Source organism: Microtus oregoni, unplaced genomic scaffold (genome assembly GCF_018167655.1).
Source record: "Microtus oregoni isolate MIOR12 unplaced genomic scaffold, Mior012 000008F_ref0000371, whole genome shotgun sequence".
Taxonomy (NCBI): domain Eukaryota; kingdom Metazoa; phylum Chordata; class Mammalia; order Rodentia; family Cricetidae; genus Microtus; species Microtus oregoni.
The window spans coordinates 17,690,524-17,762,612 of NW_024543067.1; the positions used below are offsets into that span (position 1 = coordinate 17,690,524).

The 72,089-nt window shown below is 43.5% G+C and overlaps 1 pseudogene; it reads left to right on the forward strand.

Annotated features, from left to right (window-relative positions):
- The first annotated feature begins 30,922 nt into the window (after window positions 1–30,922).
- On the forward strand, window positions 30,923–31,022 carry LOC121452062 (annotated as a pseudogene).
- The last annotated feature ends 41,067 nt before the right edge of the window (window positions 31,023–72,089 follow it).

Here is a 72,089-nt window from a genome sequence, read left to right on the forward strand (position 1 = left end):
GCACACACACACACACACACACAGACACACCACATACAGGCACATACAGGCTCTCTCTCCCTCTCTCTCTCTACATTATACTGTAAGCTGTTAAATGGGGGAAAGAACCCCATTCTTCCTATTGCTTCTTGTGTGATTTTCTTATCATTGGGTGCTGATTGTCTTCCTGGCTCAGTCTGGAGGCAGCTTCATCATGAGTATTTCCCCAACATTTTGCCTGAAAGGCACCCTTCGTTGACAGCCATTTCCTTCCTATGAAAACTGCAGGATGCAATCTGAAAGTGTTTGGAAACCTTGTCCAGGAAACTTAGGTAAGATAGAGTACACTGCACAAATGATTTTCTTAGTCTCTCTTACAACATCTTAATGTTCCCACACCTACGCCTGTATTTCCCAAGTGTCATCAAAATTCAATCATGTTTTACTTGATTTTTCCTTCTGCAAATCTGAATGATTGTTTATCAAGGCGGCAAGCACACAAATGGCAAAAAGAGAGGAGAAATCTCGTGCGATCTGTTACATGGGAGACCGTGATTTAAATTGGATTAGTGAGATAAAAGGTCCATCTTCTCAGCGTAAATTGCAGACTACCTTTAGAAATTACACTTGAAATAGTTACGTGGAAAGAGAGAGGTCCCACAGTACCTGGGATCAGCTTGGTGATGAAGGGCACAGGTGCATTTGCATAAGGACAAAGGAGAGGTGTCAGGCAAGGAAATAAAGATTGGGACAAATCACAATTCACTTCCTTAACTCCATTTGGGTAAAATTCAGATTAAAATGGACCCCTGAATTCTAAGGAGACATAATGTTGAAAAATATCAGATCAAAATCAAGGGTGGGGGCAGACCAGGGGGAGATGGAGAGAGATGGAGAGAAGACCCCCTCTCATCTCTGCATATGCCATGGGACTGTATAATTCCAGTGTGCTAAAGTATAGAGATATAGCCAAGCCATGGAGGCTGTTGCCTTGTTGTGTCTTGGTGACATCAAGGGTTCCAGAAACCTCTAGGGAAGTTGGGGATAGCAAATGCTATGGAATACGTGGGCTCACTTTATATTTATCGTTCAGTAGTGTGGCTATGTCTGGTAATGAAGCATTGCGTTTGACAATTGCAGGTACTTGGAAGGGCAGCCCGGAAGGGCTTTAGGTCAGCATTGAGGGGGCTCTCCTTGTCCTTGGCCATCAGGCTGTTCTGTGAGCACTTGATGTGGGTGTCTAGGCTGAACCTCTTCTAGCTTCCCTCTGGCAGGCGCAGATAGGACAGTGTACCCAAAGGAGAGAGAGAGAGAGACAGAGGAAGAAAATATCACCAGTCTAGGGACAGGTCCTGGAACCACAAAAGTTAGTGTCTGCGGCTGGCTGGATTTTATAAAATAAAGACAAGTGAACTAGAGGTCTGCGCTTCGAGTTGAGGTGAGGCTGTGTTTTCAGTTGTCTTAATGAATCCATCCGTGGACAAAGAGAGGAGTGCAGTGGGTTAGACAGAGATGCCATGATTGTAGACTCTTAGGCAGGGTCAACTTGCGACCCATTGATCAGAGTCTCCTTAGGCCTGGAACGGAAGCAGAAATGAATTTGACATGTGGGGAGAGCAAGCGGAGGTGAGGAGAGGGAGGGGACCAAAGGGAAAATATTGGTGAGCTTTCCAACAGTGTGATTCATAACCCATGCCTGAACCCAGACCCCGGGAGACAGAATTCATGTGTAACCTCCCTGACAGACACTGTGCCAGGGCCAGCAGTTCTCTTCTTTAGTAAAATGCTCCTGAATAATTTTTGTAGCATAGAAAAGGGCTTCTACTCCAGAAAAAGGTTGCTAATGTAGTTCTGACCAATTTATCCCAAGTAAAGCCAAATAAAGGAAGAGAGCGGGGAGAAATCCCAGCAGGATCCCAGGCTCTTTGTTCCTTCTCACGGCTTCTCTCTCTGATTTAGATAGTGAGAGGCATGTATTAGTACTAAAGAGATCTATAAAAGGGCTGATTGCGTATTTTATTAAATTGGAAGTGAAGCTGATAATAAAACTTAATATTAGAAGGGAGAGGGATAATTGGAGCAAAATTAAAGTAACTATTATTAAAAACTTAAATTTAGTCTTCCCGGCCCTCCATCAGCTGTTCCCTCACCAAGCTCCGGTCTTTAGTGTCTTCCTTCCCTTGATAAGCTTAGCTCTGTCTCAGACATCTTCCTTCCTCGCCGTGCCTTTTCTTTCTGCATGCTTTTTCCTTGGCCTGACTTCTCATTTTTCTCTTTTTCTACCCTCTTTATCATCATCATCAGGAATGTGCAGAATCTGTCTTTCTTTCTTTCTTTCTTTCTTTCTTTCTTCATGCCTGCAGGATAGAAGAGGGCGCCAGATCTCATTACAGATGGTTAGAAGCCATCATGTGGTTGCTGGGAATTGGACTCAGGACTTTTAGAATATCAGGCAGTGATCTTAACCACTGAGCCATCACTTCTTTGGGAACAAACTGGAATCTTCATGCCACCTCTTATACTCTTCCATGTTCATATCACCCGGACCAATTTCCATCAGTTTGGCCTGAGCCACCTTCATAATACTGATAGATCTCTCATCGTAACTAAGGTTTCTATCCTCAAACTGTTCCAGAAGGGAACTGCCCTTTGGGGTGCTTCACTTTGGAAGCACTGAAGTGCTGAAGGCAAGGGTCACTGTGAGAGGTGGGGGGTCTCTTTGGCAAGCTGATAGAGCCTAGAGTATTCTTCATGAAATGCCTCACTCAAGGCTGCTTCTACTCCGCTCTCCTCAGAGGCACGGGCTGTGTTTGCAATAGCTTGGGCAGTCTGCTCTTTTGTAATCACAGCGTGTTCAGAGGACAGAGGACAAGCATCGAACGCTGTGAGAGGAGGCTGCTGGAGTCTCTTGAGATGTGGAGAAATCCTGTGGCGAGGAGTTTGGGGAGGACTCCATTTGTGGGATCTTACAGGACTGCTCTTCTTCCCATCCCTCCACCTCTCACTCAAACCTCCAGTTACCTTCCTGAATGTGCTGCCTGGGTTCCACGGACAGGGCTTCCACGTCTCCGGCCCTTTGATCAGATTCGTTAGGAGCTGCCTCTGCATCGAAGTGGCGTAGCTTGTCATTGACATACATCAAGCAATACGCACTGACATTTCTCAGAATGCTTTCTTTTTGTTCTTTTTTTAAATTGATTTTTATTGAGATCTACATTTTTCTCTGCTCCCCTCCCTGCCTTTCCCCTCCCCTTCAACCCTCTCCCAAGGTCCCCATGCTCCCAATTTACTCAGGAGATCTTGTGTTTTTCTACTTCCCATGTAGATTAGATCTATGTAAGTCTCTCTTAGGATCCCCATTATTGTCTAGGTTCTCTGGGATTGTGGTTTTTAGGCTGGTTTTCTTTGCTTTATGTTTAAAAACCACTTAGGAGTGAGTATATGTGATAATTGTCTTTCTGGGTCTGGGTTACCTCTCTCAAAATGATGTTTTCTAGCTCCATTCATTTGCCTGCAAAATTCAAGATGTTGTTATTTTTTTTCTTATGTGGGCCTTCTTGAGTAAGCCTCTCAGGGGTTCAAGGGAGCTCTGCAATGAATATTGTTCATCCCTGCTTGAATTATAAAACAGCTGACAAATAGACAGATTAAGACCAGACTGTGAACTTAATTCTGACAAGCCTAACATTAAAAATCTTATGCAATATAGAGGAAGGATACGCCTAGTCCCAGGGAAGGCATGAGCGTGTCAGGGATTGGCCCTTGAGAGAAGTTCAATAAGGGCCCATGGTAGTCATGGTCACTCTCAAGGAAGGGAAACCACTTAAGATCAACTTTCTTATTTAAAACTCATCAATAAAGCAGTTAGACCTGGGTGAGAAGATGGCCAGAGTTCACTCCCAGAGTACACACCCCATGGAAGGAAACCCAGCAGCAAGAATAACAACTGTTTCTGCAATAACGACCTTGGTTAACAACACAGAATCAGGGGCTTCTTCTGTCATGTTTTTATGTCCTTGATTCAGTTATAGCTCAGCCCGGGGAGAAGAGCATCACTGCTACCAAGGGATAGGGGACTTGCGTAGTGATGGGAAACAGCAGGGTGTAAAATCTCAGGAGATGCTGAGGCTTGGAGGAGAATCCCTAACTGCTCACCCACAAGTACCAGGGGAGCGCGTGGTCAGTCTGAGAAGCTTGGACATCTTGTGCCAAAGTAGGGTCACAAGAGCTGTGCACAGAAGACCCTGAGAAGTTCTTGTCTCTGGTGGGTGCCACCTCTGCAGTTCTGTCACGCAGTGTCAAGTGGGGGACCTGGTTTCCCTGTGTAAGAGTCCTAGCTCTTGTAGACCAGGCTGGCCTCGAACTCACAGAGATCCGCCTCTGCCTCTGCCTCCCAAGTGCTGGAATTAAAGGCGTGTGCCACCACCGCCTGGTCTCTCTGTTGTTTTAAACTCTTGTGTTCTCCCATGTTTCCAAGAAGAAACCTTTGGTTTCTATCTGTCAGCTTCTCAACCAAAAGGAAGAGTGGTCCAGTATTGAGGGAGGAAAATTTAAAACAAACAAACAAAAATAAAAATAAACTACAAAAGAGATAAGGTAAGATCCAAGCTTTTCTGGAGTGGTGGAGAACAGGGTGCCATTCTGGAGTTGGGGAGCACAGGGTGCCACTCTGGAGTCGGGGTGTATAGGGTGCTGCTCTAAACCTTTTAGCCAATACTCCCACCGTCACTGGCATTAGTAATCAAATCACCAAAACAACCCGAGGGAGCAGAGAAGGCCAAGGCAATTACTGGGATTCATTCTGTTTCCTTCCTGACCTGTTACTCCTATGTCCTCCTGGCTCCTGACGTCTGACTTGCAGAGTGCACCTTCCTTTTGTACTCGGTGTTAATGCTAAGGGTCTGGCTTGGACCTCTAATGGTTGGTTCAGCAACTGGCACAGCCCCGCCCTTCGATTGCTTTTGATTTGTCTCAGATAGGTCCCCCTAACCTCATTTCACTCCTCATTGATTTCCCTCAGCAATGAAGATGAATTGAGACTGCCGGCGCACAGTTCTTACAAACTGGGTGTGTTAGAGGGAGTGGAGTCCCTGCCTGTGGCCTCTGACAAGGCCCAGCTCCTTCACTCGGACTCCAGAAAAAGTGTGTTGGGTACGAGCTTGAGGCGAGAATAGTAACAAGATGGATGTAATTTAAACCTGTTTCCTGTCTCTCCTTCCAGAGCCTGGTGAAGCACCTTGGGAAGATATTGCCTCCTCTTGGCTCTCTCTTGCTGACTCTGGAGAGGCCCCTGGAGAGATGCTGAGAAGGAACATCCCAGGATTGATTTCCTAGGCTTCTAGTGAAGCTGGCCAACCAGATGCAGAGAAGTAAAGCACTCCGCTAACACATCACAGTCAGGAAGTGGCGAGTCCACTTCCTGTGACATTATCCACAGGACCCGGCATTTGCAATGAATGCTGTCTCCATCGAGAGCGGCTCAAGTCCAGAGAACTATTTTTCTGGCCCCTGGAACAGTAGGTGTCTGCAGAGATGGGCACGGAGCTCCTGTCCCCATGGAACAGACAGCGGTGCGGCAGTCTGCTTCGAACACGAGAAAGGCATTAAAGGTCCCCGCGAAAGGATTCTTCTGGCCTGGAGTGTCCAGAGAGAGGTCCAAGGCCCACGTCTCCAACTGTTTCAACCCTCAAGGCCGGGGAAAGAGTTCAGAGAAGCCTCGCGCAGCAAATATTTGTGGACCATCTGCGTTAAGGTCTTCCCACTAAAACGGCAGAGCTTCTTGAAAGGCCACCCTATAATTTTTAATTTCGTAATAATTTGGAGGGTGGTTCATTAGCTTCCCGCTTGGCTGGAAGAGTCATACACAAATCTCTAAAGTTAGAGTTACCAAAGCTGTGGGTGGGCACAATAAGTAAACGACAATGCGGCCTTTCTGTGCGCCAGACTTCCCAAGGAGAGAAAGGTGTGTGTCCCGGCAATCCCCTGCCTCCCATTAAGCTCCCACTTGATGACTGCAGGTGTGTGAACGCCTTTTCTGCGAGAGACCCACGTGCCTCTGCACAGGAGCTCCGGGCTTGGGAGCGCATTTATCAAATGCATGCCAACTCCAGCAAACTCCCTGAGAAAATTGTCGAGCACCTGCGTACTAATGTTTTTTACTGTGGAAATTATTTCATTGCACGGTGAAAAACCTCCAGCCGTACCGCAGAAACATGCTCCATGACTCCAAGTACAGAAGCCGACTGTGAACTTCGCTGCTGACATTTTATTTCTTATAATTAAACTTTTACTTTTATTTCACCTATTTTATCCCATAAACAGGGAAAGCCAATAAAACATACGGTGGGAACTGCAGGATACGGTGGTTTATTCCACATTCTGGCATTATCAGCCATTCCCAGCAAAACTATAGGCCTTAAGGTTGTGTTGAAAATACATCAAAAATCAGCTATTTATTAAGGAATATCGAGGAGCTGTTTTATTTGGAGGTTTCCTTTTCCATTTCTTGCTCCTGCAAAAAGCAACTGCTCGCATTTGCCTACATTTTCTTTGCTCTTTGGAAGTTCTGCTCTGAAGATCATGAACCTGAACCAAAGAAACGACTCCTTCCTGCTGGTGTGAGATAATTCAGTCGCCATGATGTCTTAATCTGGAGCCTCCCTTAATTGACTTCTAGCTGTGCTGAACCAGAGCTGCTCAGGACTGTGATGAGGATTGCAATTTACAAGGTGCCAGAGTCGGTTCTCATCTTCAGCTTAGTCCTGAGCTACAGTCCAGGGAGGAAGAAAGTGGCAGGAGGTGTCCCACCTCAAGCAAGACTTTCTTACCAGCCCAGAATGATCATCTTCTAAAAACTAGGGGTGGAAGGCAAAAATGTTAGGCTGCCAATATCTGGTCGATCTAATCTTAATAAAGTTTTCTGACAAGGTTTATCTCATCCTGAGGAACTGAAGAGGGCCTAGTGCTTTGAAGACTCTTGCTAGAAACTCTTGTTCTCTAGAGGATCCCATAGAGAGTAAGGATCATTACATTTTCCTTCTCCATGATGCCTACAGGATATATTTAGTAATTGAGATACTTCTAGTTCTAAGAAGAAACCAGTGAAAGGAATAGATTTCTTTTATGGCTGGTTATGGTAATTTACCATTCATTTCTGTCTACATTCCCTAATTTCCTTTCCTCTGTCTTGGGAGTTCAACTCTGATGACTTCTGTTTACATACTTAGATACAGATGCTCATTTATCTCTGTGTGATAAGATCTGACAGAACCCTCCAGCAAGTCAATATAGCTGGGGACATAAACACATCCTTGCCAATCAATGTTGGTACAGTTGGAAATATTCATGTGAAGAAGAGTTTGGGGGCACCAAGGGTAGTCTGGTAGAGTAGGTCACCTCTCCCATCGCTTTACACACAAGTCCTCTTACTGTGCCTCAATTCTCTTCAGTTTTAGACCTCTGCTGGTATCGCTCCTATTTCTGAAATTCTCTCCCATGTATTGTCATCTAAATACCTTTCACTTACCTTCAAAAAAAAAAAAAAAACCCCATGTTTTTTCAGAATCTTTTCCCAAAGCCCCTAAGTTGTAAAATAATAAAGATGTGTTACATTTGTTTATGCTGTGGGATATTTGTTTAAGGATGCAAAGATGTGCTGCACTCTTTTATGCTGCATTTTTTAACTCTGTGAAGCTGTGTTACTTGTCTGCCTAAAAGACCTGTTTGGTCTAATTGAAAAGCTGAAAGACCAATAGCTAGAGGGAGAAAGAAAGAGGCGGGGCTGCCAGGCAGAGAGAAAAAATAGAAGGGGAAAAAGAATAAGGAGTAAGTAAAGGAGACATAAAGGAGGACCCCAGGGGCAGTCACCCAGCCACACAGTCAGCTACAGAGTAAGACGTAAAGAGATGTGTATAGAATAAAGATAAATGTTCAGAAGTGAAAGGTAGACAAGATAAGAAATAAGACAACCTAAGGCCAGGCATTCATAAGAAAGAATAAGTCTCTCTGTGTTAATTGGGAACTGGGTGGTGAGTTCTTAAAGAGCAAAACAAAACAAAACAAACAAATAAAATAAACTCCACCCTGAGTCTGATTTATTTCTTCAGCTCCATGCTGGATTTGTTCCACAGCATTGTGCCTTTTGCTCTTTTCCTCTTGGTACTATTATGTATAAAGGGCTTTGAGGAAGAGAGCTGTGTTCGTACGCTTCTCGGTATGTGTGTGTTGGTATGTATGCACGAATTCTCAGGGCTGGCAAACGTGTGAACAAGACGTTCCTTTTGTTATGTGAGGCCTGTGTTGCCAAGGTGATATATAAATCATAAGCATAAGTTAAAACACTCAGCCACAAAAATCCATAGAGAAAATGAATATGTACTTTTAAAGAATGTAAAAAGTAAACTACTGAGGTGTGTTACATTGTAACGAATGTCGTGGTATCCACGCTCTCATTTAGTTCATTCTTTATTGGGAGAGGAACTAAGCAAAACAAATATAAAACAGGCCCTGTATGTTTCGCAGACTTGCTGATTGAAGTCCAGGCCTTAGGAGAACTATGAGGCCAGGTGTGATATTATCTGGCTGGCTTGGGAGTCTTGTGCAGTATCTAACTTGGTAGGAGTTCTGAGCTCAGCCTAGCTGATGGACTATGACTGAAATCTTTCTGAGATTTAGTGTCCTCGTGTGCTCTGAACATCTGGGGTTATTGCCCAATTCTGGGGAAGAGGAGGGCAGATGTGAGTGGAAATACAGCTGCCCTCACTTCAGCTTTGGGGGGAGCTGGACGGGTGCACTAAACAGGGCCTACCTTTGGTGCACCCTTTGCTTCAGCCTCTTGAAATTCTTTGTATTTTTGAGGAAAGGGTCTTACATAGCCGATTGGCTTGTCCCTCTTAAATTCTGAAGTCAGTTTTACAGACTCATTGGAAGCATAAAACAGTGATTTCAAGGAAGTCCAGTATTCTAAACCTGTTGTTCACAGGGAAGCAAAGTAGCCTCTTCGAATGAGCGTTGTACTTGAATTATTTTGCCTTTCCATAGAAAGTAGCTCCGTCCCTTCCCACACCTGCTTCTTGTAAAGCTTATCAGTTTTCAATTCTATCACCCACTTTCTCTTGTTTATTTAAAATCTCCACGTGGGTATCATTGTTGAACCTTAATTGCTATTTTATCCCCATCCCTTCTTCTCTACAGCCAGCAGTCAGCAGCTGTGCTTAACATCAAAACAAATTCCTTCCTGATTCTACCAAAGTCTAAATCACAGGTTTTTTTTTTTTTAAGATGTTACAATACAGTTTTAAATTATGGTGGCTTTTTAAAGAAGATGACAAAGTCATTGGGATAGCTTGAATTTTGCCCCTAGCATATAACCGAGATTTTAGTACCTTCTCGGTCATATGTTGACTTTGTTTTGCTCTGATGAAAATGACCTGTGCCAGAAAGCTATAGTGGATTGAAACATTCTGCCGCAGCAATCCCTATGGATTAGAACACACGAAGCACAGCCATGGGAAATAGAAGGCTTCTTTTAGGCCATTGAGCCAACAAATGAGGTCATTTGGTGCTGAGAGAGGCTCGTCTGCAAAGGGGCTAGGTCACCAGGACTGTTCGGTGAGTTGGCTGACACATCCCTTGGTTGACGATGGGTACTGCAGTTCATCTTCCTGTCAACCCTCTTTCGCTTTCCTGTCCTTCTGAATAAGTCTCGCTAACAAACTTATAAAGCAGTAAAATGGCTGGCTGGATCTATATACGTTTAAAAGCAAGCCAGTCTTCCATAGAGATTGTTTCCTTACAGACTTTCTGGAGACGGAAAGGCAGAGCATGAACCGTGCTGGTAGAGATTTCTAAAGGACAATTTGGAAATATTTACTCGGTATTTATCTTAATGCTCAGAGATGGGAAATTGAATGAAAAGAAAAATGGGGAAACAAAACAAATTGGAGTCGTGCCCGGTGTGTTTACCTTAGGAAAGCTCCCAACACTCATTTTAATCAATTGAGAAGCAATGGTTCATCAGATCATAGCATTTTAGAGCTGAGAGGAGCCTCAGAGGCCATTCCATCCGAAGCGCTCATTTTCTGGATGAGGAGATGGGATCCAGGGAGGGGAACAGGTCTCCTAGTGCTCTGTGCCCAATTAGTAGCTGGGCAGAGAACACAGGTCTCTAAATTCCCAGCTGAAAGACTCTTCGTTTTTATATCTATTTAAAGACTTTTAATTTTTTCCAAATTCAAAAGTCTGGTAAAAGCAAAGCATGAAGTATAGGTAGGACACATTTTTCTGTTCAATGAAAGCTTTCAAGTGTGTTTCAGAGTACTGTCCATACTCGGTATTAAGCTGATGGTAAACCCTCCATAAATATTTTTCAACTAATATACCTGCTCAGCAAAAGCTTATTTATTTGGAATGCTTTGGAATCAAATTCAAAATCCAAAATAACACCAGACCAGCACTTTCTACCACTGAGTTACACCCCAGCACAAAGCTAACTTAGTTTAAAGAAGGAAGACCCCACGCAAATAAGTCTAGCATCACCCACGCGAAGAAAAAGTTCTCACGTTTACTATAAAAGAAAATCTCAAAGGAATTTAAATCCCAGAGGCCATTTTAGATGACCCTAAATGGGCTAAAACTATAACGCTGAGTGCCTGTAGGTTTAATTTGTTGATCCCACTGGGCCATGTTTTGAGTGAAAACTGTCATTGCATATATTATTGTTGAAAGAAAATGTGAACTGAAGTTGTTTAGGGAACCAGGCATTCACCAGGTAACTGAGCAAATGAAAGGAAAATGGTTCCATTGATAAAGTCATTACTACGCTAAGCAAGGCCTTGGTGATGTCCGTGTTTCAGTGGCTCTTCTGGCCGGGCAGATGTCATTGGTTTTTATAACAATATAAAATGATCAATGACTACATTGAGCCAGGATGTAGAATCTCGTAATTGTCACTTCTGACAATAAAAGGCCTAGAAATCTTTTGTTTCCCCAGGTAGACATCAGTGAAGGTTTTCTGTGTGGCTCACCTCCTATCCCATGACAATTTCTTGAGCAAGTCCTCTGTTTGTGCTTCTATAAGTGACAGAATTCAAATAGGATTATCAGGTAAGGACAAGGACAGTTTCCAGAACATGTCCAAAATCCAGGTTCATTAACAGTTATTCAGTTTCGTTGTGTTAGCTTGTCATTGCTTCCTATAGCCATACAGCCAATCAGCTAGTGATGGTGACTTCCTCACCCACCTTCATCTTTCCCCTCTTTATTTTTTATGAGCAGGAGAACAAGACCCATCTCCAGAAAACAGAGGCTTAGAAGGGCTGACTTGGAAACAGTACATTTCTAGACTGGCTGGAAGACAAGCTTCAATACTTCCCTTTGCTTATTTTTCCACCGACTCTGGGGGAGCTGGGGGCATGCCACCATAGTGCTTTAGTGGTTAGATAATAATTATGGGCTGTAGTCTGAGGCACTTTCCCCCTCCTCCTCATTTCCCTCTTTCCTTTTGAGACAGCATCTCATGTAGTCCAGGCTGTGTTTGAACACGTGATATAGCTAAGAATGAACTTGTCTGCCTCTTCCTTCCTTCCTTCCTTCCTTCCTTCCTTCCTTCCTTCTTCCCTCCCTCCCTCCCCCTCCCTTTCTCCTTCCTTCCCTCCCTCCCTCCCTCCCTCCCTTTCTCTCTCTCTCTCTCTCTCTCTCTCTCTCTCTCTCTCTCTCTCTTTTCTGGTGGAAGGAAAGACATTGAGACCTCTTAGTGAGCCTAGACTACTACATGGCCAGAATTTAGCCCCAATATCTTATTTTTTCTTACTCTATCTTCACAGCAACTTTTTGAATATGTAAACCATTGTCCACTCCAATTTGCAGACTGAGGATGCTGAGACTCAGAGGTGGCACCAGAATCCAGCAGCGCTGTGACTTGCAGCCATATTGTAGACTGCAGGACTGGATTCTAGCTTGCTAATTCATCACCCTGCTAGGCTCTATTTGAAAAGAAAACAACAACAACAACTCCAGAGTTTATTTCCGTTTTTGAAGGGCGTGCCTCCAGCTATTCAGTGATCAGAATGTGGCATTTGACTATGAATTTGGTTGACTTGTGAACCTTATGTGTTGATGTGAGAACTCCAATATCTCCCAATGTGGCTTTATTTGTGAAGGGGATTTATGGGATCATTTGTATGAGTCTTATCTAAGGAGACTGGCATATTCATAAGAAGAAGACCTTTGGGTCAGGAAGGTGACAATGAGAGAAGCAACAGATGAAGAAGGTGTCAACTGTGAGTCAAAGGGAACCAAGAAAGAGTCCTGGGATGGATTCTTCCCACCACCCTCAGAGGTAGTCTAGTACTGCAGACATGCTGAGTTTATTTAGAATGACATGCAATCGGTCTCTGATTTTCAGCCCGCGGGATCTGTTACACCATGACATGACAATCTTAGGGAACTACACATAAGTTTTCTAAACTTTCACTGACTGTGACTTGCTTCTGGGTGGGTGGCTACAACTCTGACTCCCCTCCTGGATGGTCCAGGCTGGCTATCACACACATGTGATCAGGGTAGCAGCATCCATCTATCCTCCTGGTTGTAGCACTGAGGGGACTTCTGCAGCCACAGCCCAACCAATGGATGGGAGGAGAGGAGGTGGTCTGTGTGCTGTTCTCAATAGTCCCTCTCAGAGGTTGTTCCAAGATTCCCTCTTTTCTTTCCTACCCCAAGTGGCTTCTAACACTCCCTGCAGTGACACTAATCGATGGGGGATGACGGGCGCAGCTGATGATTTCTTAATAGCTTAAAAGCCCACATGATGGGCCGAGGAGAAGGAAGTCAACCCGGGCCAACCTGCTCCAGAGGGAACAAAAGGAAAGCTTTCATTCCTCGCTGGGGAGAGTCCCTGATGCTGCCAGGTGGGATGTGGTCATCAGCTTCAGGGGAGGTGACCTGGTTTTATGCAGCTTGCCACCACGGCTAAGCACTGCCTGAAACACAATGCGACTATTAGTTGGAAATAATAAAATGCCCAATAAATCCAAAATTATGAGGGCTCAGCCACGAAGCTTCCAGACGCTCATGTTTACAGCACACCTGGCAAGCATTTTAACAAGCAAATGTTACCCCCCACACACCCCTGCCAAACAGCGCAACAGCCCTGGTCTGGCACAGCTGTCCTCTGAGTGATAAGCTAGAACCTCCAGCACTTCCAGGCTCCTTGGAACCCTTAGTTGTCACAAGAAAGCTTGTGAAAAGACAGGGATTTGTGTATGAGTGTGTTTAGGATGGTGGATGTCAAAGCACCTATTTCTCCAAAGAGAGCAAAGCCGAAGGCACGTCACTATTTCCTCCATTACTTCTGACATTAGAGAGACAGTGTGTGATGGTGATCGCAGTGAGAAAAATTCTGTCTTCTCTTTTTTTCTCCTGGGGGGCTGAGGACAAGAATGTGTGAACTTCTAACTCTAAAGAACTTCTCTTGTTGTTTGAGGTACTAAATGAATGATGGCCCTGGGCAGACAGCACTGCATCCTGTCTATAGTTTCTGCCGTACACGCTTCCTGTTCTTGGGCACGTTTTCCCTTCCTGATTTCTGACAGTCCTGAGTTCAAAGGAAGCCTGGTCCTGCTGACATCTTGATTTTGGTCTTTGTTCTCTACATTGACATGCTAATAGGTTTCTTATTTTTAAAGCACTGATTAGTGGTGCTGTGTTGTGGACATCTTGAAGGACCACACACGCGCACTCTCTCACCTTTCAGGAACTGGGATTTGCCTTTGGCTGGCTACAACTTTGACTCTGCTCCTGGCTTGGTGGTGGGGCAGGGGGCAGGGTGGAGGCTGGGCCAGTTCCACCTTCTGTCCTCATTTTCCAGCCTGCTTCCAATTTCCTCAGAATGTTTGCTGTTACTGTCACTGAGTCAGGGAGCATTCTCTGCATCCCCAACCTCTTTCTTCTTCTTCTCCAGAACACTGGTGTTTCCTTGTTAGTCTTCACTTCTTTTCTTTGTTGATTTCACACACGTGTGTTCTGTATTTCGGTCATTCTCATCCCCAGTTACCCTCTCTAGCCCCTTTATACTCCGGAACCCTTATCCCCCTTGAGTTCCCATCCTACTTGCTGTCAGGTCATTTTCTTTGTTTTTGTACCCATTGGATTGGCTCGCATGAGCGTGGGTAGGGGCTTATTTTCTGGAAATGGGGACAGCTCAACAGTGGGTCCATGACTGAAGAGAATGACTCCTTCCCAAAGCAGCCAAGAGTTCTTGAGAGTGGGGTCTCATGGACGTCTCTTCTGTTCATGACAGAACTTTAATGGGGTCATCCTGTGCAGGTCCTGTGTACCAGGAAGATCTCTGGTAATGGTAAAATATTTTTCATGAACTCTCTTTTAATTTGGTCCTGGAAAACAGCTTGAAGTGTGTAGTCAGAGATTTCTCATCTTAGGAACCACATCTAAATTACCACACTGAGGCTTATATTAATTATAGATGCTCAGCCAATTGCTTAGGCTTGTTGCTAACTAACTCTTACACTTAAATCAACCCATATTTCTTTAACCCTCTGCCACATAACTCATATCTTGTTACTTCATTTTCTACAGGTCCCTTGAGGGCTAGCTGGCACCTCCTGACTCCACCTTCTCCTTCTCAGCCTCCTCAGTTTGATTGTCTCACCTAACTTTATCCTTCCTTGCTATAGGCCAATCAGCTTCTTTATTAACCAATGAGAGAGACACAAATTCACAGTGTATAGGATTATTCCACTGCAGAGATGGAGACATGGTCCAACCCTCTGGGGAATAAAGGAAGCAAGATGTAGTCACAGGAAGGGAGGTGATTGGGGTGTATTGCAACTAAAGGCTCTGGGATTCAATGGAGGACCCTTAAGAGTTTCCCCCTCAAAGAGGCAAGGGACCAGATTTTAACCCCGCATTAAACTGCACTAAAGGGGAACAGTCTTGGTCAAGAGGGTGAGGCAGCCACCTTGGCTGATGGGGGCCCATTCTTGGGAGAGATGCTCCCGTGGGAGCCGTTTGCTACTGACACACCTTATCCCAGAAAAGATGTTCTTGGTTTTTCGTCTGTGGGTCTCATGTGGAAGCTCTTTGCCACCAATACACCTTGCCCTGGGGAGATGAGTTTTTGGTATCATGAAGACGAATCTAGGCGGGAACCACAGTGTTGACTACACTCACTCAGCTTCCATCAACTGGGCGCGTGTTAGAGTTCAGATAGTTACTGTTCTGTGTAGTCAACACTGTGGTCTGTGACCTCAGTGGTGTGGAGAGGAGGCAGGCAGATTATACAAGTTTGATAGCTAGTTAGTCTGGTCAAACAGTGAGCTTCAGGTTTAGGGAGAGACCCTGTGTCAAGAGAAGGGGCATGGGGAGTAAGGAAGGAGAGCACCCACCTTCTTCCTATGGCCTCTGTTTGCTTATGTACATTTATGTACATACCACATACTTGATCATGTGATATACACATATGCACACACAAAGAAGAAAACAAAGAAATTTGAAGTTAAATACAAATACAGAAAAGTATTTCTATACATATTTCCACATAAATATGAATTTATTTAAAATATATTATATATTGTATTTGTTAAATTCATACAAAATGTTTATAATAACAAAGTGAATCTCATCGAACTGACAGTATCTTAAATTAAACTTTATCATGTGAGTTTTAGTGAAGAAGTCAGAAAGGGGTTCCTAGACAAGACCTTTTAAATACTGGAAGAGTAGAATTACAATCTCACTCTTTGAAATAAGAAAGAGTAGATTTTCATCTGCCTGAGATAATTTGCTAGAACCTACCTGGAGGCAGAGAAGAGCAGAGCAAATGCTTCTTCCAGACATTTCTTCTCTGTAATTACGTTTTCGGAGGGTGAGAATAAAGACTCCCGCTGCTCCGCATATTATTATACATTTTGAAGAGGATTCAAAGTTTAATATTTGTCATTCAGCCACTTTTCTAATTTTATGTCTAATTAGCCAAGAAATTGAACTTTCAAAAACATTCTCGAGCTTCTAAATTCCCATATGTATTTCCGTTCAACAAACATTTATTACCTCGGTCTAGACGTGACAGTCAGAAGGAGGAAGCCATGGGGGAGGGGGGAATCTAATGACGAGGAGGTGTGTTCCCAGCACGCAGGGTGAACTGAGCGCTTAAGGGAAACCCAGATGTAGGCTCTTAGGAGTCTCTGCGACAGAGATCAGAAAACGTTTCCCAGGGAGTTGCTGGAATTGGGCAGAGACCAATGCCTTCTCCTCTTAGATAGAAAAAGGGCAGGTACTATTCTGGGGGGCACCGACGCGTAAGCTCGCCTCTCTTGAGGGCCTAGGTCCCCATACCCCACACCGTGGAGCGAGTTGCTCCAGAATGTTGGCGAGACCCGCAGTGGATTTGGTGGCTGTAAGCAGGGAATTTTGCTGGACGAAAGCACACTAGTTTGGGTTCATTGTTGTTACTGAAGATGCGCGAGCCTATTTTAGAATTATTATAAGAGGATTGTGCCCTTGCCATTGCTCTGCTTCCAAAGCGCGTGAAATTAAGAGGCTGCACCTGGGTAGGTGGAAATGGCTTCCTTCCAGGGCCATGCTGGCAAGCTGCTTTGGCCTCTGACAAGGAGGGGGTGTCCCTTTGTCTCGGCTTTCTGATTGTCTCCCCGCTTTTAATTAGCAGTTTTTGTTATTGTACTTGTGGTAAGAGGCTTTAGGAGCAAAGGCCATGGCTTTCATGATAAATGCCTCTTCAAACATTCCCAACCTGAAAATAAAATAACGTAAAACCTAGCAAATGAACGTGGCAGCGCGCTGCAAATGTCAGTGTGGCCATTGGCTGCCCTTAAACTCAAATGTAAACAACGCTGGAGGAGGACCCTGACCTGGATCGGGTGTTTCCACAGGTAATTAGTTCTCCTGCAGTAGCTCTGAGGAAAACCGGGTCAGCGCCCCTCACCCAGGAAGCAGGGCAGTTTTCACTGCTGCCAACAGTGAGGTGGGAGCCCTGGGGACAGTCTGCCACTCTGCCCACTTCTGGTGGAGGGCAGGTTTTTGGTAAGTGCCATTATACCGGCACTGGAGGAACAAGTATGGGAATTACTAAAACAGAGAGGCTGCAGGAGGGTGTGGAGATGGGACCCTGCGTCAGCTGAAATGCTAGAAATCAGAAAGCAGATTTCCCCAGGGTTGGGAATAGCAACGCTTAAAAACTTAGTTTAGAAACAGTCTGTGGGATCATGTAATCATATATTTTTTAAGTTGAATGCCGTAGGAATTAGACAAACTGAAGGTTTCTTATTTTGATTTTCATTGTACAGGTTCTTCAGCCATGACATCTGATAGAAGAACATTCTCCTGGTTCCTAAACAACAGGCAAGGATAAATCTCTCTCTCTCTCTCTCTCTCTCTCTCTCTCTCTCTCTCTCCTAATTAAATTCCCTTCTTGGAATTTTCCATGGAGATCCCTGTCACTGGAGCACTGGAGGCCTGGAAAACACAAGTTAAATTGTGTGTAAAAAGCCCAGACCTGTAACGAAATGAGAGCCTGGTCCCCAGAACTGTTTTTCAGAATTGTGTGCAAACTCAGGCCGGTCCCTGTGGAGGGTCAGGGCATTTCAGAGCTTATTTTGAGAGGCTTGGGTCATGAGGATACTCGCAGACTGTCAAGATATTCCTCCCCGCTTCTCACTCAAAGAGTATAAGAGTAGTTAACAAGGGGAAAAAATCATTTAAAAATCAGATAAATACTGAAGACTTGAGCGTGAACAACTTGTTATTGTAGTAGTCACTATCCTTGGGCAGGCGGGCTAGGGCTGCTCCATAATGCACCAAGCAAAGAGAAATTAATGATTTCAGTTTAATTCTCCGCTGTATCGAAGCTGTATCGAAGTGAAATCTGGAGAAAATAAAAACCCATCAACATCCATTATGCTAATGGTCTGAGTCTCAAAAGCAAATCTGCTCTTTAGCTGGAAAGCTACAGTAACCCAATATGTGTCCGAAGCTCATGTGAACATCAGGGCTGAGCAAGATGGGTGTCGCCAACAGCAGGCTCTTGTGTGGGACAGTACACTAAAATGCCCCTCCCCTCTTTAACAACGCAAATACACGTAAACAGCAACAGTCAAATCTTTGTGTTTTCATCCTTTCTTAAACGGAGGGCGCTAGTACACCAGCCCCCAGACGGGTAGGGCAGAGGAGACCATGGCTCTTACCTGTGTGTTGCTTTTCCCTCTTCTAATCTCGTGGGACTTGACTCATCATTTTTTTTTTCAGGTCATTACATCCCTTCTGGATTAATTTCACTCATATCCCACTGGCTGGGCTGCCAGACTCATTTCTTTATTCCGGCACTTTGCTTAAGGATGGCGGTTGCTGTGTCCTCTGTCATATGCCCCTTGATCTGTCTTGGATCTATCTTTTTTTAAATTATTTATTTTTGACTCTATTTTTTTCTTTGTTCACCCCAGTGGCAGAAAGGGAGGATGACTTATTTCTATGAAGCTGTGAGCCGGTCAGTGGCATCACTATAAGCAAAGGGAAGAGTCCCACGCCTCTGTAGGTCCTAAAGCCAAGTCCTATAAATGAGGAGTCTGTGTTCCCATGTGCCTCCATCCTCACCCCAGAACTGTCTTCCCTATGCACAGATGACACTGCGGCACGTCTAGATCCCATGTTTTCTGGACTCTGATGCCGTCAGGGCAAGCCCCAACCCTTTGGACTAGCTTCTGCTCTATGCTGTCTGGGATTGCTTTATTTCATCCCTTTTGGACTCGCTCCCTTTTTGCCTAGTTGGCAGAATATCTACAGTCCTTAAGAAGAGGTGTAAACAGAGACTGTGCTTTCGTTTTCTGGCTGTTCAGACCTGAATAAACACATAGAAACTTTCTTAATTACAACACTGTTTGGCCAATAGCTCAGGTGTATTCCTAGCTAGCTCTTACATCTTAAATTAACCCATTTCTATTAATCTGTATGTCACCACAAGACTGTGGTCTACTGGTAAGGTTCCAGCATCTTTCTCCTTGGGCAGCTATGTGAGTCTCCCTGACTCTACCTTCTTTCCTCCTCTATCTCTGCTTGGACTTCCCACCTAGCTTTATTCTGCACTGCCATAGGCCAAAGCAGCTTCTTTATTAACCAATGATAATAAAACATATCCCCAGCATACAGAAGGGAATCCCACATCAGAGATGTTGAGCCCCTCCTTGAACTTACCTACACCCCCATTGCTCTAGTCCTGTGTTAAGCCCAGGTCTGCTCATCATATCAATGGTACTATCTGCTTGCCTCCATAGCCCCGGTTTTGAGCTGCACAGGGAAAAAAAAATCTCTGTCTCATTGAACTTTGGGGGCCTCTTTACCCTATTAAAAACTCTGGTATATTACTATGCCTCAAAAATCTCGAGCCCTCACTAAGTAATAAGTAAATGAATGGGCTGCAAAGTAATTTGGTGTGTCTCATTAGTTGCAAGGCATAAATTATGAATCACTCTAGTTTTATTTTCCATTTTGGGAGACAATAAAACCATCCTCAAATTCAGGTACTTAATGGTTGTTATTGCTATTATTCTAATTAATTGATTCTCGGGTTTGAATAACATGTATTGATTGTTTTCATTGCCTGATTTTTCCCCCTGTATTTTGTGACTTACTTTTTATAAATTTGTAGACCCTATTTCTACTGGGTTTCTGAAGGTCAGTAGAGTTTGAAGTCTTCTCATTTTAACAAAGTCCTTTTGTCTTCAAAGCCCTAAAGGGAGAGAAATGAAACCACATAAATGGTCTTCCTTCATCACAATAAGTTTGGGGTAAAAGTTCAGCCTTCAACAATTGTTGCTCTTACAGAAGATCAGAATTCAACTCCCAGTATCCACACAATGATATACAAGCATTCAAAAGCCCAGTTCTGGAGTCCGGTGCCCTCTTCTTACCTCCACAGTGGTGTATAGACATATATGTAAAATAAACACTCATGCATACAAAATCCATATGTCTAGAAACTTGAACCTCGATCCACACTCTATATAATAAGAGGTCCCCTCTCCTTTTCATATACTTTGTTAATCTATTTCTGTGAGCAGTGTACCAGATCATCAAACAGGCTGGGGAAATACTGACTTCAGAGGACATCCTTCACCCTTGTGCCCTTCCTTCATGTCTTTAACCTTTAGTCATGGCATGCTGAAGTTAAGAATGATTTCACTGAACTTGGGCTCTTGTTCTGTTGTGAATTATTATTACTTAAAAATAGTAGCATAGTTTTGACAAATAATACAAAAAAAATCTATTGTGTTCAAAGTCTTTGTCATTTATCTGTCATATGCTAAGGATATACCAGCTTTCATAGACATGGCTTAAAACCACTCCAAGTCCTGATTTTCCTCAAGAAGAAAAGTATGGTTGAAGGGGACAGGAGAGACAGCTCAGTCAGTAAAGTGTTTTCCACAGAAGCATAAAAAAACCAAGTTCAAGTCCCAGCACCTACTTAAAAATCCAGGAAGTAGGAGATACACCTGCAGTCACAATACTGGGGAGACACAGACAAGTGGGTCCCGAGGGCATGCTAGCAAGACAGTCTAGACAAATCTGTGCACTTCAGGTTCAATGAGAGACTATCTATCAGAACAATAAAGTAGACATCAATTGAGAAAGACACCATGTTTACTCTGGCTTCCAAATGTAATAGCACAGACACACAGAAAGAGAAAAAGATGATACAGAAATACTGCCAGACTTTTATTTGTCCCCTGATTCATTCTGCCTTGCAGAGTCTTTGGCTATCTCTAATCTACCACAGCAAATTAAGCAGCCCTGACAAAAGGAGCCCAAGGCAATAGACTTGGGTCCATCTTATCAAGTGTGGGTAGTTTGAGAAAACGGCCCCCAATAGGAGCGTCATTATTAGGAGGTGTGGCCTCGGAGGAAGTGTGTCACTGTGGGGTGGGCTCTGAGGTCTCTTCTCTCAAGCTTCACTCACTGCTGCCAGAAAGTCATAGCATTCCCACGTCTGTCTGTGCGCTGCCGTGCTCCCCTTCACGGTCATAGCACACTGAACCTACGGAACTGTAAGTGAGCCCCCATAAAGAAATGTCTTCTTTAAAAGAGAGGTATGGGGTCATAGTGTCCCTTTGCAGCCCTAGATAAGATACCCAGTTTCTGCCTATCCCTCAGTCTGTACCCTCTGCTGTCCTTGCTACTGTGTGCTGCCTCAGGTTTGAACTGAGCCACGTGTCAGAGACGAGCAGCTGCAGCTGACGAGTTGAAAGTGGGGGGTCTTTATCTCAAGAAATCCCTCTCTGTATTTCCTCAGAGCAATATGACTATTGATGCAGAAGATGGACATTTGCAGAACTCCTGGGTTTTACTTTCCTACGGTAACACCTGGCACACTTCACTGATTCACTGGTGTCTCCTCTTGGATGAGCTTTCCGCAATTCATCTTCATGGTTCACCATTCCCAGTGTTAGTAATTTACGGTAATGAACCCTAAGTTGGCACCCAGGCAGGGTGAGGCAGAAGCAACTTTCAGCAGACTTGAGGGATACATTCCCCGCCTTCTGAGAGCATCTTAATGATTCTAAGTGGTTCAGATAGTTAGAGGAAGTTCAGAGGAACTGAATCAATTGTACATCATCAAAATGCACAGTACTTAAGGGGGGGGGTGAAGGCATGGTGTCTGCTTGCCTGTGTGAGGGGTCGGAGGGTGCCAGCATGTAGGACTGTTGACTTGATGCTTTTGCTGCTAGGAGCTAGTGAGTGTAGGTTGAGGTAATGGCTGTGCTCCACATTGGCTCAGAGAAGGGCGTGTGAATCCAGGAATGTTTGGGACTCTCCAGACATCCTGACTGTGATTTTTTTTTTCAAATAGTGGGCATCTTTGTCAGGATACTATATCAGCTTTAATTTTTAAATCGATGTGTATGTATCAAAAATAGAATCTGTATGTTCCAAAAAGGTCTGATTTACAATAATATGGAGAATAATTTAATATGTTTAGAGCCATGTTCTTTACTCTAAATAATTTCTTTTGAAATGATGAGAATGACTATCCAATTTATGTACATTATCATCCACACAGATTGAAATCCTGCGCACAGAGGGTCAAGCGCATTCTCTCTAACGGTAGATCATTTAATATGGCTTCATTATTAAGTGGAGTGGAGAATTCTAGTGCTGGGAAATTCCTGCAGCTATTTTTAGATCCACATTTATGTTTTTTTCTTCAGTATCCAGAAAAGACACCTGATTATGTACTTAGCGGAAGAAATATGGCCATTACTTTTAGACAGCATGGGATTTAATCTTGGTTTTTCCCCTGACTGTTGAAGTGTCTCTGGGTCCGTCACTTTACCTGTTGTTTACAGTGTCACTGTGGAAAGGGAATGACACCATCTCTGGCCGTATTCTCATGAGAAGTAGATACCTAGTGTGAGGAACCTGCCTAATACAGGCTCTGATGGGAGCAGAGTCTCGGTGAATACAGCAATTAGCTCCGGGATCTGCCCAAGTCATAGTACAGTGTGGAGAGACCAAGGACGTAGTCTGTGCTTAGCTCCGAGTCTAGAGAAGGAAGAGCTTTGCTTTCCACACACCACTGTCTTGTCTCTACTCCAAGGCTATTGTAGATGCGCCCCTCACATGTCACACAGACCTGAATCCAGTTCAAGGTCTTCTGCACCCCCTCGGTACTGGGGAGGGACAGCATAAGAAGGTATAGAAGTTTGGGGGTGACCAAATTACATTATATACTGGGGTGAAATATCCATAAGAAGCACAATACCCGTAAGTGTACAATGGATATAGACCAATTCAAACCCTATGCCCTTTCAATGGTCCCACCACACAGCTCCTCTCTGTAGAGCCCGATCAGAAGTTTCTGCCTCCACTTTCTCTGCCCTGCTTGTTTTCCTCTATCGTTTCAGAGTCCTGATCTTGCCTCATAAAGGACATCTAGGGCTCACTTGCTTCCTTTCTGGGGTGGTGACATCCAAGAACAAAGGGGATGAGAGATGGCCACTTGAATGGAATTCCTTATTTTCTATGACTCTCTTCACCCTACACCCTGCACTCGGAACTCAGTGCCTGGCTTCCTATGTGAAAAATCCAGGAAAGAGTCTGTGGCTATAGGACTTGTTTGACACAGAACCACTGGGCTGATGCAAAACAAACAAAACCTTGAAACACAGAAATAAACTGCCATTGCTGTAAGGAAACAGTTTGGTGTGTGTGTCCCCTATTTTCTGTCAAACCCCTGGAAATTTCTTTTGATCTGAGACTTTCTCGTGAACTTTAGCAGTGATTTGTTCTGTTAGCCATTCAAAACCAGGCTGACGTATTTTAAATGGTTACTTTCACAAGAGCCTTCTACTTTCTTCATAAAGACCTAAGGCCTAAGACCTTGATGCATAGCTGAGCTCCCTTTCTGCCTTGAGTCTTAGCAAGCTCAGAGCCAGGTCTGTCGTCTCCTTTTCTCGAGCGTAGTATAGGCCAGTCTGCTGGACCTTGTTTGCAGTTGTCTCTATGTGGGACTTTCTGTGATCCTTTCTGTCCAGATTTGCTCTTTTCTTTGGCACATTCAGTTATTTAGTTTGTTTTCTAATCTACTATAAACAGCAGAAAGTAAATAAAAAGAAAGCAAGCTGAATCTTTCTGCGACTATAAAATACTTATATTTCTCCATTCTATTTTCTCCCTCTGAACTTCCCATACACCCCTCCTTGCTCTCTTTCAAAACCGTAGCATCTTATTTCATTCATTGTTATTGCATTCACATATACTATATATGAATATTATATGTATATATATTTACACATAGCCTGCTCCGGTTGTATAATGTTACTTGTACGTATGTTTCCTGGCTTGGCCATTTATCACTGAACAACCAAGTGGTGTGCTCTTCCCAGGGGAAGCTATCTCTCCTGCTTCCAGCTTTCCTCAGCTGCCTGCAATCTTCTGTGCATGGTTTAGGTTTCAGGAGCTTTCCCATGTCCACTTTGTCACATCCATTGGTGTCTTCTGTATTCATTCATATTTGGGCAGTCATGTTAGTGAGATTTAGCTTTGGCATTAACAGGAGACACAGTCTCATAGCAAACTCCCTTGTCCACTGGCTTTTACAGTCTTTGCCCTCTATTCTCAATGTAAGCTTGCAAAGGAGGGATGCAACCAAGATATGATGCCCATTAACTGCATCAATGACCAGTGTGGCATATTAACCCTAAGGGTACAGTGGCATCTTGGTGGAAACCAGTAACTCTCTAATCGGACTTAAGATCTACTCAACAAGAAGGAAACATGCCAGGCAGCCCTGATATCAGCTTGAGATAAACTGGCTGCGTTTCAGCTTAGATGAAGTCAGTGCTGTCCTGACCATCATATACATCCCTGTTTCTCACTTAAAGTATTTTGATGATACATGATACCCGGGACCACAATTTTGTAAGTCCTCAACACTTGCTGTCCTGGATCTGTCTGCTTTCTTCCTATGTCTCATGAACCTTGAGCTGGCTCTCATACAGTGGAACTGGGTTGTATTGGAACAGCCCCGAAAATGTGTATTTCCTCAGCCCAGAAAAACTCAAGACTAAAAGAAGACAAATATGTAAGCAAATAACTACACTAAAATGTGATTCATTCTCAAATCAAGTATCTATAAAATGCTGTGAACACACAGATGAGGGCCAATTAATTATACCTGGGATTGGAAGTCTCAAGGAGAGAGAGAGTTACAGAGGGGAGTGACATTTCAGCTTGATCTTGTGCATAACAAATGACTTCCTATAAGATACTTTTCACCTGCTTTGAATTAACGAAAATGATTAGGCCTTAGGTTTTTATAAAGGTCATCTCTACTAGAATGAAGAAAATGGAAGACTCTTGTGAAAATAACCATTTAAAATACGTCAGCCTGATTGTGAATGGCTACCAGAAGAAATCAGTGCTGGAGTTCATGAGACAGTCTCAGATTGGGAGAACATTTCCAGGGATTTGATAGAAAATCACACACACACACACACACACACACACACACTTCTACCCAGTATAATTAATATAAAGCAATAGTATTAGCTTCCTCCTGTACTATCCTGCCTCTTGGTCTGTGCTGTTTTCGGCTTACGTATCACTGGGAAGGAAGGACTGACTAGGAGATAAACAGAGACTTGGTCCATTTAGCGGAAGAGACCATGCTCTATTTTCCAGACCTTTGCCTTCTGTGTTTCCTTTCTATCTCCTGCTGCCCTTGCTGATGTCTAATATTGGCCTGTAAAAATCTCCACTCAATCATTTCCTCTCTTGTCTCCCTTCCCTGGGGATGTAAGTGGAGGTACCACGTTGAAGTTCCGCTCAGGAGATGGAAGGACCTTGAGTCGCTGGGGCAGCATAGAGAAGAATTCCTTGGGACAACTGGACTGGATTTCACATTGGTGAGCAAGACTTCCACTTGTGTCATGCAGAGTCACTGAAGTGTGAGGCTGCTTATTAGAGCACCTAGTCCACACCAGTGTAATTATCATCTATTATGTGATGAGTGTCCCCATCCATCCATGTTCATCTTCTTTGCCACCCTCTGTCTTTTCTCTAAACTGTGTAGCACATGTTTTTTGGGTTATTGAAGAGTGCTATTTTCAAAATCTACAAGTTAGGATGCCTCTTCAGATGTAGAGAAAGGGTGTTGTACCAACACACTCCATTGAGTGTGTATGAAACAGATCATAAAAACAAACACCATTGAGTTTTCTCAGAGGAGGTTATTCACGGAGCACATGTGCAATAACCCAGATTGACCAAGGGTACACACATGTAACTCGAGGGGATCATGTTTGTATGAATGTTTGGCACAGGGCTCCCAGCATGCAAGGAAGGAATGAGGGGATTAGCCTTGGTTCTGGGAGGCCTGTATTTGATTGGTTGAAGGGTGTGGTTTTTAAACAGCTGATCCCACTGATGAGTTGTGTCTATATATCTGTGACATTTACATAGAACTGAACAATTTACTCAGCCAGGAACATTTCAGGAACAACCCCTGCATAATAAGCAAAGCAGACCTGTTTGCCTGCAAAAACCTTACATTCTAATGGGAAAAATAGGTATTTAATATGTAGTAAAGGTCAAGAAGGTGAGGCAGGATATATTACATTTATTTTTAGCATTCTTTTCTCTTTCTAGACAAAAATACATGGCCACACTTCTGTTCTGTTGTTTTTTAAATAAAAGTAACATCAAAATGAGTTTCTCGTATGTGCAAAGTTAAATTTGGTGGTTAAAAAAAATGCCCATGATTTATCTCTTTGACCATAATGGATGAGATGTCGAGAGGGAGTGAGAACAATGTTTGGGAGTGCAGGTCAAAATTATGTCACGAATGCAGTGTTTTGTGAAGGCTCTGATGGCTGTTAACATGCATTAATCTGCGAATATGCGGCCATATATCTCTATTTGCACTTATACCTGAGAATTTCCTTTTTAAGCCTGTTACTAGGCTTCTCACTGCCTGGGGCCTTTCAAATGTCTTAATAAGGTATCAAAATTAGTAAATTATTGAGCCTATAATTATCGAACTGGTTTCTTATACTTAAATCCCCATGCCTCCAATCTGTTATTCACTGCTATGAGATTAGTTTCCTTAAGCTCTGTCCACTGCACTTAGTTACCCCATTTAAAACACTTTTAGTGGCTCCTGGGTTGAGTGAATTGCATCTACTCTTTAGAGCATTGCTACATCAGCCGGGCTCCATGTGGACCTCTAATTGCACACCAAAACACCGGTGCCCTGTCATCCCCCAAATCTTGACTCCTCCCCAAGTCTCACAGGGCACCGCACGCCTCGCCTGAGTTTTACCTCTTCCCACTCCCCCAAGACTGCCCTCTGGCTCCCCACCCAGTGCACTTCCTGAACACTGGTTGGTTCTGTCAAGGACACTGTCATAGGGGTTGGAGCTGAGCATAGGGTCCTTAGGGGTTATTGTTGTAATAAGAGCAGTTGGGCTGCATCCCCGGCACCCGGCTGCCCGCACGGCTAGCTTTACCCGAAATAATTACACGGACACTGTATTCTTTTAAACACTGCTTGGCCCATTTCTATCTAGCCTCTTCTAGGCTAACTCTCACACCTGGACTAGCCCATTTCTAATAATCTGCTGTAGCCCATGAGGTGGTTTACCAGGGAGATTCTAGCCTACGTCCATCCTGGGTCAGAGCTTCATCGCGTCTGTCTGCCTGGGAGAGCGGAGCATGGCATCTCTGTCTGAGGCGTCTTACCTCACTTCCTCTTCCTCCCAGCATTCTGTTCTGTTTACTCCACCCACCAATGTTCTAAGTTATGAGCCCAAGCAGTTTGTTTATTACTTAACCAATGAAATCAACAGATTGATATATGACACTCCCACATCACTTCCCCCTTTCCCCCCGACCTGTGTGGCCGTGGCCGAGTGTGTCTCTGACTCGGCACTGGGGCCTGAGTCACGAACTATAAAACAGCACCCGGGAGCGTGCCGTGTTAGTTAGCGGGCTACACGCTTGAGTCGGGGGCAAAATAGCCCCATGTTGGGCGCCAGGTTATCATCATTTTGATGGCTAAAGATCACCCTAAATGATGCTTCAGGGAGTGTCTTCCAGTCTTGGTATAGCTGTAGCACAACCTACTGTACCTCTTCTCTTCGCCTTTCTACCCAGGCTGGTTTGGAGACACAGTCTACTCAGTATGCTTCCTCTGCTGTGCCTTCTTTAGAAGAACAGGGGAGACTGCTCCATGGAGTCCTAAGATTCTGATTGAGAATCTTTGACTCTTTGGTAGCTGTCAATCACCCGTCATTCGACTACAGAGGAAACTTTATGGTGAGGATATTTGCATTTCCAATATTACAAAATTTTGTTATAAAAATCTTACAGATAAATGAAAACCTCACCCACCAAAATTAACTGGAGTTTTAAATAATTACTCTTCCTAGGCTCTTTCACTCTGAGTGCCCCCACCCCATGGAGAAACAGACTGTGAGACAATCTTGGTGTCACTATTGGTCCAAAGAGCAGGGGAGCGAGGGAGAATGGTGGTCCTTTGTGGGTACAGTGTAGTCTTTGACATCTGCAAGAACAGTTAGATATTGTTGGGAGTCTGGGGACAATTAAGGAATGCCTTTACTACCCATGCACTGCTTTCTTGAGCATCAGGTGGACAGGCCATGATGAAATGTTTGTAGGTCCCAGTGCCCTGTCCCCCTTCCCCTCCCCCATTACCTCTACTCTCCCCCCTCTCATTTCCTTTTGTTCCTTTCCTTTTCTTTCCTTCTCTCTATCTTTTGAGATACGTAATCCAGGCTGGTCTCAGAATTTTGATCCTCCTGCCCCATCCTCAAGAGTTCTGGCATTACAGGTATGCTCACAACACTTGGTTCCAGTTCTATTTCTATAAACTTTATCCTTGTCTCTAAATCTTGATAGTATTGTGGTCACCAGTGTTAAGATCTCATTAGGACTATTAAGGAATGTCTAACCATACTTACTCATTGTTACTCTCTAGAATCTGACTTTGGATTGTGCTTCATAATGTACAGGATATGCAGTAGAGGCTATACATGTACAAATACCAATATGGATAGATTCATTCTGAAAACTCACCTTTACTGAACTGTTCTGGTAGAACTGAAAAACAAAACCAAGCCTACTTTAAATGTCTTCACTGTGCAGAAACCTAATTGTCTAGACTTTATTCACTAACTGGCTCCTCTTGTAGCCCAGGCGTGGGAACCCTGTTTTCTGGGTGCTCTCAGGGTTTCCTGAATTTCTTTTTGATACTCCTCTTCTTTTTGATACTCCTCTGTGGAGCCAGTCGTGTGAGTTCACACTTTAAATGCTCGTTTCCTTCATTTATGTCCCATTTCATTCATCTGGTGGAGACAACACTGCCCTTTGACCTTCACCCTTTTCATTTCAGTATGTGACCTTGGAGGGTGTTGTTTTGAGGTAGCTAAACCTTGATCCCAGTCTCCTGAGCTTAACATTGCACGCTCCTTCGCCATGGTCATAACCAATTATGTATGTATTGCAATGGATCTGAAAGCCAGACTTTTAAGTTTGGTCTTGTGCCTGTGATCTCATTTAAATTACGTGGTATGCCCTTAAGAATCTAAAATACAAAATTTTATAATCTTAGTTTTTTTTAAATAAAACTACCAGTTAAATATTTCAGAAAATGTAGTAACTACTGAATAGCAAATACCCATTTCTATGGGGAAAGTGCAGTGTGCAGGGGCGCAACCCAGAGTTATTCAATTTCTTTTGTTTTTCTAAGTTGGACTCTTTTGGATTCAAGTTTTTTTTTTTTGTGTGTGTGTGTGTATAATAGATCTAAACTTATATCATCGGCTACTATTTCCAGGATAGCCTTGTCACAGTCATACTGCCTCTCATCTCAGCAGCTACAGTAGGTAATTGGCCCCATGAGACATGGTTTTCCATCTTCTCCACGGTGATGCCCTGCAACCTCTGGCTTCTCCCCTGGGTCGGCAGGGTGATGGTACTATTGCCTCTGGCCTTTTCATTTATTATTTATTTCATTTATTGCAGGGCTCAGAACAAATTGGAATTGGCAAAAATGGAGAGTGAGGCCGTGGAATGATAATAGCCAAGGTCCACAGGACTGCTCGACACCGCGGGAGCCCAGAGAGCCAAGAAAGGCTACGGCAGCACAACGAGAGGGTTCAAATCAGCAGACGCTTGATGCCTTCACCTGTGCCCTGTGAAGGTTTCAGATCTTCAGAGAGTCGGCTAGCTGAATAAAGTTCTTTCTTTTTCTTTTCATTTCCTTTCTTTCCTTTTTTATTTCTTTTCTTTTTTTCTCCCAGTCTTGTCACGCAAAATCCAGCCTCCGTTCCTGAAGACCGCACAGGAACTGACCCAGAAACAGACACATCTGTGCAGCCTGCTTCCCACAGGCAGCAACACGCCCCAAGCCTCAGTTTCCCTACTCACCACCTAGCGATCGCTTGCTCTTTCCAGTCCTCCAGAGGAAGAAGCATCTGCTCACCGCTGTTTCCAGCGGTTTCCAGCTGTTCCCAGCAGTTTCCAGCTGTTTCCAGCGGTTTCCAGTCTCATCACACAGCACTTGTGTTGGAGCAGTTCTTCTGAATATAGGCAGATTCTTACTGTTTTGTAAATTTTAGTTTCGTGATGTTGGGACTTGAACCCAGGACCTTACACAGCTTATGCTAAGTGAGCACTCCACTACTGAGCCACTTCCCCAGCCTCAGCCGAGGGGCTTTGAAATGTGTGATCCCAGGTGACATCAAGTGAGGCATTTTATTCATAGATGAGCACATGCAAAGCATCTGTCTCTCCCAGCAGCTAACTGAGCCAGTGCTTAGTGTAAGGGGGTATTTTGTCTTCTGATACAGATTAAATAAGCACGGGAGTACACACATACCCCCCCCCCCAACTCACTCACTCACAAGCAGGTGCACGTGTATTACGTCTCTCAGGAGTTTAGGATTTGCACAATGTGTTATGTGTTGCCGTGATGTGTGATCCTGGGGAAAGTCTCGTGTTATGTGTTCCCGTGATGTGTGATCCTGGCGAAAGCAACAGACAAGCACATGTATTACTATTCAGAGGAGGAGGAAACAGAGTTAGAAAGGAAACATAACTGGGGAAATAACTTACATAGGATTCAAACCCAGACCTGCCTAATTCCACCCTTAGCAACTCCGTAAGACCGCCTTGTAGGTCAAACATATAACTCACACCATCTATTTGAATATATAGTTAGAGGGGGCCATGTAACACAGCTCCTCGAAACATAGTTGATCAAATAAAGAACAACAATGGCTTATTCTCTTGCCTAATATCTATGGACAAGAGAATTAGTAGTTCTAAGATTTTGAGTGTGTGTGTGTGTGTGCAGGTGCCTGAACAGGCCAGGAGAACACCAAATCCCCTGGAGCTCATGCTCACATTGGCAACACACAATCTAAAATTGGAACAGTACAAAGAAGATGCCCCTGCACAAGCATGACGCTACCATTTGTGAAGAAAAAAAAAGAAATCCCTTGGAGCTGGAGTTACAGGCCATTGTGTGCCACCTGACCCAAGGGCTGGGGATTCAATCTGAGTCCTTGGAAAGAGCAGCTTTCACTACTGACGCATCTCCCCAGTTCCCAATTCAGAAATGTCTAACCAGGCAGTTCTGGCTTAGGGTCTCCTCTTCAGCTGCTGTAGGATGCTGTCTAATACTGTAGTTATCTGAAGCCACAGTTTATGCAGGAAGATTTACTTAGGAGATAGATCATTTACATGGTTAGCCACTTGGGGCAAGGCCAAACCAAATGCTACTGCTGCTGCTCTCTGTGCGACTGTTGAGTGTCACTTAACATGGTGGCTGCTTTCCTCCATGCTGAGAGACACAAGGATCAAGGCTGAACCAGCAACACCTCTGATGAACCGGCCTCGGAAATGACGTCACCCATGATACCACCCAGCTTCCCTCACTGTCTTCAAACAGCCAACTTTTACTTGATGGGTGAAGATCTACGTATGTATGCTAATACTAGGAGACACACACCATTAGGGACTATTTGTAGGCTGGTATTTCCCCTTAAAATGTCCTTATTCTCTTTCTATAAATCCTTTTAGCAAAATCTTCCACTCTTTTTTCATTTTTCCATTTAGTTTTCCACCCCAGAAAGTATTGCCTGCATCCCCTCAAATCTGGAGCACAGTGGCTGTGTAGGGACTCTTGAAGGATGATACTAATTTCCAACGTGATAAGAAGTAGAAAGAAGTTGAACTGCCGGGCAAGTCGTGAAGATGTTTATAGATGACGTTTATTGTGGCAACATCGCCACCACAGAATGTGGTCGACACCAGTCCATGGGGGATTTCAGGACTGAGTAGGAAGGGGAAAGTAGGTGAGTACGCTGCAGCATCTGCCTCTTGAGCTCTGGACCAGAGATGCGATGTGAGCAGATGCCTCACCCACTATAGCTGTATCTCCTCGAATACCTCCAACTGGATCCTTCAAGTGCGAGGCAAAGAAAACTATCCGTATGTTGCTTTTTCCAGGTACTTTTTTAAATCACAGCAACAATAAGAGTAAGCAAGCAACATAAGAACCTGCCAGTCAGGTTATAAGAACCGCTCTTACCTGTCAGTCAACGCTGTCTTGCTACTTGTGGAGACAATGAGAACTGGTCTGACAGAGTAGTCCTTCTCTGATGTGCTTGGGAGAACTTCCGCAGTAACCTAGTGCAGTAGACAGTCATGGAACAGGTTTCCTTTACAACCCTTTCCAGGGCTGGCTCCAGTTTTGTGATGCCCACTGAGTTGCGAATCTGCATTAATAACACTGATGGATGGGCATACAAGACAAACAGCGTATTGTTGGTTGTTTCTTTGGGATCGAGGGTATTTTGCCTCTTTTATTTTACTAATATTGCACATCTATATATTGTTTATTGTCAAATAAAACTTAATGAAGATGAGCAACTAAAACACTGCTTAAGACAGGAATCATGCGTTCCAGATTCCAATGCCTGATGTGATTTCTTTTTAATGCAATGCACTTCCAGCCTCCATGTCTTTCTTGTTCCAAGGATGTCATTATCAATACTAATATAAAATTTTCATTGCTTGAACCATTACAATATACAGGGAATGGATTTTTCAATTTGTCAAGTTCCAGTGAGTATATTAGCAGAATTATCTGTCTGTCAGCAGGCATGTGGTGACGCCAGCAGCATCTCTAATGCTGATTGCTCTGAATCTTGGTGTTTATACGGGTCTCCGGTGGCAGAAGGCCCCTCTCCCCTTTCCCTCTGACTGATTCCCCTTGCATCTCTTCTCATGCTATCTGAGCCTTTAGAATGATGAATACTGAAAGCAATCTGTGAGATAGGAAGTACATTGATAAAATATGGCTTTAAGCTCTGGGAGTCCTGTTGAAGAAAGGGAATTGGATTGTATGAGCCGGGGGGGGGGGCGGGTTCAGGTCATGACAGGGAAGCCCACAGAATCAGCTGACCTGAGCTCTCAGAAGCTAACCGACTCTGAACCTACAGTTAGGGAGCCTATGTGGGTTTGACTGAGGCCCTCTACATGTGGGTGACAGTTGTGTATTTTGGCCTGTTTGTGGGGCTCCTAGCAGTGACTTTCGAACCTGTCCCTGGTGCTTGAGTTAGCTTTTGGGAACCTATTCCTCATACTGGAATGCCTTGCCGAGTCTTGATGCAGTGGGAGAAACTTGGTCCTGCCGCAGCTTAATATACCATGATTTGTTGACTCCTATGGGAGGCCTGCTCTTTTCTGAACAGAGAAGGAGGAGAGGATGGGGGAGGGGTAGATAAGAGGTGTGTGAGGAGGAACAGGAGGAGAGGAGGTAGCAGATACTGATCAGTAGACAAAATAAATGGAAAAAAAAAAACCAAAAAAGAATCACGTTTTAGTGTTGCTGTCCTAGGGTCATGCTGCTGCCAGGGTCATACAGATCTGAGTGGCCTGTGCTGCTACCCAGGGCCACAGGGACATTGGGTTCCAACTGCAGCTTAGGGCCATGTCTGGGTCCATGGCTCAACTACAGCCAGGGTCTGTGTTGATGTCCTAGGTTCCAGTTACCATCAAAGGCCATGCAGATGTCTGGGATCTGGGCCACCACCTGGGGCCATGCAGGTGTCCAAGGGCCATGCTGCCACTGGGGCCAGACTGATCTGTGTGACCTGCACTGCCACCCACGGTGGTTTGGCATTGAACAGTATGCCAACAGGATATCTCTTCATTTGTTTGAGCTTCTGTCTCCAATCTTGAAAATAAGTTCAGGGTAATCATCCAACCCCTACAAAAGAGTGATAGCCTTACAATAAAATTATCATTTCACAATACATGGATTTCAAAATCCAGGCATTGATTAGCTGAACTAATGACAGAAGGTGGTGTTGGCAGCTTAGAGCTCTGCATTCAATGTCAGAACCAACAGCATTTCTTTCGCATTGACTGAAATTATAGAGTGAAACCCCTTTATCTCTTAACAAGCTACGTCCAGTGATGAAATTCCCTTTGCTGTGCTTGAGCCTCGATGTGAGAAGAGAGAACATGCTCAGATATTGAAAACCTGTAGCCCTTTACTGACTTTATCACTCATATCAAAGACACTGAGGAGATAGCGCACGTGCCATTGATGGATTATTTTCATCATGAAAGTCTGACGACCCCACTTGGGTTTTCAAACAAGGCATTTAATAACCACTGCCTTGTTAAAAGGTGGAAAACGATCTGGCTGGTGGCCTGATAGGACGGGGTTTTATTGATTTTACCGAGGCCCTTGGCTTGGGAGATCACAGGCTTCTTAAGGGCAAACTTAAAAGGCAGCATTAGGATGGATGAGTAATCACCTGTGTGATGGACGTCGTTCTGTGGGCTTCAGGACTGGGGCTTTTCCTCGGGGATCAGCTGGGAAGGGAGAGGGAGCACATGGGCCACGTCTCATTTCATCTACTTTCGGGCTTTTTGCATATTTGTGAACTGGCTCTGCTCTGGAGGAGGGTTGTGGTAGATGACTTTCAAAAGGCAAGCTTAATTGTTGACTTATAAGGGGGAAGGAGACAGATTGCTATGGATGCTAGGGAAAAAAAGAATAGTGTTTCAAATGCTTTGAAAGAAAGAAAGAGAAAAAAATGAAGAACTCTTAGTTTTGATGACTGAGTCCCTTGGAAAGAAGAGTGAAGGTTTCTAAGCCTGCAGCTCCTTCCCAAGAAGCCAGACTAAGCTGGAGGGGACATTAGAAAAGAGGCATAGACAGCAGTCTAGAGGAGCAGGAGTGTGAATTACTGAGGAGATATGAGGACTTCACAAGCTGATCCCCGATGGGAGTAGCATAGAAGTGTTGTGTGTGATAACACAGTTTTGTTTAACTCTGGATGGTCAGTGGTTTGTGGATTGGCACATAGCTGTGTGAGCTACTCCAAGAGCTGCCTAGCCCCTTTCCCATCTTCTCTTTGAGGCTACTATGACTTCACGCCTCCATGTTGAGTGGGGGTGGCGAGGGCGTGAACGGAGTTGGGTTTGCCGGAAACTCAGGTGTTGGATATTAGCTGTGCCTGAGTTCCCTTCGAGGCTATTACACAGAAGTGAGCAGTTCTCTTAACGAAGAGTCTGCTTAGTGTTGTTTTGAATACACCGTAATTATAGTCCAGTGATACGCCATCATAGAACAACACATGGGAGCTTATATTTCTGCATGAGGAAGCGCTCATGACTAGAATGCACTTTTCCACTTTATGAATTTTTAAATATTGGTGTAAATTGGCTCTTTCCCAAAGGGGGAGAAGTGATACATAGGTATTTGGCTTTGTCAGAAGCAATCTATGCTGAAGTATTGTTCTAAATAATAAATATTTGTGAAGGGTACTTGAGTCATTTTCCTTTCCTTTCTTGCATTGTTATAAATTACAACTCTATCATGGGGTAACCTGTATGGGGAGCAGCAAACCACAGAGCATGCGTGCATGTGCGTGTTTCTCTCTCTCTCTCTCTCTCTCTCTCACACACACACACACACACACACCAGGGATGTCAAAGCTCAAACAATGCATTTTTGTTATTTTAAGCCACCCTCATTCCTTCGCGCAGATCTTTGGCTCATTCTTGCCCACAGGTTTTTTCCTGATTGTTGAGACCTGTGAGATAGAGTTCGTCCACAGAAGCCCCACTAAAATAGCTGTGATTTTATCAGGAAAATAATTCTTTCTAATGGGTTATTTCATGTTTTATTCATGCGGAAATAGTACATACTGGTGAGTGGTAGATCTTGTTACAAACACACTTATAGCAGTATGAGAGAACTTAAACTATAAAGATATTTTGGGACACACTCCTTACGAACATCTGAATGTGAGTACATGCAAAGATTTCGTTTTAAGCTTTCTTTTTATTTCTCTGTGTCTTCCAGATCATGCACCTGGAGCCCGTTCATTTACTCATTCCTTTGTATCCATCCTCTGCCCTTGCAGCCTCCTCTACAAAATAAAATAAAATTTAAGTGAAAAAAAGAAAAGAAAAATGAAAACTCTCATCATGCAAGCTACAGTGTGACACAGTAAATCATGCAGTAAACCTTTTTTTCTTTTTTATTATTTATTTATTTATTTATTTATTAAAGATTTCTGTCTCTTCCCCACCACCGCCTCCCATATCCCCCCTCCCCCAATCAACTCCCCCTTTCTCATCAGCCCTAAGAACAGACCGAGTTCCCTGCCCTGTGGGGGGCGTCCAAGGACCTCCCACCTCCTTCCAGGTCTAGTAAGGTGAACATCCAAACAGCCTAGGCTCCCACAAAGCCAGTACGTGCAGTAGGATCAAAAACCTATATCTTTACTTCTAAGTGTTCATGGCAGAGTCATACGTCTGGTTTACGCTGTAGGAATTCCTGCAGCCAATAGCCACTTGGGCGGGGCCTTATATCCTATATATGCTGATGTGAAGCCTGTGTCCGTGATCTCTCTCTTCCAGCTGTGGAATTTGGTTGTTCTTCCCTGTTCGAGCAGAGCATTGTGATCTGTGAGTCTACCCCTAAACAAATAACCCTCTATTATATTCAATTCTGAACTAGTGTGGGATTTCTAAGCCTTCTTCTTTAGGTTTGAGGCCTCTGGTTTCTGCTACACTTCCAATGCTGGGCGCTCACTGGAATTCCTCTTGGATATCCTGTTGTAGCCCTGTGCTGTGGAGATCCTGCAGCTTTGGGTCTGTAGGACCAGCTATGCCCCTCTCATGCCCTCAGGATTGGCTCATCCGTGTCCCCATCTACGGGTCAACTCGGCTGCTCATGCGAAGCGCAGGGTCCATTCTCAGGAGCGCTGCAGCTGGTGAGGGATTGGGTCAGGTCCCCCACATGCTGCAGGTGGCAAGGGGCGAGGGGAGAAGGGCATTTTCCCCTCACCCATGCTACCAGATGGCCTATGAGAGGGGTGTGGCTTGCTCTTCCATCTTACATCCTAGGGGCCGGCCCGCCCATGCTCTTGGTAACAGGGTCAGCTTACTGTACTGTCCAGGAGAGGTGGAGGACCCTCTCTTCTAAGAACTCAGCTAGTGAGGGGCAGGCCAAATTCTGTACAGCCCCATAGGCCTTTGGTATCAGGGGCCACAGACGCCAGTAGAGACCATGGCTGCATCAGAGCCACGAGCCCCAGACATGGGCCCCAGCAGCCGCCCAGGCCCAGACATCGCTATGGTCTTGGGTGGCAGCCTGCTCCTCACCTCCTTCATCTCTTCAGATCTGCCCCTGTCCACAGGACATGAGCCATTCTATCTTGTCTCTCTCCCATCCCACACCATACTTTGCTCACTGTTATAGTGCCGGCCTGCCTGGCAGCACAAGGTGACGGGTAGGCCTGTGTTTTCTTCTCGGACCCTGGGGCGGACCTCCCCAGGCCTGTGTGTGGGTCTTCTTGTCCTGCTCAGTTGAGCACTGGGTGTTAAAACTTTATATGTGAATACCTTTTACAAATGTTAGACATTTTGCGGGTGATGAACGAGGATTATAATAACAAGAATAAGAAGATGCTCCAAGCAGGTTTTTGAGGACCCTGTGAAAGACCCATTAAGGCCAGAAGAGGGACTCTGCTCCCCGGGAACTGAAATTACAGAAGCTTCTGACTATTGGTGCTGGAAAATGGATCTGGGTTGCCCGAGAAAGCAGTACGGGTTCTAACCACTGACTGAACCATCTCTCTACCTACAAGTGTAAAATAAAAGCTACACCAATTGTTCTCCTACAGGCAAGCCTAACCATGTTTTGAGAAGTAGACTGAAGTCACCTAGTGATGGAAGAAGATCATTGGCTAATAAAGGCACTGCCCTGGCCCATTTTATTGGTTAGAGGATAGGTGGGAGGAGTAAACAGAACAAAATGCTGGGAGGAAGAGGAAGTGAGCTCAGAGACTCCACAGCTCTCTCGGGAGCAGACGCCTCAGAGAGAGACACCATGCTCCCGGCTCCTGGGCAGACACACGCCATGAAGCAAGCCGCCAGGTTAGACATGCTGAACCTTTCCCGGTAAGACCGGTGCTCACAGATTATTAGAGATGGGTTGATCGGGATGTGAGAATTAGCCTGTAAGTGCTAGAGCTAAAGGGCCAAGCAGTGCTTAAAAGAATACAGTGTCTGTGTAATTATTTTGGGGCAGGCGGCTGGGGTGCTGGGAATGCAGCCCCTCCGCCCCTATTACTTCAACCTAGCTATGGGATGATTGGCAACTGTGATCTGCTTGGCAAGAGAGACAGTTCTCTCTTCAGAGAGCAGCTCCTGGCAAGATGATCATGCTCCAGCGAAAGAAGGCACACTCGCACAAACTGGTCTCAAAAGACTTCTGAGACACAAGGTTGGGTGGGGGAGGGTCATGTGACATTGTAAGACACTCTCAAGGAAGTACTACTACTAATAGAAGGATATTCATAAGTTGGTTCCCTGTTTTATAAACACATTTATCCTCTGGATTTTTACTCTTATTCCAGCAGACACAAACAGTCTTTTCTCCAAGTTAAGTCTTGCCTTCTGCCCTTCCCTCCTCTTCCTTTCTCTTCTCCTATCTGCCTTTCTTTACATTAAAATTTGTTCCAAATTTGTTTGTCATGCTGTGGAACCAACCTGCTGACTCATCTGAGTGCATCATTTGCCAGTGGTTCCAACAATCCCATGCTGAGCTTTTTCACACATTTCTTGTCACCTTGAAGTGTGACAGGAGGCGACACACATCCCGAGTCTCCTGGGCCCACTTGGTTCTTGCTAACTTCGTTCTTCCTTAGAAGTTTCCACTTAAACGCCTCTTATCCCAAAGTGTCCTTTACTTCAATACTTGGATTCCTAGCTGGGTGTTAGGAAAAGAAATCTGTATGAAAATAGTAAAATTAGCGAATAAGTAGACAAGCAACTCAACGAGTGCAGCGTTCACACCCCTAGCAGCACTTGTTCAGGGCTCACTATTTGTGAGGACTTCCGGGTCAAGTTGAGTGTTCCCTTAAAGACATTTGCACTATTCTCAGACTATCGTCTCAGAGTAGATGACAATGTCTGTTTGTCAATACTGTCCACACCCACACACATCCTGCAATTCTAGGAGGCCGGGTCCCAGATATTCTTGCTGACTCTTACAAATCCACAGCATCTGAATTTCAGACCTGTACATATTAACATAGACATTTTAAAACATCTCAAATATCACATATTCAAAGCTGAGCTTCTGGTATTCCTTCCCCAAGTTGACTCTTGATGATGTTGTGCCTTGAGGATGATGTCCTGCTGCTGGCATCTAAGGCCAATGACCCCGCGCATGCTGTTAGCATGTGTTCCTCCTTTTCATCCCTCTCCACACCATCAGCAAATCCCGCAAGCTCAGCTTCCTCCACTTTCTGTTCCCACCCTGTCTTCCATGTGCAAAATGAGGATGAAGAGGTGCCCACATCCCTCTGACTTTACTTTCAGAGCACAGCAGGTGAGGACCCTCCTGATGTCAGTCAGGGACAATCCTGACACCGAACACATCCTTGCTCTAGGTGTCTCTACTTAAACCTTCCCCCATCTCTTGTTAAGCTACCCTGTCATGTTAAGCTATGCCTGGATGAAACCATAAGCCTCTCCTTCTCCCTTAGTCCTCCTGTGGTTGTTGCCAAGGCCATGGCCAAGTAGCCCTCTCGCATAACCGGCTAGATCACAGCTGTGCTCTGTCCTACTTCTCCCCAACAGCTTCCGGTCAAGGCAAAGTAGAAGTGTTTTGTTGGGTGACATTCAACCAGCCTGCCTTTACATTTCATTCTGAACTCCTCTTCTTGCCACCCTTGATTCATGGACATCCTAGATGAACTCCTGACACAGTGATGTGGCCCTTGTTCTTTCTTCCTGGATGACTCTGAGCTCAGATGTTCTTCATTTTTTTAAATTTATTTTAAATTTATTCAAGCATCACTTTCTCAAGATCTGTCCTGACCAACCTTCCACAGTGTTGGCACGTCCTTCATCTTATACGCTGCTGTTCGTTTCCGTCAGCGCCTATCTCCATATTATACACATGCACAAATATGATTACGTTTATTTTGTTCAGTTTTATTCTCAGTGCCAGGAGATTAATAAATAATTGTAATTGACTGAACACCATGTCTATAGCTAGATGACTATATTCACTTTAAAAAAAATAAATTTACTGTTTTATTGTATATCCCTTTACTGAGGTCTCAGGCATGAGGCTAAGAAGGCTGAAGCAATCTCTCTGAGTCCAGAATGTCTAACCTCTGACTTTCCACTTCCCGTGTGGCTCTGGAATGTGTTTCTTTCTTCACATGGTGTTCCACAATCTTCCAGACAGAATCAGAAATGCCCTAATTCTGGGGCACACAGTGACTGAGGTCCTAGTACCTACTTGTGTTGTTTGGGAACGAACATGGAGCCAGTGAGATGACGTATCAGGAAAAGGGTCCTGTGGCCAAGACTGACGCCCTGAGTTTCAACCCCATCATCCGCATGTTAGAAAAAGAGAACTCATGCTTGCAAGTTGTCCTCCTAACTCCGTGTGTACACACACCACACACGCCCTCATACATACAAACACATAAGAGTGTAATAAACAGGAATGGACCTTTATGCATCAAAAGGATAAGATTCTTTTGGAATGAAATTTAGAAATAAGAAAACAGTTCTGACACTATCATCTGGCTTGTTAAAGGAGCATTTACCTGACTGTGTAGAAAGGAAGAAAAAAACTTCAAACACTAAAATTTCCTTTCATGGTGAGAAGTCATGGCTTCCCATCTTTTATTCTATTAAGGAAAAAGCGCATATGCAGCCGTAATAACATGCAGTCTGTTAAAATACATAATAATGTTTTTTTTGCTGTGCTCACATTGTGCCCTAGGTATCCTGTTTTGATGGATATGGTCACGTTGTATCTTTCAAACAGAATTCATTTTTGAAATTCCTGTGATGTTGGTGGAAATTGCTCACCGCTCTCTTCTTCAAATGGCATCCTTGGCTCTTGAGAAAGATTTCTGAAAGCCTTTATTTGACTCTTGACAGCCATGCATTCTTCTAGGCTGCAGGAAGAACTGGATCTTGTCTAAATGTAAATGCTTGGTTAGTTCACTCTCTGTCGTGAGGGCCGCGTATTCCTCTTGTAGGAAGCCTTCATTTTCAAGGAGTCAGGCCTCCATTAGCAGGCTGGCTTCAGACCGATTCCAGGATCTTTGTTTACTCCTGTAGGGCAGACTTTGTTTTCATGCCCCATAAGTTTAACAAAGCAGTAAAATCCATCTGCTAAGTGAGCCACTGATGCGGTGACAGGCTCCCCATAAAGTACAAAGGGGTTCCTGTTTCACACACCACGAGAATCACAGAACGTTCAAGGTGGAAGGGGCCACTTTAATAGAAGTCACCCACAGTCTTAAGAGCTTGGACAAGAAAACCTTACAAACCAAACAGCGATGTCAGATGCATCTTTATGAAGCCATTAAAAACCCATATTGTTCTCTTTTCCCGGGGGTAAGGGGGTAGGGGTCTGTGTGAAGCTGCTCAATTTCTGCCATCATCTCTCCACACCTCTAGCGGGGTATCTGGATGTTTCCCTGTTGTATCCATCACAGCTTCCAAACCACAGTCTTCTTGTGTTGGCTGGAAGCATTAAAACCAGAAATTGCCAGAGTAACGCCGCTCACCCCTCGCTGACGGAGCTGCTACTGTTACTTCCCCTCTGATTTTACAGAGCGCCTTTCAGTCACCAGAGCATCTGGGCTCGCCGATGAAACTCCCCCTCCAACTTGGGAGGGATGGTCCCATCCCTTACCACGGATGGGGGAGAGCTGACCCTGATGGCATGGGTGCAGGGGAACTGAGGAGTCAGCTCAAGTGACCCAGACTGACTGAAGCCCACAGCCAGACCTGATGTTGGTCCACCCTAACATCTATGCCATCTAGGATTTGCTGGGGATCCTGGAGGGACTGAGCCTGTGGAATGATGACTTCAGGATCTCCATGACTACGGCGGCCACTGGATGTCGGAGAGGAATTTCAGAGAGGATCCAGTGATGATAGTGTACCAGAAACCAGAGGTCCTGACCCAGACCAGTGACTCATTGCAATAAACATTTGCAAGTAACGCTGATTGGACAAAAGGGTGTACTGTGAGACACACCATGAGTCTCAGTGCCACCAGGATGAATGAAGAGGTGTTGGAGAAGTGGGAAAGATGGAGTATTGAAGACTTTTTTTTTTTTTTTTTTTAACTTTTGTTTGCTTGTTTGTTTTGAATTTCGTTTTGTTTGGGGGGCCACTGCAGTGGGGAAGGGAAGATCTGGAAGGACTGGGAGGTGAGCAGAATTGGGGTATGTGTTGTAAAATTCTCAAAGATTCAATAAAGAAATTATATCAACCACAAAAAAAAAAAAAAAAAGAAAACATAGTCAAGCACTGTGTCCGAGGACTAACCCAGCAGGCTTGTCATTTCACAAAAGGGACTTCCAGAGGTTGTGGTTCCTGTAATCAGAGTGTTTCAGTTAGTATGGGAGGATGAGGACTAATGGTTCCTTCCACAGCTAATCACCTCCATGGTAACTGGACCAGGATTTGAATGAAGACTGCACCTTCCAGCAGCCCTGCAAACTCCAAGTAAGAAATTCTGCTTTACTCAATGTAAAGACAGGTCTGAATGGGGAGGTGGGCTATAATCCTGAAAGCAGGGGTGTGTGTGAGGTGGGGGGCGTATCGGGGGAGACCCTGAGGTGTCGGAGCTGCAGTTTTCCCTCATTGATGTTTTTATTTCACCCACGGCACTGGGAGACTTTCTGAACTCCCAAGCAGCCTTCATTACGGTGGGGTTTTTTTGACACCGCCACGGGGTCTCTGCATTATTTATCCCAGTCGGCTCTGCTCACCCAGCTTCCTGGGAATGTTTTCAGATGGAATCACTGATTAGCACACATGTGGAAACTTCTCAAAGCAGTTGGGCCCCTTCCTCATGACTTCTTAATTCCTTTTTCTATTTGCCTAATGTATGTCAAAGATAAATTTTTAAATGATGGGCTCGGGGAATTTCCAGACCGAATCACACACATGACATGAGAAAATAATTAGCAAAGCAAGGACCTTGGGTATGATGGGAAAGAAAAGCCACCCAAATGCTTACCAGTGCAGAATGAAGTTGGCATGGCCTATAGCGTTCTCTGTAGGATTGTATTAGCTAACCACCAGGATGACTTTCTACAATTGCTTTGCAGATAGTCACAACCTTAGCAACTGAGTTTTTAATTCTCCATGTGTTCTTGACATGCAACTTCCTTTTACCATGCTCTGCTTTGGATTATAAATCCAATGTACAATGTATTCTCTAACTCCTGTTCACATATGTAAGAGTTTTGTTCTCACTGTACTTTCATCTTGAAGCCCTGGGAATGATTTGAAAATAGTCTCTGTGTCTCCGTAGCTCTTTTCTAGATTTCCTTCACACTCCCCCCCCATATGATTATTTCAATGATTTATAGTAACCGTATATGTGAAACGAGGGTCATTAGGCAGTGACACTTTTAGTTTTTAATTTATGGTTTTCAATTAATTAAATAAATTCTTATTTGGCAAGTTTATACATGAAAGTTTTGATATCATATCAGCACACACCTTTGCTCCTTGCCACTCTGACTCCTCCTAAGTGCACCATCCCCTCCTGACTTCAGGACTTCTTCTTCCTTTTTTTTTTTTTTTAAAAAAAAACTATCAAAAATATAAGTACACACACATGCACACACTGAGTGAGAGAGAGAGAGAGAGAGAGAAACACAAAGAGATCTTCATCAAAGAATTGTTAAAGTTGGGGTAAAATGGTCAGAATGATATTTTTCTAGTGACATGAACTGATCAGATATATGTTTTGTAAGCAGACCCTCCCCGACCCCGCCCCACCCCACCCCACCGTCTCTGTGTGTGAATTGTGATTTGGTCAGATGACTTACAACCCAGGTGGGTCATGATGGGGAACCCAGAGTTGAGCGAACTCAGCTGACTTGAGCTTGTGGGAGCTCATGCACTCTGGAACAACAGTTAGGGAGCTGCCATGGGACCAGGCTAGCCCCTCTGCATATGTCTGACAGTTGTATAGATTGTTCTCTTTATAAGGTTCCTAGCATTGAGATCAGGATCTGTCCCTGGTGGTTAGCTGGCTTTTGGGAACCTGTTCCCCATGTTGATTTACCTTGCCCAACCTTGATGCAGGGGGAGGAGCTTGGTAGATCCTGCTCAACTTGATGTGCCATGCTTAGTTTAAGTCCACGGGAGGCCTGCCCCGTTCTGAATAGAGATGGAGGAGGAGTGTGTGTGGTGGGGTGGGGCGTAGATGGGAAGCGGAGGTGGGGAAAGGGGTGTCTGTGAGGGGTAGGGGATGATGTCAGGGGGCAACTGGGAGGAAAGGTAGGAGGGGAAACTGTACCCTGTATGTAAAATAAATGAAAAATGTTATTTAAATGAAATACAAATAGAAAACATCTAAATCTAATGAATGAGATGAATGGAAGGTTTTCTCTTAAGCTATGCTCAATGGCTTTCCTTTCTCTGTATTTCTACTCCCAGGTTTTCTCTTAAGCTATGCTCAATGGCTTTCCTTTCTCTGTATTTCTACTCCCTACCGCCAAGTGTTTAAAACTCAGTCTCAATGGAGACTCAAGGTTTGCTTGGTTCTGCTCTTGAAGGAATGCCTAAGTGCCCCAGGAAAGCTGCAGCATTTGGCCTGTTCCATGCAAATTCCCACCATTAGAACACGCTGCGTGTAGCCACAGTCAGTGTGCTGGCACCTAGGAGTAACGCCTGCCTTTGTCACAGAAAGCAATCAAGCATCAGTAATCACACAGCCAGCATTTTCCATCCCTCATCTAGAGCATTATATGCAGTGATGAGAACGCTCTGCCTTAAAAATAAACACACACACATACACATACATGCACATACACACATACACACACTAGCATTTAGCTCAAGTTTAGGCCAACACAAAATGCCCTAACTCCATCCTGTCCAATATGGTAGCCATCGACTAATGTGGTATTGAGTACTTGAAATGTGTGACCAGCCAGCCCAGATAGCTATATGATGACTGTCAAAACACGTATCAGATTTCAAAGAGCCAGTGTAAAGAAAGAATATGAGAATCTCACTAAGGTACAGTTGTTATGTGCTAAAATGGTAATAGTTGGGCTGGAGAGATAGCTCAGTGGTTAAGAGCACTGTCTGCTCTTCCTGGGTTTAACTCCCAGCACCCACACGGCAGCTCACAACTGTCTGTAATTTCCAGGGGACCCAGCACACATAGCAAAACATTAACATATGTAAAATAAAAATAAATTTTTCAAGTGGTGATAGTTTAGATATGTTGGGCCAAATATCATTTAAATGAATTTTGCTTATTTCTTTTTCAGTGTGGCCATTAGAAGACCCGCACATGGCTCACGGTGCATTACCACAGACTCAGCTGCTCTTCAGTCATTTCTGTTCCTGCTTCATGACTTTTCCTGTTCAAACGTTAAAGACAGATTGGGCTTTGTTTTCTACAAATCTGTAGAGAGGAAATACCATCTTCCTAGAACATATTGAATGGATTTGCTGGACTGCCCGGGCCTTTGGCCTATGCTCTTGCTTCTTCTTCTCCGTTTGGGATGCAGTGTGCTCTTGTCCGGCCGTGATGGCACAGCTCACTGTCTCACTTCCATCCTGGCTCCACTGGAGGCTTAAAATCCAGGCCTGATGTGATGAGGGACCTTGACACCCACTGAGATTGGACGGCCTGACTCCATGATCTTTTCTTCTCTAACCAAGTCCCTGTATTCATAGCAACCTCAGATGCTGCCAGCCTAGCCAGCCACTGCCTCCTCTAGAAACTGGGATACATCATCCTATTGGTACTTTCAGGCTTCTCACAGTTTCTGGCTCTTCACTCCATCCAGGAAGGGGTCTCCCGTGACTTTGTGTATTATTTGTGCCTCTTTGTGTGGGGCATGAAGAAATAATTCGCCTGTCATTGTCAACCATTGAGTGTCTAGCCACCCTCCTAGTCATCACTAATAAAAGCCTAGTAAATCCTGAAACCTTTCTTCTGCCAGTGTGAGGTGGGCTGCACTCTCCTGGGTTACCCTCAGGGCACACTCTGGATAGTCTCTTCTCAAACCTAGGCCATGAGTCCTGAGAACCAGAAGCCACTTGGAAGTTGCAATCATTTCTCATGTGGTTTTATGTTTCTGGTTCTGAAAACAGCTCCTGGTATACAATAGGTGCCCCATAAATGTTCCACAAGTGAATGAATTTGAAAAGTCAGGCATCTCCCCTGAAAAGGCATTAGTACAAAACCACCTCTCTCGCCGCGGTACAGAGCCTGTGGTCCAGAGGTCCTTCAGGATTCAGATAACATGCATCCCGATTTAGATTTCTCAGCTTTGGTTTGTATCGCAATGTGCAGACTGCCCTCCATGTGGAATTAAATTAACTTTAAAGGAGAGAGCAAGTGCCTTGTTTGAAAATTTCTCTGTCTGCCTGGTGATTTAATTTTCAGTCCAGATGTGATCTGGCATCCCTGGTAGTCAGTGTCTGTTTTTCATTTACTGGAGACTGTTCCCAGGGTTCTGGGATGTTATGGGAGGCTGTCCACTGAAGGACCAGCCTGATACACACTGGTGATTTTAGAATCACAGACCTTGCCTCCCTGCCTGCTGTAGTCACTCCGCTTCAAGAAGGCAGGCTGGTCGTCTGTTGTGCAAAATGTCTTGCATGAGTTTTTAAACATTTTGCTTTGGCTACACACCCAAGCTCCACACATTTTTCTCCCTTAATTTTAAAACCCACGTACACTCCGAGGGAAATTGAATCCATATGTTTCTGATTCATTTACACACAACTCATCAAAATGTTGTTTTAAAAGAGCTAAACTCAAGCCCTACAGGGACTGAGTGTGTGTTGGTGTTGCATGGAGGCTTTCTCCTCTCTGATTATGGCTGGATAGGCATGGGTACAGAGGTGTGAAATGGGATCCTGCCTGCTTCCCAGGTCTGAGCTGAATAGCATCTTTCTTAGAAGATCAGCCTCCAGCCCTGTTTTCTCACCTTGCAGCTAGGCTACCGCTCCACAATTGCTGTGGCTCACATTTGATTAGCTTGAAAAACCAAAGGTGAAAAAAACCTCCTAAGTTGTTCCAGCTGAGTTAGAATGATCAAGCTATTTTATGTATGTCCTCCTGCCTGATGGCAGGCTAGCAAAACCCTCACAGGTGGCAGGGCTCTGAGGAAACTTGTGTTCTTTCCTTTGAATGGACCCAGAAACCCCAAGGCAGACAGGAACACTCTCTGTGTCTCTATGAGAAGACATAACATACAGTAAAGGTCGGGGCTCGCATCCTTCCAGGTAATCCCCACCTGAGCTCAGTAACTCTGTCAGTAACTTGGTCAAAATTTGACTCACAGACAAGGTCCTCCTAACCCTAACACTAAATCCCTGAGTTTCCACTGGCTCTGAGATTATGAACTATAAAATTGGGCTGTTGTGAAATGGAATCTGGTTAACCCTCTAACGAGGCATGGACACTGGCAAGCCAGGCAACGTGAGGCATTTCCGGTTTCCAGAACTTCTGCGGTCCAGGTGATCAGAGGTTAAAAGAGGGGTCACACAGTTTCCACTGTAGTTACAGCATCCTAAGTCCTTACTTTGAGCCACAGCCTTTCATTAGAAATACAGACAAGAATACCCAGTTTTTTGCTGTGTTATGAAAAGGACGGAGAGGCGGCTGTGGTACACCAAGGTGAAGAGGGATTACTGAGCCCAGTGGAAACTGAAGCCCCCTGTTTCCTGTTGGCGGGGCAGCTCCTCTCACATCTGTCCTGGGAGATACTGGCACAGGATGGGTGAACATGGCAAAGGACCTTCAGACTAAAGTCAGTGAAGGGAACTGTTTTCAAATAGTGGGGTCTCATCAGTATCAAGAAATGTGTTGGTTGGGGCCAAGATGGCATCAGATGCTCAGCTAAATTCTGGCTCTCCCCGGAGCAAACAAGCCAGCTTAATTAGCCGGAGGGCTTTAATTCAACAATCTCCTCCAAAGTGAAGCAAGGCTACCCTCCTGGGCTTTCAGGACATGTGTTTCTTTGCAAAAACATGTGGGCCCAATATTATTTAAAACATATGGCGTTCCCTCTCTTCTGCTCGGACTTCCTCTGCACTGACTTTTATTCTCTTTTCTAAGACCCACATTAAATGCTCTCCTGAACCTGACCCTGAACCAACACCCTAAACCTGAAGGTCCAGCGGGGCTTGTCACAAAGGATGCTTTGTGTAGCTTACCCAAGCAGCTTTGAAAACTAGCTGAATTATTTATTTACCTGTATTCAAAGTGAACACATTTATTTCTGAGCATCCAGGGTCAGGGCGGAGTACCTTATCCTCCCACGATCCTGCTATAGCCAGTATATAGCTAAGCATAGACTTTGTGTCCTGGGGACCCTTCGGAAGAGTAATAATCATAATTATATAACCACTCAATGTCCCACTGGTGGGACCCGGACACCCGTCTTGTCCTGAGTTTATCAGGCACTTTAGACTATTAAGTAAAGACAACCAGGGGGTAGACATTGGTGTCATCTATGGTTACTGGTGAGGAGACAGGGCCATAGGAATGGGTCAATGCTTGGGTTGCTAAAGTGAAGAAAAAAAGATTCAGATAAATGCTTATCTGATTTTAAAGATGCCAGGGAATTGAATGTAAATAAAGTGAAATACGAGAAAATAAAAACAGTCTCAGAAGGACTCTCTAGTATGGCAAATTCTGTTTGCTATGTTCTAAGCATTTTTTAAAAGGGGGCTTCTGCAAATGTTAGTCAATTACTCTTTAGATAAATGCCATAAGGGAAACAATGGGATGTAACTGAAAACACACATTCTCTGCATCATCTCTAGTGTGGCCTGTCCTTCCTCACATGCTGACTCCTCTTTCAGGGTCTTTTGCTATTCCCAGAACCTGGTCTAGAGCCTGGCACGCAATGGGTGCTATCCGCTGGGTGTTCAGTAGATGGAGACGCTGAGAAAATTGATTAATAAACCACAGACATGGAGGAAGAAGAAAGAAAGAACAGGACAGTCTCTAGTTTGGGTGGAGACTCAAACTGGAGTCCATGCCCCTGGGGACTTAGAGAGATGGTGAGCCAATGAGGACTACTTAGGAGCAGTTGGATATAATAACTCCTCCATTTAGAAAACTCACTTTGTACATAATTCAGAAGATGTGCTGGGAAATGGACCAAGGAGAGTTGAGTGTGATCACAGTACCTAGTTTATGGAAGAATGCATGGAGGATCTTACAGCTTCACCCTGTGATGGCAGCTGGAGCCCGTGGGGATGGAACTTTCCTAAGGAGGCCGCGGAGACTGAACTGAGACAATTAAGGACGCTGGAGAAGGAGGACACATAGAGCCTTATAGATCTAGATTGGATGCACCACTACCAGAGGACATTCACTTTTATCTTGGACCAGGAGACAGTGTCAAGGGGGTGCTTAACTCTGTGAGAGAGTGTCTGCTCTCTATGCTCAAATTCAAGGCTATTACTGCTACTTTATAATTCCTGGGGTCTTCCTTATAACCAGCTATCTGAGGTCCCAACAGAGTTTCTCTAACCTCACCAGAAGAAGTTTAGAGGGTATCCAGCAAGAGTTTTAGACTTCTGCAGGGGTACTCACAGTGCATGATGCATAGATGTGACGTGTGTTATGTTTGGAGTATGGATATCGGAATCAGTCTCTGATTGTGCATCTTGATCTGGGTAACTGAAGGGTATTGGGCAAGTTACCAAAATGGCTCCTAGGCCATCATGTGTGAAGATTTGCACGCTTTGATATTGTGAACAGTGGGTGAGGAAGAAAGTATAACCTACCTAGAGCAGTACCAGGCACACGGGCAATGCTCACCTTATTGTAGTGATGATGACTCAGGGAAGGAGAGACATGAATGGTTCTCAGACAGTGAACAAGGCCCTGCGTAGAAGTTACATGGCCTTAGCTAGGTCAGGGGCCGGATCAGCTAAGCCATGAATCTGGGGATATTTTATGGCATCCGGCCTGGAGAGACAAGTCTAAGGTTTCTTCCACGAGCAATGTTCTGTGAGGAGTCCAAGGAATCTCGGAGTGATAGGGTCTTACTGAAAATGCCACCATTACACTTTGAATGTGGAACAGCCCCCACAGGCACAGGTGTTTCCTAGTCTCGAGCCGGTTTAGGAAGTTACGGAAGCTTTAGGGGGTGGGGCCAGTGATAGACATCGGTCCTGGCTGGTGGAAGTGGGTCAGCAGGTGTGGGCCTTGGACCCCACCCTTGTCCCTGCCTAGCATCTCTTCCTGCTCCCATCATCAGGTGAGGAGCTCATGCGCATGTCCCAGCTGCCTCAGCACTGCCCTAGCTCCCGTGACTTCCTGGCCAGGGAACTGGGGGTCAGAACAACCCCTTCCTCCGTGAAGTTGCTTCAACAACGAGAAGAGCAGCAAAGGTAGCCACCTACACATGGGAACCAATGTTCATGCTGTGGGAAGGGCAGCTGCTGTACACAGGAAGTGGCTGAATGGTACTCATAACCACCGGAAGTAGGGTAAACAGCCTGGAGCAATTCGTCACCGCTGTCTCTTCCACACGTGGCTCTCTTTCTCATTGTGATCAAACACACATAGCAAAGAGTTTATGATTTTAAACACCATAAAGCATGGGACGCCGTGACATTTCATAACACATAATCTTGCGCAAACGTCAACAGTATCGAGTTCTAAAACTGTTTTGGCATCTGAAGCCGAAAGCCCACATCCATTAAGCAGTCATTCCCCATTTCCTTTCCCCTCAGTCCCTAGCAACTACGAACTTGCTTTCTGTCACTGAGTATTTGGCTATCCTGGACATTTTATAAAATAAATTCATATAATGTGTGGCCTTTTGTGTCTCCCTCTCTCACATACTAAAACATGTTCCAGGGTCATTCAAGTTGCAGCTTGAGTCGGCTCTGTATGTGTTCTACGGCAGGATAAGATTACCCATGAGCTTAATCTGCCTCCTTATCCTCTGATCGCCATTGGGCTGAGGAGGACCTGGTCAACCTTTCTGTTTGGGCAAAGGTAGTCTGGGTTGTGAAGACGGCTCCATGCTGTCCAATCCTGCACTTTGTTAAGACTTCCCAGAAATCTGCATAGGAAGAGGTACTCTAACTTTTAGATGCTCCCTATGATTTTAATTAGAATCAAGATACAACATGGGCTTCTTAATTGGGCTAAAGGAAGGAAGATGGTGGGCAATATTTGGTGTTTGGGTTGCAGTTAGAACACTGGTCTGTCTTCTACTTAAAGAGCCTCTCGGTGATATAGACAGGGACATTTGCATTCATTTAACTGTAACATTTCCCCCACGATCTTATAAGTATGTTTAAGACCTTGTATTGTAATATAGAATAACTGATATTTATGTAGCCTAACTGTGGGCCATGCGAACTACAAAGACTAGCATCAAGGTTAGAGCTTATTTATTTAGACAAAAAAGATCAAAATCCTACTATGCCATCCTTTGTTAAAAATGAACGCTTTGGCTGGTCCCAGTACAGTCTTTTGGTACACTCCAATTGACACCCCTCTCCTTTTCAAACACAGCACATGACACAGGCGGACAAGCAAGCGTAATTAAATATTGGCCCAGATAGGGTTTTCCTTAATTAGTTGTGAGTTTCAATAACGAAAATACCTGGAGATTTATCTGACTTCAAAGTCCCATTAAATCTGTGCTGCTTTTGTTGCTTTGAAAATTTGGGAGTTCAGGACTCCTCGCCTCCTGCTTCCTAATGATGATAATTATATGATATGCTTAAAAGTACTTTTGATCCCGGCCTCTCAGAGCGCTCGAGTGAGCCGTCAATTCCCTCAGTCCCATGCCTAGGAGGCCCTTCCTTGTTTACAGGCAATGCGTGCTGACAGGAGTGTCACAGCCACCGACGCCTCAGAGAGAAGCTGCCAGCAGCAGCAGCAGCAGCAGCAGCAGCAGCAGCAGCAGCAGCAGCAGCAGCAGCAAGAAAGCAGGGAGGTAAATCTCAGCTGCGGATTTGATGCAGTCACTGGGCCACCACGTATGCCCACAAAGTTGTGTCCCTTTGTCCCAAGTAAACATCATAAAACTTCACAGAGACGCAGCTCAGGCGCTCTCTGTCCTTGTAACCCAGATAATGGTATTTCTCCTCTTGTCTCTCCTTTCCACCCCCTAACAGTTTCACCAACCAAGTAACAGGTGAGCTTGATGAATCTCATCTCAAACTGCAAGGAGCCCTCCACAACTATGGGCCATTTCTGATCTTGTTAATTGATACAGTCCCGTGTATAGCAGATTTCTTTATGCATCTGAAACTGATTCCGTTGAGATGGTCCTTTACCAGAATCTTTGCTTCTATGATTTTATTTTTTCAGCTCTGATGCTGACAACTATGGTTCAGATGAGATAAGAAGTCCGTGTTTAATAGGGGATCCTGATACCCTCTTATAACGAAATCAACTTTCTTTTGAGCAGGCTGAAATTGAAGAAAATTCATGTCTGCTTCTTGAACATATTCATCTTTATCTACAACAGTGGTTCTCAACTTTCCTAATGCCTCAGGCCTTTAATCCGGTTCCTCGTATCCTGGTGACCCCAACCATAAAATTATTTTCATTGCTGCTTCATAACTGTAATTTTTCTACTGTTATGAATCATAAACATCTGATATTTCTGATGGTCTCAGGCAAACCCTGTGAAAGGTTGTTGTGACCCACAGGTTGAGAACTGCTAGTCTAGACTGAACCAATAAAGTGGTGGATTTTAGCGGATGGTCTATGGGTCTAATTTGGAAAGGTCTCCTAAAACCCACCTAGAAGATAACTGGATGTGCTGGCTTTAAGTAAAGAACACAGCTAAGGGCATTGTGGTCCACATCTTTAATCCCAGCCCTTGTGCTTGTCCCACTAGCTCTTAACCCATTTCTCTTCATCCACCTTTTACCTCAGGGCTTTTAACCCTCTCTTTCCTTCTGTGTATTTTACTTTTATTGCTTCTCTTGTCTGTCTGTCTCATGGCTGCCAGGCTTCTGACCCCTGGGCATGTCCCTCTTTTTCTCATTCTCTTCCTTCTGCTCTCTCCAGCCTAGATTTATCCTTCTACTTATTCTCTCCACCAGCCAGCCCTGACTGTCCCTCTACTGCCTAGCCATTGTCTGTTCAACTTTTTATTAGACCAATTGGGTGCTTTAGGAAGGCAAGGTGAAATAAATGCAACCCATCGTTATATAATTAGACAAATGCAGTATAACCAAATGCAACACATCTTTACATCATTAACAAAGGTAACAGAAACAACTGTAACACATCTTTACACCATTAACAAAGGAAGCAGAAACAACTGTAACACACCCTTACACAGTTGAAGTAATATTTTTGCAGCATAAACAAATGTAACACATCTTTGTCTGGTTAAAGTAATAGGAAATAGCCATCTTTTTTATTTTAGTTCCTTAAAGTATTTCATACATGAGTACTGTATTTATATTTCAGCCCCTCTCCAGCTTTTCCTGTGTCTCCTCTCTACCCTTTCAAATCATTTCTTCTTTTACTGTCTCTCTCATTCACAAACCCTACTCAGTCTGAAAGACCCTCGACGAGGACCTTTGAACCTCACAAGTCTATTCCTTTCTTGTTCTGGGGGCCAGAAGGCTGCAGCTAAGCCTTTGGCGGGAGGAGCTGAGGAGAAATCTATTTATCTCCCAGGTGTTCCTGGTTTCTGGCCACCATTGGCTTTCCTTGGCTTGCAATGCCTCCTTGCAAGCCCCTGTCTAACTTCTCACGATATCTCCCCTGTCAGTGTGCATCTGTGTCCAAATTCCCTCTTCCTAAAGGCTAGCCATCTCCTGACTAACACCCACCTCGGCTGTTATGACTCCATCTTAACTTGATTACGTCTAGAAACACCCCCATTTTCAAGTAAGTTCACAAACACAAGTGCTGAGGAAGAGAAGGCGAATGTGTGTTTTGGGGGGCATAAATCACCCAACAGCATCTGTGTTGGCTTTTTCCTGGCACCAGTCCTCCCAATTGCATCTTGTTTTCCCTTCCGCCACCAGCACGACATCCTCTATGATTTGTTGACCTGGAGTCTGAATGTCTTTTGGATCCACCAAGGTTTTTCTCCCTTAGCACCGTTCCATCTATATTCACCTGCTCATGCTCAGAGTGAGTAGACCAGAGTAGATACCTGCTGACAAAATCTCCTTAAATCTCTGGGTAATATTTTTCTTATTCAAAATAATTCAATATGGCAGAAAAATAAAAATGACAGAGTCACTGCTCAAAAATAGTCACAAATTACAAAATGATAAGGGTTTAAATACGTTTTCCCCACAGAAAAGAGACGTATTGCAATGGCTTATCCAACAGCTTCTAGATAAGATAACCCAGGCCCTGTCGGTGCGTTAGTGCATTTCTCCAGGGTTTGGTGCCTCATAACCCCTCAAGTCATGGATAATGGCTCAGTCATATGACATATCTTATCTTTGCATTTAATTGGGCTTCCAAAATGATTTTATAGTCAATAATACCAACCAGATGCCAAGATGAAGTCACGCAGTATTAGACCTTATACATCACTCCTTCATGGAGGCTACAGCAGATTTCTGTTTCTTATGCTAACTGATATTTTTAAGAGATGTTCTAATTCATCAAAATGAAGCTCTTGGTGATCACTAGATAGTGTCTGGGGAGGCTAGTGAATATTTATTGGTGGAGATTGAGGGTGAAGTTACATAAACCTCTCACAGGCCAAACATTGCGTAAGGGGATGAGGGCACTGTTGGATCAGAGCCAGTGTTCCAAGCAGATTGTGCACTGATCTGGCTTTAGAATATTGAAAATATTTAAAATATTAGAAAATCATATTTAATAGGCCTTATTCAATAGACATTAATGGAGGCTATAACCACAATATCAGAAATGTATGTCCATCTCAAGCACATGAGGAATATTATTCTAAAAATATTGTCAGCTCGTCTGCCAAAATGTAAATTTTAAGAAATACCAAAGAATCAGAATCATTAAAACCACATTTCTTTACTGCAATAGAATTATGCTAGAAATTTGAAATGGGCCATGGAAAGCTAAAAGAAGTCATATATTTGGAAATATATTAAAACAGTTTTCCAAATAACATACAATTTAAAAGAGAAGAATCATAATGACAACAACACAACCTTTAGGGGAAAATATTGAAACTATCAAGTGTCACGTCTAGCAGTTGGAAGTTCGATTTGTGGTTGAAGGCTATTTATAGTTTTAAATATTTTCGAAAGAAAAGCAGAAGAAATGAAGATCACAAGCTAAGTGTTCAAGCCAGGAATCTGGACGAAGGGCGGGACATCCAGTCAAAGGAAAATATAAATCAGCAAAGGCTTTTACAAATGGGAGAGCCAACTCCACCAAGTAACACTCAGACCCTCGTACAGCTCTGGTGTTCCCGCGGCCACCTCCCACAGTAATCAGAAATAAAATGGTTTAAAGGATGGAAAAGTTTAAAAAGCAACAGAGATATGTCTGAAGACCAGTAGCAGAGAGCAATGTTTGGTAGAATAAATTAGGAAAAAGCAAGAAAGTGGAAATATCCGAAATATTAAAACATAACAATAAGGGTGTAGGAATTCTAAGGCAGCAGAAGAGAATCTCCTTTCTGATTGGTGCAATAGCTTCTAGGTCAATTAGATGATTTTATAAAACGTATTAGTAATTGTGCAGATGATGCAGGAAAGTGCTGAGAACCTTCATATAGCAAGGCCCACATGTCGTCAATCCATGATAAAGTACTCTGCCAAGAACGCCGTAGACAGGGGGCTGTTCAGTTGAGATATTTTTCTCTCTCTTTTTAAGGAATAAAAGTCCATCTCTGGAACAAATTATGTCTGTAAACGGAAATCTAGATGTCCTCCTGTGATCTTTTATGCTAAACATGGGCAATGTGGAGAAGCCCATGTGTAAAATAGGAATAATTATAATTATGTCACAGAACTGTTATGAACATTTAAGCAGATACCACACATGGGAGTTTATCGTAACCTGGTACCTGCATATAGTTCATCTGCTAGTACCAGCTAAACCCAAACTGCTCACCTTCTTGAGACATTCTAGTGGATATGCAAACTGATGAAGATGACATCCTTTCAAAATCCGTGTTCAAAAACTCTTCTCTCTGACTCTGAGCATTGCAATTCTACAAGCAGCTCAAACTTGAATGCTCTAGTCCTGAAAAGCAAAAACAACAAGTATCTTCTTGCTACTTAACTGGACTGAAAACCTTAAGTAGGGAGGACCTGTGAATAGATAATCCAGCTAAAGACAAGACAAGGTCCTTGAAGATCAAACCCAAGCAAAATGACTGAAGTTGATGTGAGGTTTTCACTGAATAAGTAAGATAAAGTCAGAGTTGCAGGATAATGGCTCTGGCATAAGTTAGGGAGGGAAACCGTGATGGGACCGTGTTAGAAAGACACACAACTTTTGCTGCTTAGCTGGCCAATAATGGTTGTTGGAACAAATCTGCCTCTTTCTGAAGAGTCAGGATAGGGTGGACAATTGGTTTAGAAAACAAAAGAAAATCAGGCTGAGGGCTATCATATCAGAAGATTGTATATCATCCTTTCCCATCTGCCCGTGTGACTGAGACGCACGTGACGCACGTGAAGACACACATGAAGACAGACAGGAAATGGCCAGTAGGGGGAATCTGAAGCTGCTTGCACTGAAAGGAGAAAAGTGAAGTTGAATGATACAGGAAGTATTTGAAGGATCCTTATTTTCCTCATCTTTACCTGAGAACAGTATTGTTTCCCTTTTCAATTTCATGGCAAACAGCACTGTTTTTGTGTAAACATACCTTTAAATAGATAACTCTGAGAAATCAAATGTGGGGTTAAGGGACAGGGACAAATATTAGCAGAACAGATGCTTTCTGTTTTTTTTTTGTTGGTTTTTTTAAACCTAAAGTTTGGCAGTGATTTAGAAATTTTAAGTATCTTCGTCACAAAGGTGTTTGCAAACATCTAAACTTAGCCTAGTTCAAAATGATGTACGTGATCTGTAAGGGGCCATGCAGAATGAGATGGGATCTAAAGAACTAGGCATCAACATCAGCAACAATATCACACCCCCACCAAACAAGAATACTGAAGGAAAACCAAGACCTGTTTGTCCTTCATCTACCGGTCCCAATACAGCTGCTTTATCCCCACCTCGCCAATAGAACTAAGCAATTGAACTGTCGTGCACCTCCCTACGACGGATGTTCTCCATTCCCTCTCACTAGCCCAGAGACTTCCCCTCAATACCTCACCTTGATTTACTTCTTCTCCCCATTTCCCAGAGATCACAACAATGTTGAGATAACTGTCATTTACAAAAAGCAAATACAATCAAGCAACACAAAAATCACAAAAGAAAATTGCCCAGTGTTTGAGACTCTATTCACTGTGTTAATGTCACATTTTCCTCTCCATCGAATAGGGCCTATACAGTATTGTCTGTGCCGGGGCCATCCCTTCCCAAGCTTCTCTCGAGCCATCTTGTATTCTCGCTGCTATCTTTCACTTGTGGCTATCAACTCATTGGGCCCAGGGGCCTCCTCTACCTAGTATTGCTTTCCGGTGCAGCGTTCTCTGTCGACTTCATACTGACTGCTCTTTACTCATGGAAACATGTTTTACTCTTGACTCTGGAAACACTGCATTCTTCTGCCTTTCTTCCTCTTCCCATTCTTACCCCTCCTCTTTATTTCTTCTATTCTAGCAGTTCTCACCTGTGGTTTGTGTCCTTTTCACAAGGGTAACACATCAGATATCCTGTATATCAGATATTTACATTACAATTCAGAACTGCAGCAGGATTACAGTTACGAAGTAGCAAGGAAAATAATTTTATTGTTGGGGTCGCCACAAAATGATAAGTTGTGTTAATGGGTCAGTCGCAGCATTAGGAAGGTTGAGACCCATTGTTCTGTGCTATTAAATAATATTCTTTTTCAGGCCTCAATTCACAAGCCTGCTCCTTTTCTGTCTCCAGTATCTACGGAGGAAACATATGCCACAGATTCTCGGGGCTTAAAGATCATAGAGCACTAAGAAGTCACAAATGTAGATCCTATCTTGCCCGGCTCTCACCAAACTTAGTATCTTCTCTTTATGTCTCATGAGCATCTGAAACTACACCTGTCTATAACGGACTCCTGATTTTTTGGCTGATGTCCCCTGACCCATCATGAAGCCATTTACTCAGGCTTACAATCTAGGAACCATCATTTCTCTCTCTCTCTCTCTCTCTCTCTCTCTCTCTCTCTCCCTCCCTCCCTCTCCCCTGGCTGCCCTGGAACTCTCTCTGTAGACCAGGCTGGCCTCCTACTCAGAAATCTGCCCTGCTGCATCTGTTTTCTTGTACCCAAGATTAATCGTGGAAACAAGTATTGGTGCTGGATCCACCTTAAAGATAATCAGAAAAGAAATACATTCCTCTCACTTCTGCTACTGTCTTGTGAGCTAGCAGCTGTCACCTGAATCACTGTAATGTCTTTTTGGCCAGATGCCTTCCCCCAGTGTTCACTCAGGTCTGTTTGACAAACAACCAAGAGACTTTAAAAAATGCTGGTCAGACCATGCCAGGTTCCTTCTCAAAGCTCGCTGCTTCTCGGCTGACATTCTCATCTTTCCTCTGGCATACAAGGGCCTATGTGAATCTGCCCCTGCCTCCCTTTCGGTTTGCTTTGTTTCTTTTGTTTTCAATGATTTTCTCCTGCTTTTCCTACTGAACACTGTACTGGAGTGACATTCATCCCTCCAGTAGCTGGAACATGCCACACTTGTCTTCCCTCTGAGATTTCTCGACTTGATCCATCTCCCTAGAGATAGATCCCCCAGGACATTGCACAGCTAATAACGTTCACAACTTTGTTCTAGTGATGACTTAGAGAGGACTTCCCAGGACACCCTACCCGTGGAAAAACAGCATCTCCTCTTTTTCTAATCACTCCGTATTTATTTTAATTTATATTTGTATTATAGCTGAATTTTTGTTATTGCAATGACTGATTCTTTTTACAAGTGCTGTAAAAAGAGGGAACTTGTCTAATCTGCTATGCAGATTTGGAGAGTGAAGTTTAGACACACATAGTCAGAGACTCCATATGCCAATGGGCTAGTTCCCTCTTTCGGAGAGGGGAGAACCTCGTTTCTTTACACTAAATATCTGACTCATTCCAGAAAAACCAAGTTAATCATATTTGCTAAAAGACTGTTTTGTTTTCTCTTTTGTTTTTCATTGTATACATTAAACCCACCAGGCCAACGACCAAACACACAGAATACTTTTTGTGTGGTATCCGTTAAGCGTGCTTGTCTATTTTTGTCCAGCAGAATTTTTACCACCACTCTCTCTTTCCTTTCATCACATTCTTCCTCCTGACCAGTGGTTCTTTCGGAAGCTGTAAGCCCATAGACATTGGTGGCAGGTGGCAATGGCTGGCAAACAGCAGGTATATTGCTCCAGGGTACAGTGTAATTTAATACAGTAGTAAGACAAGTCTGCTGATTTATGGGTTGAGGGAACACAGACACTGCCTGGCTCTATACTGGGTAGGAAGCATCAGCATCCACAAGAAAGACTGCATCACCAACAATACACACTTATTTATTTATTTTTTTTTAAAAAAGCCTGGAAGTCTTAAAGTTTCTTCCTCCTTAAAACCCTAACCAAAGAAATGTCTGGGTTCTGAGCAGCTGTAGACACTGCAGTTGTAACGGAGCTCATGGCCTTCAGATCTAAATCCCTACTGAGGGCTTTAAAGTAAAATGGGTGGGGCCTTTGCTCACTGTCCCACAGCCAGCCAGGGGTGCTATCTACTGTTGGGCCCCATACCAATCTCTGGATGCTAGGCACCTATGGATGACTGGTTCCCACCAGCATACCCTCCCCCTGGCCTTGCATGTCCCTGTACAACGACTCCCCACCCCTAGATACATGTCATGATCACGGTGCCAAATTACTTGGATGTAATGTTCATTAATATAGACACCTCCTTTCCCGTGAGGCTTCTAACTGAAATATTCAGCATGGTGAACTGGTTTAGCAGTCGCTGCACAGCTGTTCTCAGCCAGCGGGTCTCCATGATCCCGCCATCTTTGAGTACCAAGAGGCAGTTCAGGGCAGTGGTTGGATATAGATCTCACAATCACATCCCTGGGACTATCTTTATTTTTCTGCCATCAGCACTTACTCAATTGATTTGTAATCTTAGGGATGTTATTTAGCCCTTATGTGTCCCCATTTTGTCCTTTTTCACACCGGGAATTATGTTGGCCACATTATGTAGAATGGGAAATGGGTTTGTATGCATTCGATGCTTGCAATAGGTTTTGCTAAGCAGTGGTGGTGCACGCCTTTAATCCAAGCACTTGGGAGGTAGAGGCAGGTGGATCTCTGTGAGTTCGAGGCCAGCCTGGTCTACAGGCTGAGTGTCAGGACAGGCTCCAAAGCTACACAGAGATACCCTATCTCAAAAAACCCAAAACTAAACCAAACCCAAACAAACAAGCAAGAGATTCAATGCTTTACTGAATCTGTGTTTTCACTTGCCTTCTTCCACTTTAGTTTTCCCAGCTGAGGATAATCAAATTCTTACCGTGTGTTTATAGAGACTTACTGAATTAGTGGGCGGTGTGATATCTGGCATGTTAATTATTTTCATTATTTCTGTGACAAAATCCCTGATGGAACTGGCTTGAAGTAAGAGAGCTGTGTTGGGCTCATGGTCTCTGCAGGTTCAGTTCTTCATGCAGGGAAGTCCATTTAGAACTCTGGAACGTGCAGTGTGGAGGTTGGGTAACTTGCCACACATGGGCTACAGAAGGCGCAGACTGGAACCAGAGCCGACCCAGCCTTCAAAGGCACACCCTAGGGACACACTTTGGGCCCCACCCCCTAAAGTTTCCACAGACTCCTTCAACAGCGCCAGCAGATGTGAACCAACTGTTCAAACTCTAGGGCTTTCATATTCAAATAGTAGCACATGATACATAATAAATGCCACATGCCACACGCATGCCACCAAAAGGAGGAGCTTTTAAAGGACCAGTTCTTCCTGGAGCCTATGTCCTTCCTCTGAAGGAAAGACGTGTTTCGTTTAGATCATCTTTGCAGCAATGATGGAACAATGCACATGTTAACTATTGGAATCAGCGTGGGAGTTAAGAGCAGTCTTACACTAACTCCCCATTGTGAAACCCAGAAGTATAAACAAAGTCAGAATCTGAGACAGTGCGGTGCCTTCCAATATCTTAGGAAAGACCTGGGAACAACTGGGAAATAGATTCCTGTCGAATATTTCACAACAGATTTCAAAGGAATCGTAATAGGAACTTGCCAAACGATCTCAAGATTTGTTTCAGTGAAGATGGCAGTTAGCATTGGATGAAAGTCATGGCCACATTTAAAGCTTCTTAAGATATGAAATTCGGAAAATAATAAGTGTAGATTTTCTTTCTAAAATCACTCAGGTCCAAAATTTACTTTGTAAGTAAAACCCTCTTTTATATAATGTCAACATAGGGAGGAACAAAGTTCAGAGACTTATCTAAATTGGCTTGTTTTATTAGCATATATTATTCTACAAAATAGTGAGCTCCATCTTACCATTTCTTAGTTGTATATAGTTGTGATGGCTGGTCTTAGCTGTCAACAAGGTTCTGTGAAGGACTTTCTCAGTTAGACCATTTGAGGTGCGAAGACACACCCTAAATCTGGGCTGCACCTTCTGGTGGCCGTCTATGTAAAAGGATGTAGAAGTAAACCTTGCTTTTTGCCTGCTTGTCCTCACTCTCTTTGGCAAGTTCATCTGTCCTGCTGTTGAGGAGTTACTTCACTGGTATTAGAACTGGGATTCCAAGCTATTCAGAAAATCAGGCAAGACATCCAGCCTCCTGGATGAAACAGCTATTTCATTCTTGAACGTTCACTGAGGAGACAACTGTTGTTGGGTTAGCCACAGCCTGTAAGCCACTCTAAGCCAATTGTATACATACATACATGCATATATATATATATATATATATATATATATATATGTAGTGTGTGTATGTTGATATGTTCATTTTATTAGTTCTGTTCCTCTGGAGAATTTTGACTGATGAAATAGCATGCTTTGATGGAGTTCACACATACCTCATTACCCTCTTTGCTTCCCCCTGCCACCTCCCAACTGGTCCCTTCCTTCCCAAACAGTTTTCCTTCTACTTTCCTGTATCTTTAATGAATATCTAGATCTTACAAATGAGAAAAATCCGGAAGCAACTGTTTTTCTGAGTCAGTTTATTCTGTTGATGATGATATTCTGATGATATCTAATTCTAGCCACTCCCCAGAAATGATATACATTTGCTCCTCTTTGTGAGTGAGTGAACTCCGCTTTGCTTGTTTCCACTTTCTTTATTTATTCATCTGTGCCTGGGTACCTGGACAGATTCTGTAACTTGGCTAATACGAACATTTTTATAAACATGAATGTTGAAGTATCTCTGTGGTATGCTAGTTTAGATGCCTTCAGGTGTATAACCAGGAGAGGAATAGGAGAGTTCTATTTGAGCTTTGAGGCCGTCCACACTGATTTCCTTCGCGATGCTACTGACTCACCTAACCACGAAGTTACTTTTTTTTCTTGTTATTGGTAAATGAGTCACACATGGGGCTCTGAAAGTCAAACCTATTTCTACAGTGTGATGGGCAAGTCAGCGTAGACTGAAATCAGAACTGTTGCTTTGAATCCCGGCTCATCCAGGTTGTTCGCCTATTTTTTCTCCTGTGAGAGAGGGATAGAGATACCTATGTCCAGACTGTTCTGAGAGAGGAGCTCCCAAAGAAAAGCATACGGACAAACTCGGAGGGAGCTGCTGCAGGAGCACAGCTCAGTCTTTCCTACCTGAGCCTCACTGGTGACCCTTCCAACAGACAGCTGGTGTTGAGCATACAGCTTCAGTACCAGAGGACTCCAACAGCAGACAGGGCAGAGGCCAGTCAGGGAAGCAGCAAGAGCCTGGACTGCCTTGAAGCATTGTCACAGACTCTAGAAATACACACAGGTGTAATTTGAACCCTACAGTGGTTAGCATTAACTGGAGACTGGACAGAATCTAGAATCACCTATGTGATAAACCTCATGGGTATGCCTGTGAGGGGCTATTTAGATTAGTTTATCTGAGGTGGGGAGACACACTTTAACTGTGGCGTGTCACTGTTCTGTGGGCTGGGGGTCAAACTGAATAAAGGGAGCTCAGCATCAGTGTACATCCCCTCCCCCTCCTGACCCGATACCATGTGACCAGCTGCCTCAGACTCTTGCTGCCCTGGCTGACTATACCCTGGAACTGTGAGTCAAAACACTCCCATCCTTTCCTAAACGGCTTTTGTCAAGGAATTTGGTCACCACGAGGCAATTGTCACTAATACAAGTGGTCTGTCTGAGCAGAAAGAAAACCACACGTTGGGTGACTTTCATTTAGAAGTCTGAGTTGATTCCATTCTCCCGCTTTTTTAATGAGCTCGGGGATGTGTTAATTTTGTCTTGTGTATAACGTGTGTAACATTTCGTAGAAGATCTGAGTCACACTCCTCACACTCTACATAGTAACAGAACTCATTCAGATTTCATGTTTTGGTATTTAGGAAGTGGCATCTATATTTATATATTACTATGTATATATAAATACATATGTGTATGGATATAAATATATGTGAATATACATACTTTCATATGCATACACACAGATATATGGAGCCATGCATCACAGGCCAGAGTGCAATTCAAGATAAGCTTTTTGGATTCTGTTTCTGGTTACCAAGCTGTTTATCAGATTAAAGATTCATAATCCTCTGCACTCTAACATCGCTTATCAAACCTAAACAGTCACTAGGCAGATTCAAAGTGCAATTAGTCTTTTCCTTGATGCCTGAGAGTATCTGGCAAACTCTTAAGATGTCAAGTCATAAAAGAGCTAAGAAAATCTTGTTTCAGTATAAACTATTTGCCATCCCCATTAAGATGGGGTTAAGTTTATCTTCAGGGAAGCCAGATGAAGACATTTACATAGTTTTATCATCAGGAAATATATTATGAACTGTCATGAATATGATTATAAATGTGATCTTATAAAAGAGGCAGACGATCTAGGGTGGGAATCTCAACTCAGAGCTGTTACACATGACTCGGGGCAGGTCAACATTTTGGAGCCTTGCCTGTAAAAGGCTGATAATGGTAATGATCAATGATAATGGTAAATACTTTCCAGCATAATCATTAGAATGAAATGGGACGATATGCAAAATAGCCAACTATGAAGTGCCAGGTGCTATACGGTTGGGGAGTTTGAAGATCTTCACCACAGCCATTAGCAGGGTCCAATGGAAGACAATGCCTATGTGGCCTTCTGTAAGTTAACTGGGTCTCCAAACTATAATTGTGTGGAATTGTTTCTTTGTTCTGTCATTGGTGCCCTATATGGGGTGAGAAGCCTGCATTTATGTCTTCCCAAATAAGGCTAATGCAACAGATACCCTGTGCTCTTTCTTTGAAAATGCAATGGTTAGTGTCATATGTGAAGGTTAAGGTCCTTCTTTTGAAGACCAGAGATTTGGACCCTTCTCTTTACTTGCTTAGAAAAACGAAAAAGACAACTTCTTATCAACCCTGGGAACATAGTACCCACATACCTTACCTTGTAAACTCCCTGATTTAGAGAAAATATTTATCACACTGACTGTTCGACTAGATAGCGTGCATTGAGCTGAGAAAACAGGAACAGGAGTTGACAGCACGCAGGATCCCATGAGTGTGGGTTTGGAGGGAAGGAAGAATACATACTCAGAAATTACTACGCAGAAGAAAAAATATCTGAAAAATTACCTTACTTGCTGATTAGCTTTTGAAAAATATCACAACTGCATCAGAATGATTAAAATATCACTATTCATATTAAGAGGCCTGAATCAACTTCTACCCTTCCATAGCTCCAACTCCTTCCGTGGCTTTCCCCTCTGTAGGTGAAGACCTAGGTCTTCTTCCTTCCTGCAGAGGGAAATATTGCCATGCCTCTCAGCCTCATCAGTAAGATGGGGAGGCACCTTTTGGGTTCTGTCTGTCAGCACCGGTCAACAGAAACTATGTAAGGCCCAAAGCATGGGGCCTCTTCCTGTCCCTTCAGATACCTGTTCATTCCACAAGACTTGAGCGATAATCCCTACACTCTCTTCTGTCTGCCCTTCATCTCAGTTCTATCGTGAGCCCTTTGAGTTTAGCCATTAACTACTCAGTGAAAAAAAGATCTTTCTCCCACCTTCCTGTCCCCCAGTAAGAGCCAGACAAACCGAATCGTACCTGCTGTTGCTTGCAGAGAAAAACAGAATTTTTTTTTTTTTAAAAAAGGGGGAGAGAAACATCAGAATCCAACTAAGGTCTGGTGACTGATCTTGTTAGTAGACACCAAGTGTTCTCATGTTTCCAGATTCTCAGTTCTCCCCATTCAACCATCACCACTACCACACATACACATACAACTCTCTGTCTGTCTGTCTCACTGTCTATATCTCTGTCTTTTTCTCTGACTCTGTCTCTGTCTCTCTCTCACACACACACACAAAGCATTTGCAAACAGACTGCATATGCCCTCTCTCTCTCTCTCTCTCCACACACACACACACACACACACACACACACACACACACACACACACATTTGGGAGCAGACCGCACATGCCCCTCTCCCCTCTGCCTGGAGCTTGATTGTCAGCCTCATACACAGACCCAGACAATGCAGTCAATAGACGTCTTTGGGGGAGACAATTACAGAAAGCATGATAACGGGATTTGTCACCCCGATGTGGATGCTGCTTCAGCAAGCATTTCAGTAATGAAAGAGAGTTTTACTAATTGTAAATGTGAATGAATTTCAGCTGTCTCTTCTTAAAAAAGATTCTTTTGGAAGAAAGCCAATTAAGATCATCTGTCTAATGCATCCACTCACCCCCACTGCAGCAATATGTCAGTTACAATAGATGTCTAACAAACTCTGACTTCTCAGGACAGGGTGCTGAGCATGCTGAAACAGGGGATACCTTTACCTGAACAGTGATTGGAGGTGGCTGATGAAAACTTCTTGGGGTGAATTTTTATTTTCTGTCCCCAGGGCCACAGAGCTGGGGGCATTTGCAATATGCCAGCATGCTAAGATGAAAGAAGTTTCAAAACAGTGAGCTATGGTATCCAGGGCAAGTCGCTTTCGTTCCTGTGACAGGGTACACAGACTGTCATGCCTGTAGGAAGCTGAGAAAGCTAATTGTCCAAACCCTTTCCTGGCTGCTGGTTGTCTGCTGCCTCTGTCCAGAAACGTGTCCACGAGAATGTGCATGGCTTCCGGGGATTGCAGCACAGGCCTGCATGCTGGCAAACTCCCCCTCCAGAAAAAAAAAAAAAAAAAGCATGCCTCTGGAGGGAATTAAGTTTCTGGAAAGGTGTTGTGCCCTAGAAAGAGACTGCCTGAAGACACCAGTACTGACTGAGTCAAGAATCAGTGTGATGATGACACAGCACACTCTTGTCTTCTTCAAAGATGGATGCACAGACCCTGAATCATAAAAGAGACGACATACTATCCAGCTATCCCACTCTTGGGCATATTCTCAAAGGATGCGACATCTTGCTGCAGAGATACATGCTCATGCATGCTCATTGCTGCTCTGTTACAATAGCCCAGAAATGGAAACAGCCTCAATACCATCCGCTGGTCAAAAATAAGGAAAATGTGCTATATTTATGCAACAGGATATTGTTCAACTGTTAAGAAAAGCAAAATTGTGAAATTCAGGGATAAATCGATACAGTTAGAAACTTTCATACTGAGTGAGGTAAACCAGGTTCAGAAAGAGAGATGTCACAGTTTTTTTCTCATTAGCTTTGAGACTTGAGATAATTGCATTTAGAATACCTGTAGAGGTCTGGAAATTAAGAAGGTACCATGCGTGGTGGGGCTTTCCAGGGAGGGAGATAGAGCTCAGTAGTATAAGGGTTTAAAGTTACGATCAACAGCCATCATTAGGATGCTGAGTTTTTCTTTCATATAAACCTATTAGTTTGGGAGGGGGAAGAGGTGTGTGCCACGGTGCATGTGTGGAAACTTGAAGGAGTTTGTTCTCTCTACTTTATGGGTCTTCAGTTGGCAACAAGCCGCTTTACTTACTGAACCGACTTGCTGCTCTCAACTACAAATTTTCTGTACAAAGTTTCTAGGTCATATTTCTTCTATTTTCTACCGAGATTGTTCCATGGGGGCAACATGATATTGAACTGAGGACGGCATAAGGCAAACCGCTCCACACACAAGCTAACAAGTTATACTGTTTCTCAAGTCTTCCTATCTCACCAGTGCAGACCTCACACAGACAAGAAAGTATCGCGGTATTTCCACCTGCTTGGACCAAGGGTTCCAGCCACCACCACGTTTTAATGTGACCAGCTGTGCCTGGGTTAATTATTGAAAAGTAACTACATACAGGGATGGCTTTCCTGGTCTGTCTGTCTTAGAAAATGATCTGATGGTTCAAACTCTTACAGATTTAAAAAGGGAGGGTCAGCCAGACCACAAGGAAAATCGAAACTTCTGTTTGTTAGCGCTGACATAGTTTGCTCAGTATCTATGTGGATATGGCTGAGACCTGGACTTGGAGAACTTGCTTTCTTGGAACTACGATGAGCCTGAATAGTTTTTGTTTGGTAACTACACTCCTTTGAATTTATCATATTTACATCACATATTTAACTCATGGCTTTAAAGTCATTTCAAGATTAAAAATCCCATTCTGTTTTATGAACACTTCAGGTAAAAACTTGGTCAGTCAAATTTCTTAGGTAAAGAATAAGCCAGTTTTGTATTATAAACCTGAAGATTTCATGTAATATTTATAAAACTCCTTAACTTTTGTGATATAATCTAATTAGAGAAAATATATAGTATTATTTCTTGGACAAGCTATGGTCTACTTTTTTCTGCTTGTGTTTTCCTCTGCCCATCACTAACACATTTTAAAATTAGAGGATATGTAACTTGAAATTATTTAAGTTAAACATTAAATATTCACATCATTTTCATCGAGAAGTATGAATAATAATATATAATACTCTTATAAAATATTTACTCAATATGCCAATCAGAGATACGATGATTCACAATATTTAGAAATGTAACAAAATGTTTCTGCAGATAACTTTCCAAAGAGCAGCTTAGAAAGCTGAAGAACACAGAACACAGTTTCTTTGTCACCTCATATTTGGTATCATGTGTTCAGAGCCTTCTCGATGTGCAGGCGTCAGTGCCTGCCAGGTCGGGAGCCCTCCACCCCCATTGTGGGAGCCTGTAAGTGGTGCCAGTGCCTGCGGGGTCTGGAGCCCTGCACCCCCAGTGTGGGAGCCTGTAAGTGGTGCCAGTGCCTGCGGGGTCTGGAGCCCTCCACCCCCAGTGTGGGAGCCTGTAAGTAGATGCACGTTCAGTGACAGCGAAATCTGGGGAGTGGGCTCCTATAGCCAGAATCGGAGCATTTCTTACCATTCTTAACCAATGTTTAAAGCACACCCTCCTGCTAACCTGTTTTATGAACTAAATCTCAACGTCCACAAGGTAACTTTGACACTGATTATTGTACTGAACTTTAAATGTTAAGGATTAAGACTGTGATGTGTAGTGAACATGACTCCTTTCCCACGAGGCAGTTCAGTTAATGCAAGCCACCGACCTTGTTAACGGATGTTTTAAATGTTTTCAGGATAAAGAAGGCGCATAATTCAATGTAAAATTTTCTTTATGCTTTCTTTTCTCTACCAATAGATTGTAAATATTACTGATTATTTCTAAATTATACTAAAACCTTGGGGTTGGAGAGATGGTTCCGCGGTTAAGAGTGTTTCTGACTTTTGTAAAGGACTTAGAATTCAGATACCAGCACTCACATCCAGTTGCTTATGACCATTTATAACTCCAGCTTCAGGAGACCTGATGCCCTCTTCTGGCCTCTGCAGGCATGCACACACACACACACACACACACACACACACACACACACACACGCACAGATTATTTATGTGTGCCTTTCAATGAACATTTTCCATTAAATTTTATGAATAAGACCTCTGTGAGCATTCATTTAAAATGTTCTTCACATTCCATCTTCCAGGGATGAAGTCTAGGATTAGTATTGGTGAAGAATAAGTTACTGGGTTCTTAATTTTACAGAAAACCGACAGTTTTCTCATGTGGCTGCCCCCATTTCCCTCCTAAGCAATGTTGTAGAAATGTCCCAAATCCTCACAAACACTAGGCTTGTTGGTCTTTGTACTTTAACCATTATAGTGAGTGTGAATATCATTGAAATTCTATTTTATAATCCTGTAGAGTGATTGTATTGAGCCTCTTTTCGTGTGTTTGTGTGTGATTCCGTTTATGAAGTTCCTTTTCAACTATTCTCTCTATTGAACAAAAACAAGGTGTGTTTGTGTATGATTATATAAATGCTGTATTTGTTCTAAAAATTATCCTGTTAGTGGATATAGATTGGAAATAATTTCTCTTAGGAAATTTTCTGGGTTTTTTGCGTGTTTGTTTCTTTGCTTTTGGACACCATCTCTTGCTCTGTAGCCAGGCTGGGCTCAAACAATCTTGCCCCAGCCTTTAAAGGGGGATTACAAGAGTGAGTTACAATGCTTAGCCAAATTATGACTTTATTTAAAAATATTTTGCAAAGAATTCCTCTGGCTATCATTTCTAGAATAGTCTGTTTTAGTTACTGTGTATGATGTGTATATTTTTTAATCTTGTACCAATTTCTAAAGAAAACTATGCTAGCATTTCAAGTGGGTTGTATCAGATCTATATACTAATATGGAAAGATAGTAATACCCCATAATGCCGAGTTTCCCAGTAAATTAATGCATACTATTAAATGTTTTAAAAGGTTCATTCTGGACATTTTGTAGGGTTAGTGGTTTCTCTTTGCATATATTTACTTAATCATTCGAGAACTTTTATGTTTACTGTGCTATTGAAAATTTATTATTATTTAATTTTTTATCTTCTATGTTTGATGATATTTAGAAATAGAAATGCATATTGTGGCTATTAAATTAATTTACTAAGTTTTAGTTTTGCTATCCTCATTGTCTGTGACTTATTTTAAAAAGTAAATTATCTTTTAAATATCATAGTTTTAAGTTGAATGAGACTCAAATAATTAACATTCTACATTTAGTTCAAGATACCTGTATCCTAGTTTTAAAAATTGGTAGATGAGCAAAAATAAGAGCTTTTTTTAAAAGTATAATAGTTTTGAGTTTTACATTCTAGAAATACTCTATTATGAATAGATTATATGATATGAGGTATAAACTAAAATCTCTCCTGCATATATGTGTAATAGGTAGCTTCATTTGTGGAAATATTATTGTATCTTCATTGAAATATCTGCCTGAATATGCAATAATTAAATTAGTATATTAAACTAATATAAATTAAAAATTAAAATAAGATTACTACATATGTGTGGTTTATTATCTGATACTTATTCTTTTGTAGTTATTTACATTTATATATCTACTTCAATACTACATGATCATGAGTCTCAGAACCTAAAACATATTCTAAAGTTAATGTGATATAACCTATAATTTTGTTTTACTTTTACAGAGTATTTTAGCTGTGTTCAGTCCTTACATATGTAGATTTGTTGTTACCGCTAAAGGAAAGGCTATCCTGTTGGTTAGTCTTGGAAGCCAACTAGATTGGATTGGGAGACACTTGGGAGATCAGTAAAGTTGGCCTTGTCTATTTATGTCACAGTGTAATCAGAGATCATTAAAACGTGCGGACTGTGACTTAACCAATAATTAAATCTGTTGATGGATTCCAAACTCGACCGGATTGTTGGAATGTGGTAGGATTGTGCAAGTTAGTGCCTTGTAGGACGATGACTTTGAAGAATATTTCACGGCCCAGACCTTCCTATTTTTGTCTCCTCTTCCTGAGGAGCTGAGTAGCTTCTGCCATGAGCCCTGACACCCTGTCTCAACTCAGGCAGGAAACAATGGATTCAGTTGACCTTTGAAACCTCAGAAACTGTGAGTCAGCTTTTTCATTTATTATTCTCAGAGCTCATTGACTAAAATGTTGGTGTGCATTGCATTAAGCTCAAAATTGAGGTAGACAGAATTGAAGAAATCAAATTTTCAAGTTTTCTAAGCACTACCAGAGTATGTATTTCAATTTATTGCATTTTTCTAACATTCCTTGTTTCTTAGTGTAGCAAATCTAAAAAACCACCCAATGTGCTTGGTAATCTTTTGTCAAATTATCCTTAATCACTTATGTATCAAATGTTGTGAAATAGAACTCTTGATTGCTCACTGAGATTACAAATGCTACAGTATCCTGGCATTGTCAAGGCAGGTTGTCTTCTCTGTCAGAGTTCATCTCCCATTTTTGAGAGAGCTTCCACACTCCGGCTAGTCAGTATATACCCAACAGGTGCTCATCATCGGACTCAAGAGTTTTACCCAAGCCTGTGAGGACTGATGGGCAGATAGATGGGAAGACATCTTTAGGGAGATTTATGGAGTCTTTATTTGTGAAGATTCCCCCCCTTCCCGTTTGCATCTGTGTCCCACACATCTGAGCTGCCTTTGTCTTGCTTTTGAGTCTCCTGTCTCTGCTTTCTCACCTCATTTCAAGGTCTGCTCTAAGTCTAGGTTCTTCCTTGCTATTCCACCAGCCCAGAAGAGTGTCTCTAGGCCCACCCTATAATACTGTATGTGCCCATCTAGTTTGGCTTCTCTTAGAGATTGCAGTCCTGCACTGCTTTTTATCTAATGCCCGATGCTTGTTTAATATATTCTTAACCAGTTTTCTCACTGTTTGATGTGAGATTGCTATGTTGGTATTAGCTATGAAGAGAACACTTGACAGCTCCTGAAATAC